At 42.1% G+C, this 61712-nt stretch overlaps 2 protein-coding genes across 2 annotated transcripts; both read left to right on the forward strand.

Annotated features, from left to right (window-relative positions):
• Positions 1 to 2369: 2369 nt before the first annotated feature.
• Positions 2370 to 12062, forward strand: LOC117721351 (uncharacterized). The gene is made up of 5 exons (XM_076913730.1): positions 2370 to 2810; positions 9621 to 9735; positions 10509 to 10682; positions 11566 to 11663; positions 12041 to 12062. The coding sequence occupies exons 1-5, from the start codon at positions 2554 to 2556 to the stop codon at positions 12060 to 12062; spliced, it is 666 nt and encodes a 221-aa protein (XP_076769845.1). The 5' UTR covers positions 2370 to 2553.
• Positions 12063 to 19702: 7640 nt separating this feature from the next.
• LOC143434580 (uncharacterized) lies at positions 19703 to 36293 on the forward strand. The gene is made up of 5 exons (XM_076913731.1): positions 19703 to 19740; positions 29033 to 29199; positions 30019 to 30055; positions 34202 to 35586; positions 36161 to 36293. Exons 1-5 carry the CDS (start codon positions 19703 to 19705, stop codon positions 36214 to 36216), a joined length of 1683 nt encoding a protein of 560 aa, XP_076769846.1. The 3' UTR covers positions 36217 to 36293.
• The last annotated feature ends 25419 nt before the right edge of the window (positions 36294 to 61712 follow it).

Below are 61712 nucleotides of genomic sequence, written 5' to 3' on the forward strand. Positions count from 1 at the left end.
AAAAACTACATGGTATTGATATAGAAACAGACAGTTCAGTCGGAGGAATTGAATCGAAGACCCTGAAATAAACTCACACACCTACAGACACTTGATAATTTGGCAAGGAATACAAAGCCATACAATACAAAAAATATATATATAAAGCATCTTCAACAAATGGTGCTGATCATCCGGGATGTCTGCATGTAGAAGACTGCAAATAGACCCACTTGGACTTATCACACTGCACAAAAGTCAAGTCCAGGTGGATCACAGATTTCAATGTAAAGAGAGTTACACTAAATTAGTAGAAGAGGAAGTGGCAAATAGCCTTGAACGCATTGGTACAGGAGACAGCTTCCTGAACAGAACACCAATGCCTCAGGCAGTGAGATGAAAATTGATAAATGAGACTTCATGAAATTGAAACTGTTCCCTCAGTCACTGCAACATCCTCAATCCCTGATTTATTTCTTTTAGTCTGTTTATATAGCAGATTACTTTGATGAGTTTTTATAAACCAAACCATCACAGCATCCCTGGGATGAGGCCTACTTGATCATGATGGATGGTGGTTTTGATGTGTTCCTGCATTTAGTCTGCAAGTACTTTATCCAGTTGTTTTGTGGAGACTTCTCTACCTCAGTTCATAGAGCAGTGGACTGGAGTTGACAAATATATTTCATACATAGTTTTATAAAGTTATCACTTATAGATAACATATGTATATATGCTGAGCATGTAGGTCAGTGGTGGAGCACTTGTCATCTACAAGTGCTAGAGCACATGTGAGACTATAAAGGAACTGAGAACTGGGAACCTTCTTATTCCTGTTGGAACTGTAAATATGAAATAGTAGAGCCTCGAGCACCTGAATGTGCATAGAAGTTATAAAAGATAAAAGAGAGAAACCCAAAACAACACAGTGTGTTGAATGGGTGAACATAGTGGGGTGTATTAATACAATGGACTAGTATCTAGATATGAAAGGAGATATTGATAATATCCTACAACATGAATAAACATTACAAACATTAAACTCTGTTGAAAAATCCAAACACCAAAAAGATGACATTTCTATATTAGATGATTTCATTTCTATGAAGTACCCAGAATGAGCAGGGTGGTGATGGCCCATACCTTTAATCCCAGCACTCAGGGGGCAGAGGCATGTAGGTCTCTATGAGTTTGAGAACAGTGTGGTTTACAGAGCTAGGTTCAGGACATCCAAGGCTACACACACACACACACACACACACACACACACACACACGGGAAGCTTCTAGAGTAGCTGATTTCTATGTAGTTTTCCAAAGAGCCTTGAGTGTTTGTTGTCCCTCCCCTTATTTCCTCCTTTACCTAGGCCTGCTTGCCAAGGTTGTGTGAGTGCTTGTATAACCAAAAGAAACTGAGCCTCTGCCTTATCAGATATGAATGCATGGGCCCATACCAATGGGCTGCCAGCATGGGTGACCTGGATACAACGGAGACACTCATCAACTCCAGTCAACACCATCTTGAGGAATATAATAGGATAAATATAATAGGGCAGGTAATGGGGCCTAAAACAGGCGAGGGAGGTGGAAGGGTGTACGCTATGCCTCTACCTGTCTCTCCCAATTACCTCTTATTAAACCCTCCTATTCTAGCTTTTCTTTATCTCTTCATAACACTATACACTACTTCCTCTTCCTTGGAAGATATTCTTCTCCCCACTGGTTTCTTACCAGGTAGGAATCCACTGTGGTTACTCAGATTATAGTTCTCATATAAGATCCTTAAAAACTAACATCCTTGGGCTGGTAAGATGGGTCAGCAGTTAAGAGCACTGCCGCTCTTCAGGATATCATGAGTTCAAATCCCAGCAACCACATGGAGACTCACAACCATCTGTAATGACATCTGATGCCCTCATATGGGATCTGAATACAGCTACAGTGTACTCTGGCAAAAGAAAGCAGGGCTGGAGGGAGCAGGGCTTGGAGCAAGCACGGGCATAGTGAGTGAGGCAGGAGCAAGAGGGACAAGGGAAGGATTGAAAAAAACCCTAACATCCTTAAAGAGAACACATAAAATATTTGTGGTATTGGGTCTAGGTTTACTAACTCAAGATGATTTATTCTTTGCTCCATCAGACCAGTCTTAGGGCCACATCTTGCCAGGGCTACACAGCTGCAAATAATCTGAACCATCACCTAACTCCCCTCAGTATTTCCTTTGAAGGCCATGCAGGTAGATCTACTGCAGAGTCAAACATGACAGTGCTTTGCACAGGTACCAAGGAGGGTGGTCTCCTGCCACTGCAGTCTGAGGCAGGCAGGCATAGAGCATAAGCATAGCACCATTGTGTGCTCACAGCATGTCACTGGTGGTGCCAACACAGCTGTACTGCTAGGTGCTGAAGCATATAGTTCAGTAGACACTGAACTGGCAGGAGTCTCGTGAGTTTCTCTAGCGAACAATTGGCATTTTTTTTCAACAAACTTTTTCAGTCGAATTTGGGAGGCAGCAGTCAGCTAAAGGGAAGGAAAGAGAGGGAAAGAAGGTCCTGGGTGGCCCTAGGCCTCAAGAATGGAAGGAAACCTCAATTATGAGGTACGGACAAAAAAAGTGCCCAGAAAGCGACGCTGGTACACCCGCCTGTGGCGTTGTTGTCTGTGCTGTAGTTGCAGGAAACCTCCGGAAGAGAACAAATTTGTTCTGTATAGGATTGGATATGACCCAATAGGTCCACTGCAACAAGCAGCTGGTGTTGGGGACCTGGATACACTGCAGAGATTAATCCACTCCAATGAACACCATGTGGATGAGTGTGATAGAAGAAACAGGTAATGGGGCTTGAAATTGGTGAGGGGGGATTGGTATACAGGGGTGGGAATTGTCAGGGACAATCAGGGCCAAGCGGGGAGAAAAATCAACTGTCAGGGCTCAATCCTAATAGTCATGCTTAGGTTCCTTTTCATTGTGTTCCCGCTTAATGCTCTTAAGCGTATGAGACCTGCACACCATGGAACAGCAGCTCCCAGGCCTTAGTGAAACTACATCAATTTATTATGACATTTACACTGAAATTTACTAGACAGATACACACATACACACACACAGAGAGAGAGAGAGAGAGAGAGAGAGAGAGAGAGAGAGAGAGAGAGAGAGAGAGAGAGAAACACACAAACTTGGGAGTTTTGCCCATAGGCATTTTTGATACAACATGTGTGATAGAATCAGGTGCTTGCTGCCCTGGAACTGGAGCTATACACAGTTGTGAGCTGCCATGTTGGTGCTAGGAATCAAAACTGAGTGCTCTACAAACAAAACTAGAGCTGTTATCAGCCAAGCCACAAGTCTAGATTTCTCTTAATATAGAGGCCATTAACACTAATGTACAACACTGGAAAATTAATCATAAGATAATGATAGCTGGATTTACTAACTCAGGATTTTCTTCATCAGTTCAGGCTCTTGGTGTGTGAATGTGTGTGTGTGTGTGTGTGTGTGTGTGTGTGTGTGTGTGTGTGTGTGTGTGTTTGTGTGTGTTCTTTTTTATTGAACATTTTATTTATTTACATTTCAAATGTTATCCCCTTTCCCAGTTTCTCCACCAGAAGAACCTATATGATCCCCCCTACACTGCTTCTATAAGGGTGCTCCTCCACCCACCTACCCACCCACCCACCCACCCACCCACTGTCTACTGACTACCTGCACTTACATTGCCCTACCCTGGAGCCTGACCCTTCACAGGAACAAAGGCTGCTCCTTTAAGTGCAGTCCAACAAGGCCATCCTCTGCTACATATTCGCCTAGAGACATGGGTCCCTCCATGTGTACTCTTTGGTTGGTGGAATAGTCCCTGGGAGCTCTGGGGTGTCTGGTTAGTTGCTGTTGTTGTTCTTCCTATGGGGTTGCACATCCCCTCAGCTCCTCCAGTCATTTCTCTAACTCCTCCATTGGGGACCCCAGGCTCAGTCCAATGGTTGGCTGTTAACATCCTCCTCTGTATTTGTCATGCTCTGGCAGAGCCCCTCAGGAGACAACTATATCAGGCTGCTGTCAGCAAGCACTTCTTGGCCCCCCGCATTAGGGTCTGGGTTTGGTGTCTGTATATGATGGGATGGGTCCCCCGGTGGGGCAGTCTCTGGATGGCCTTTGCTTCTGTCTCTGCTGAGCATAAACCCAAATGATGCTCCAACGTATAACAAGGACACATAATATGTTCATAGAACCCTCATTTATAATAGCCAGAAGCCAGAAAGAACTCAGATGTCCTTCAGCAGAGAAATGGATACAGAAAATGTGGTACTTTTAAACAATGAACTACTACTTAGCTATTAAAACCAAGGAAATCCTTGGGCAAATGGATGGAACTAGAAAGTATCATCCTGAGTGAGGTAACCCAGTCACATAAGAATACACATGCCATGCACTCACCGATAAGTGCATATTAGCTCAAAAGCTCAGAATACACAAGGTACAATTCAAAGACCACGTGAAACTCAGGAAGGAGGAAGACCAAAGTGTGAATGCTTAGGTCCTCCTTAGAAAGGGGAACAAAATACTTCTGGGAGGAAATACCAGCAAGCTATTCTTGGGGTCACATGTTCCCAGGGTTACAGAGCTGCTAAGGACCTGAACCATCACATAATTCCTCTCCCTATTCCCTTTGAAGGCCGTACAGGTAGATGTACTGCAGACTTGAAACTGACAGTGCTTTGTAAGTGGACCAAGGAGGGTGGGCTCCTGGCCCTGGAGACTGAGGCAGGCATGCACAGAGCATAAGCATAGCTTCCAGCTGCTAAGCCAGCACCATTGTGTGCTCACAGCATGTCACTGTGGTGGTGCCAGCACAGCTGTACTGCTAGGTGCTGAAGCACAGTTCAGTTCATACTGAACTGGCAGGACTCTCCTGTGTTTCACTGGCAAGACTTGCCTTTTTCTTCTGCAAACACTTATTGTAGAACTTGGGAGGCAGTGATCAGCTAAGGGGGAGAAAAGAGAGGGAAATGTCTTAGGTGGCCCTAGGCCCTAATAATGCAGAACAATCTCAATTACAGTGTCCAGTCAATACAAGTCCCCAAAAGGGGACTCTGGTACACCTGCCTGTGGCATTCATGTCTGGGCTTTAGAAGCATGCATCATCAGAAAAATCCCCTCTACCTGATCGGGTATCACCCCATGGGTCCACTACAATGAGTGGCCAGTGTGGGTGACCATGATATAATGCAAAGATTAATCCAGTCCAGTCAACATCATGTGGATGAATATGATAGGAGGGGCAGGTAATGGGGCATGAAATTGCTTGTGGGGCATGTGCAGAGAAGGTGAAAAAGGTTAGGGGCACTCAGGGCCAAGCAGTGAGAGAAATCAACTTCCAGGGCTACATCCTTAGAAAGGAACGAGGTCATACTTAGACTCATTTTAACTGGGGACCCCGGTGTTTTATACTGTGAAATGCTCTAAAGCATAGGAGACCTGCACATGCTGGAACAGCAGCACCTAGGCCTTAATGAAACTTCATCATTTTATTATGTTTACACTGAAATTTTGTACACACACACACACACACTCACACAGAGGACCTTTGCTTATTTGTTTTTTCTGTGTACCATGTGTGATAGAACCTGGTGCTGCATTCTCTGGAACTGGGGTTATAGACAGTTGTGAGCTGCCATGTGGTTCCTGGCAATCAAAACTTAGTTCTCTACAAACAAAACTAGAGCTGTTAAGAGCCAAGCCACCTGTCTAGATTTGTCTTACTATATAGGCCATGAATACTAATACACAACACTGAAAAATTTATCATAAGATAAATTGTCAACTTGAATGCAAAAAAAAAAAAAACTAACAAAAACTCTTAGATCAATATGACCCATGTTTGTTAATGGATCAAACAAAGGCATTTGAACTGGAACTATGACCCTGCTCCCCGTTCTCACCCTGTGTACATGTCGAGTGTGCATTGACACATGTGAAGGACAGAGACTGACATTGTCTTCCTCTTACTTTCCTGTGTCCCACACATGTGGAACTAAGTGTGTGGTGGTCAGAGGACTCATCACTTGACAGTTCTGTTCTGCCACATTGTGGGTTCTGGGGACTGAGCTCAGACCATTAGGCCTCCCTGTGAGTTCCACTCCAAGGTCCCTCCATTTTAGAGACATGTTCAATCTCCCAAATCCATGGTATGTTTGATTCACACTCTTGGAGCACACTGAATCTCAGACTTGCAGGCAAGTAAGCTTTGGGGATCCCCTCATCCCCACATCTGCACTCAGGTTTTCAGGGCAAGTGTTTTACCAACTGAGTTTTACCAACCATCCCAGTCCCTCATTCTTATTTCCTTTTTATCATTATTTGTTTTAACACTCAAGATTCTACTCCCTTTGGTCCACCCTCTGACAGTTCCACCCCCTTGTCTCCAGGAAGATGTCCCTAACACACCCCAGACCACACCAGACCTATAAACTCCCTGGGGTCTCCAGTCTCTGGATGGTTGGGTGCATCTTCTCTGATTGAATCCAGACCTGGATGTCCTCTGCTGTAGATGTGTTGGGGGCCTCATATCAGCTAGTGTATGCTGCCTGGTTGGTGACCTAGTGTCTGAGATATCTCGGGGCTCCAGGTTAAGTGAGACTGCTGGTCCTCCTACAGGGTCACCTTTCTCTTCAACTTCTTTCAGCTTTTCTGTAATTCAAACCCAGAGGTAAGCAGCTTGTGTCCATTAGTTGGGTGCAAATATCTTCATCTGACTCTTTCAGCTGCTTGTTGGGTCTTTCAGAGGGCAGTCATGATAGGTCCCTTTTGGTGAGCTCTCCATATACTCAGTAATAGTGTCTGGCCTTAGAGCCTTCCCTTCAGCTGGATCCAATTTGGGCCTTGCACTGGAACTTCTTTCTCTCAGGTTCTTCTCCCTTTGTATCCCTGCAGTTCTTTCAGACAGGAACAATTATGGGTCAGAAGTTTGACTGTGGGGGTAGCAATCCCATCCCTCACTCGATGCCCTCTCTTTCTGTTGGAGGTGGGCTCTACAGATTTTTTCTTCCAGATGTAGGACATTTCATCTAAGGACCCTTCCCTTTGAGTCCTGAGAGTTTCTTACCTCCCAGGTCTCTGGTACATTCTGGAGGGTCCTCAAACCTCCTACCTCCCAAGGTTGCCTGTTTTCATTCTTTCTGCTGGCCCTCAGGACTTCAGTACTTTCCTCCAGCAAATCCCAGAACCTGTTCCCCTCTGTTCCCCACATCCATTTTCCCTCCCAGTCTTCTGCCTCCCTCCCCGCTTATGGTTGCTTTCTTCTCCCTCTCAAGTGGCACTGAGGCATCCTCACTTGGGCACTTCAACTTGTTGACCTTTTTGAGTTCTCTTGACTCTATCTTGGGTATTTTGTACTATTCATTTTTTGGCAAATATCCACTTATTAGTGATTCTATACCGTGCATGTCGTTCTGGGCATGTGATCCCTCACTTGGGATGGTATTTTCTTGTTCCATCCTATTGTCTGCAAAACTCAGGATGTCCTTACTCTTGATATCTGTGTAGTATTCCATTGTTTAAAGGATCTACAATTTCTGTATCCATTCTTCTGTCGTGGGACATCTGGGTTGTTTCCAGCTTCTGGGTATCACAGAGAAGGTCGCTATGAACAAAGAGGAACACGTGCCCTTTTGGCATGGTGGGGCATCTTTTGAGTGTATTCCCAAGAGTGATATTGCTGGGTTATCAGGTCAATCTATTTCCAATTTTGTGAGGAACCTCCAAATTGATTTCCACAGTGGTTGTACCAGTTTGCAAACCCACCAGCAATGGAGGAGTATTCCTCTCTCTCCACATTCTCCCCAACATGTGTTGTCACCTGAGGTTTTGATCTTAGCCTTACTGATTGGTGTGAGGTAGAATCTCAGGGTCTTTGATTGGCATTTCTCTGAGCACTAAGGACCTGAACATTTCTTTAGGTGATTCTCAGCCATTTGAGATTGCTCTGTTGTGAATTCTTGGTTTAGTTCTTTGCCCCATTTTTTTGATGTAGTACTAGGTAATAAAGGGGAATCAATGACAACAGTATATTTCCATACTCCACAGCTTCTTGATCATTTGTAGTTCTAAGGGGCTAGTCTTTTAATTGGAGCTTCATATAAAAGAAGAAAAAATTATAAACTACAGTTTTAAGGTATTCTTTTGCTTATTGGATGTTTTCTGTACAAACACTGAATTGTGCAACTGTAGTTATTCATTCTGTCAGTCCATTTATTCCCCCCACACATAACTTAGATATTTACTGTGTAGAATACACATTCTACTATCTATCCAGATCTTTCCATTCTTATACCTTTATATTTCTCTGCCCAGTCAAGCTTCCTCACATTCTATAAATTTAAATACGAAATGAAATGTACCATACACTTTGGAACCCGAGTTTCATTTTGCTTAAAGCTTTTGGAGTATCAAGCGAGGGAGCTAGGATGACATAGGTTATCAGCTTGTAGGAATGGTTACCCGGTCTTGGTGTGAGTCAAGAGCACATTGATCATTTTATGGCAAAGCATGAGGTCCGGCTTTGCTACCATTTGGTGCCTGGATTACCATGAATACTATATCTATTACCTAAGGACTAAGTTGTGTTCCTGATTGTCCAACGTGCAGACACACTACTCATGGTCATAAAACAGAAATGTGGAAAAGAAAAAAAAATCAAAGCATTGATGACTGAGAGTTTAGAGTTTTGTTTGTTTTTTAAAGATTTACATAGATACTAGTGATCTGTATAAATGTCATTTACCTGTGGAATCTGACTTTTTTACTGTAAGGCGCAATGGGTTTCATGATAACCTTTTGTTTTTTTATAGAGTATCAAAGTTAAAAATTCTGCCAATTATAAGTATAAAAAAAATTAGAAATGATAAATGACATTCCAATGTTAGAGAGGCTAAACTGTGAATGATAAAAGAAAGTAACCACAGTGTCACCGGCCACTATTTAGGATGAGTTAGGAGGATTATCTAGTTCAAGACCTGTTTGGTTAGACAGATTTTTTTAAAGAAATGTAAAACTCTTTGAATATAAAATCTTTGTATGTGTACTGTTGATAGAATCCTGTTTTTCCTTCACTGAAATGTTGTGTTTGTTATCACAAGGAAGAGAAATCATTATCATGAGAGGCAAATGCTAAGCCCTCGGGAGCTGTAAATGTTTGTAATTCTAGCAGTTCTTGCCCATCCAAACTAAAAGCATCACCGCAGCCCCGTGTAAGACGGATACTATGTTTAATCTCCATTCTTTGGATTGGGAAATGGAGTCATGAAGCTCATAGAAATCCCAAGTAGTAACTAGTAAGAGCCAGATATTAGAGTAGGAATTAAATTCAAACTGAGATCAATTTACTGGGACCTTTTCTAGGATTCAGACAGGCTGCTTTGTGCAGGGATGAAGGTAGTGATAGAACACCTCCCTTAAATGGGGACAGCCATGCACTATATCCCTAGCACACACAGCAAATGAACATTTGAGTAGACAGAAATAAATAAGGAAATTCTGGTTACTTTCTTACATCAGAAGGAAATTATCTTCATACTATGTAGTAGTTAAAGGTGATGGGCTTCTTATTTAGCATTCAAAAATGTCCCTAAATGTCCTTTCCATTGCAGGACATCCATACACTATGCATGTGCCCACAACCATCCTGAAGCAGTGATACTGTTACTAGAAAACGAATCCAATATTAACATCCAGGATGATGAAGGCAGCACACCCCTGATCAAGGTAGCTATTGGCCATCTGTTTTGGCATGAAATGGATTAGAGTGTGTCCTTGTTTGGTTTCTGTTGCTGTGATAAAACACTGACCAAAACCAACTCAGGAAAGGAAATGGTTATTTGGCTTACATTTACACATCACACTTCATTCTCAAGGGGAGCCAAGGCAGGAGCTCCAATCAGGAACCAGAGGGAAGAACTAAATCCCAAGATCACAGGAGAATGCAGCTTTTCCATGGCTTTTACCAAGGCTTGCTCAGCTTTTTTTTTTTAAAAAAAAAAAAAAAAAGCAAGTGAGAACTTTCTTTCCAGGTGTGCCCCACCCCTAAGATCCTAGGCTTTCCTACTTCTATCTAAATTATATAAAAAAAGATACTCCACATAGTTGGCCAGGGGCCATTTGCTTGAGGCAATTCCTCAAGTGAGGATCTTTCCAGGTGTGTTAAGCTTATGTCAAATTGTCAAAAAGAACAAAACCTAACCAGCTAACCAATCTCTGCACTGCAACAGCCAACCAGCACAGACCTGAATTTTTAGACTATCTAGGTGTGTTGGCAGAATCCTTAAATTCTACCACTTGTAAAGAGATATATATGGTGGGGAGATTATAAAATTAGGCAAGCCTGGGGTACTTGAGAAGACTTTGTGTCAAAATAGAGGGATAATATGCATAACTGAAGCTCTATGTTTGATTTAAGGGAAACGATTCAGTGCAGTGGTAGAAATGTCTCCCTTGGCGTCTTTGAATCGAACATGTATTTCTTTGTACAATTTCCACAGGCCACCCAGCAAGAAAATGTGGATTGTGTTTCTGTATTGCTGGCCCACGATGCTGATGCAAACCTGATAGATGCCACTGGGAATACAGCTTTCCACCACGCTGTATCCAGGGGTAACATACCAATTGCACAAATGCTCCTTGAGCACGACGTAGATTTTGAAGCCAAAAATCGGGTAAAGATCTTTCAACTTTGTTTCCAATATACTTTTAGCAGTGACACTCAAACCTATTTTCTACATGCAGAAGCTCAAGCATTCTCACTGAGTCTCTTCAGAGGAATGCTATTCTCTCCAAATAGGTTTTTCATAGTTTTAGTCGTTAGTTCCAAAAAACACAGCATAGCATATTTTGTCTCAGAATGGGACTTGATTTTAAAATTCAAAAATAAAGGATTTAGGACCACACACATACACATCACATATACACAGACAATACAAATCAATTTATTTCAAGTTAAATGATTGTAAAATAAATTAAAATGTCTTGCAGCAAAGGAGGTACTGATGTAGGTTTTGCTCAGGGATGAGGGTAGACAGGAAAACAAGAGAGGTGACAGGCAACTTAGGAAATTTGATCATTGGAGAAACTATGCAAAAAACATTATTTAATTTTTAAAAGGTTTTGGTGTCCATAGGAGATGCTGTTGAGCTTGTGAGATAATTCTTAGTTTAGTAAAGAAATGTATTTGAAATACAGATTGAGAAACTCTGCTCCAGACACCTCTTGAGCACACTCCTTCAACAGGGGCCTACCAAACTGTACTCTCTGTTTCAGGGCTGTGGCAATGGAGGCCCTACTCCATGGAGCTAAGATGACTGGAGCCATTGAGTGTTTGGGGAGAGTTCTGGAAGGGAGTGGTGTTCATAGACAATGTTGGGCAGGGGAAAGGTGTGTCAAAGGGAAGAAGACAGCAGTGTGTGAGAAAGTGACAGGTGTTGTAGCATAAATGGTCTCTTGTGACTCTTTCCAGTGTGTATTTATGTTCACAAAATCTGTGATGAACTTTCAGTTGAGAAACAAGCCTTTTTGTTAACTGCAATATTTTTTATCTTACAGTTTGGCATAACGCCCATCGAACTTGCAGATTTAAATAATAAACGTGAAATGGTACAATTTTTAGAAACATATCATGAAAATGCACGAATGTTAAACAGGTACCGTTTCTTCTCTTCTTCAATCTTAGTGCTGTTCTTGAGGGTGACAATTTTGTAAGTCAGAAATATTAAAATTATAGGAAGATTGTGAGAAAGTCGGAGGCATGTAGTTAGAAAGCTTAGCACACATGAAGTGTGAGCTGGAGAAGAGACTATTTGACCACAACAAAAGAACAGCATGCCCCCGGGATCTCGATGTAGTTGAGTACTTCACCTCATGCACCATCAACCAAGCCAAAGGACAAACTAGATCAATTGTTGCTCGACTGCAGTATTTTTGCTTGTGACAGTGTTTGTCACTGAAATAAGGGTCATTGGCAAGTGGTCTAACATGGATAAACGCCCACTGTTTCTATGTCTGAAATTTTATAACCTAGGACCCCAAAGATGACAACATAAGACATTTTTAAGAATTATACCATACATAACTCCAGGAAACAAATAGTGTTTCCTAATGAGCTGTTTTGAGTTTTCAGCAGAAAACTACCTTTCGCCGGGCTGTGGTGGCTCACGCCTTTAATCCCAGCACTTGGGAGGCAGAGACAGGCGGATTTCTGAGTTCGAGGCCAGCCTGGTCTACCAAGTGAGTTCCAGGACAGCCAAGGCTATATAGAGAAACCCTGTCTCGAAAAAACCAACCAAACAAACAAACAAAAAAAAAAAAAAAAAAAAAAAAAAGAAAAAGAAAACTACCTTTCGCTGGGAGAAAGATGGTGTCTAAAGTGTCCTTTTACAAGTACCCAGCAACTTTGGTGATTCCACAGTTCAAGACATTGAACTTAGTTCATTTCTTTCCACAGAGTCTGGTACTTTAGCATTATAAATCTCGTCCTGAATGCTGTGAATGTTTATCTCTGAAAAATGTTGTTCTTACAATGCCATATGCCCTTTCCATAGGAAATACACTTGTTTATGCTGAACGTTTCTGTTTAGTGCACATCTGTATCTGTTTCTGTTGAGCCATTATTTCTATCTTAAAGCATATAGCTCTGTGATTTAAGATGAGCCTTGCTAGAGATAGCTCACTCTATTTCAAATCTTTAATCCTTTTTGCAAAAATTTAATTTATTTTTTTCTCATTTCTGTTACATCTAGCTCACTGAACCTCTCGTGGTCACCCCATTCCACAGTCTTTCCCTGTCCCTCCTCCACTTCACCTCTGAGTAGTTGGGGAGCCCTATATATCCACACCCTGGCACTTCAAGTCCCTGCAAGGAAGGCACTTCCTCTCTCTCAGAGGATGGACAAGGCAAAGCAGCTAGGATATATTCTACATACAGGCAATAGATCTTTTCAATAGCCCCCATCCCAGTTGATTGGGACCCATATGAAGACCTAGCTGCACATCTGCTACATACGTGCAGGGAGGTGTCTGCCCACCCCATGTTTGTTCTTTGGTTGGTGGTTCAGTCTCAGAGAGCCCCAAGGGTCCTCGGTATTTGATTCTGTTGGTCGTCCTCTGGAGTTCCTAGCTCCTCCAGGCCTGGAATTCTTCCTCCTAGTCTTCCAGAAGACTCTAGAGCCGTACCACTCTGAGCCTGCCCAATCTTGTGTTTAATGGTTTACAAAGTGTGTGTGAGTGTGTGTTTGTGTGTGTGTGTGTGTGTGTGTGAGAGAGAGAGAGAGAGAGAGAGAGAGAGAGAGAGAGAGAGAGAGAGATTTTGTGTCTACACTTTGTGTTTTAATTAAAAGCTAACTATTACTCATGTTTTCTCTTGAGAAAAGGTAGGAAGGATAGCAGTCAGCAATCATAGTCAATTGCTGACAACTGAACTCAACACTGTTTGTCTAGTTCTGTTGGCCCATGGATTTCATCTCAGAACTTGGGAAGTAGAAGATACAGAGATCTCTGCGAATTAAAGCCAACATGGTCCATAGAGTGGTTTTCAGACCAGCATGGCTAGAGTGAGATTCTGTTTCAAAAAAATATTGTTTGTAAACATCTAATGTAAGATACAGTAGGGAATCATATACAAAGTACTTAAAACACTAGCTAAATGTTTTTCTTATGAAGAGCACAATAATGATAACTTTAAAACCTTTGCCTCAGGATAAGTAAGAAAAGAAGAGAGAAGAGAAGACTGTCGCATGTCAGGTTCAATAGAGGTAAGGTTTTTATAGTGAATATAAATGTAGTATACAGTAGCTGGCCCTATTACCCTAACTAAGAGTCCAGATTTTAGCTCCTCTCCCACTGAGACCAGACAGGCAAATCGCAGAAAGGAATCCAAATGCAGGCAACAGAGTGTGAAACAGTCCTCACTTCAGTTTTTAGGGAAACCATATGAGGAACAATCTGCATATCTGCTACATATGGGGAGGGGGTCTATGTGTAGCCCATGCATGCACTTTGATTGGTGGTTCAATCTCTGTGTGCCCTCATGGGCCCAGATTTGTTGATTCTTTAGGTTTTCTTGTGGTGTCCCTGACCCCTCAATCACACTGTCCTCCTTTGAGTTCAGTGTCCTCCCCCCAACTCTTCCAAAGAGTCCCCAAAAGCCTCCTGATGTTTGGCTGTGGGTGTGTACATCTGTTTCCAGCCTCTGCTGGATGAAGCCTCTCAGAAGAGTTATCCTAGGCTCCTATCTGCAGGCATAGCACAATATCATTGATGATGTCAAAGACTGGCTCTCTCCCACAGGGTAGGTCTCAAGTTGGGCCAGTTATTGGTTGTCTTCCCTTCATCTCTGTTCCATTTTAATCCCTGAATATCTTGTACGTAGGGTGTTTTTGTGAGAGCGTGAGTATCCTCCTCCTCCTTCCACTGGAAGTCCCTCCTAGCTAGAGGAGATGACCACTTAAAGCTTCATATCATGTACTGCTAGTAGACTCAGCTAGACTCATCAATAGAGATTCCTAAGAGCCCCCATGGACTCTGGTCTTTGTCTCATCACAGAAATGCCTCCCCTGTGGTATCTCTTCTCCCTGCCCTCACCGTACACCTGTTCCCCACCTCAGTTCCTCTCCCCATCTTCCACAAATTTCCCTCCCTAAATCGACCCCTGATGTCTACTTTATTTTCCCTTCTGAGTGAGATTCAAGCATCTGACTTCAGGCCCTCACTATTTACCTTCTTTAGGTCTGTGGATTTTAGCATGATTATTCTATACTTTATGCCAAAAGAGCACTCCCTTCTAAGTGAGTGCACACAATGCCTGCATTTCTGGGTTTGGATAACCTCACTCAGGATCATATTTTCAAATTCCATCTATTGACCTGCAATTTTCGCAGATTCCTTGTTGGTAATAACTGAATGATATTTCATTGTGTAAATATACCACGTTTTCTTAATCCACTTTTTCAGTTGAAGGCCATCTAGGTTGTTTTCTGTTTCCGGCTATTACAAATAAAGGTTTTACAAACATAGTTGTGCAAGTGTCCTTGAGATGGTTTGGTAGAGCATCTTTAGGGCGTATGCCCAGGAGTGGACTAGCTGTGTCTTGGGGCAGAACTATTCCTAATTTTCAGGGGAAAAACTGCCAGATTACTTTTCAAAAGGGATTGTAAAATTATGCCCTCTCACCAGCAATGAAAGAGTGTTCCCCTTGCTCAATATGATTGCCAGCCTGTGCTGTCACTTGAATTTTCTATTTTAGCCATTCTGACTGGTGTAAGATGGTATCTTTAAGTCCTTCTGACATTCATTACACTGATGACTAAAGACTCTGCACATTTAGGTGTTTCTCGATCTTCTGGGATTCCTCCATTGAGAATTGTCTGTTTAGCTCTTTACCCCATTTTTAAATTTTTAACTTCTTGGGTTCTTTATATATTTTAGATATTAGTTTTCTCTCAAGTGTGCTGTTGGTGGGTATCTTTTCCCAAAATATAGGCTTCCATTTTGTCCTATTGACTGTGTTCTTTGACTTGCAGAAGTTTTTCAGTTTCATGAGTCCCCATTTTTCAATTGTTGATCTTAGCCTAAGACATTGGGTGTTCTGCTAGGAAATTGTCTACTGTACCCAAGTATCCAGGCTATTTCCCACCTTCTCTTCTAGTAAATTTAGTCTGTCTGGTTTATGTTGAGGTCTTTGGTGCATGTGAACTTGAGTTCTGTGCAGGGTGATAACTATGGCTCTATTTGCATTCATCCTCATGTAGACATCCAGTTAGACTTGCACCGTTTGTTGAAGATGTTTTCTTTCTTTTTTAAATTATTGTATGCCTTGGCCTTCTTTGTCAGAATCAAGTGTTAGTGGGTATGTGAGTTCATGTCTGGGTCTTTGATTTGATTCCAGGTATCAACTTGTTTGTTCCCATACTAATACCATTCAGTCTTTATCATGATTGCTCTGTGGTATGTTTGAGATGAGGGATAGTGATACATTCAGAAATTATTTTATTATTTAAGGTATTTTTAGCTATTCTGCATTTTGTTTTTGATGGGAAGCTAAGAATTGCTGTTTCAAGTTCTGTACCTAATTGTGTTGGAATTTTGATGGGAAATGCATTGAATCTGAAAAGGATTTTTGTAAGATGGCCATGTTCACCATGTTAATCCTGTCCATCCATGAGCATGGGATCTTTCCATCTTCAGATGTCTTCTTCAATTTCTTTTTCAGAGACTTGAAGCTTTGGATAGACAGGTCTTTCAGTAGCTTGATTAGAGTTATATCCAGGTATTTTGAATTATCTGCGGCTATTGTGAAGGGTTTTGTTTTACTAAATGTTTTCTTATTCCAATTATTTTTTATATAAGGAAGGGCTACTGATATTTTTGAGTTACTATTTTATCCAGCCATTTTGCTTAAGGTGTTTATCCCCTTTGGTGTAGGTGTCCTTTGGTCAATTCTTTGAGGTCTCTTATGTAGGCGGGCAGTCTTGTTTAGTCTCTGATTTTAAGTTTGTCTCCATTTAAGTGGTTATTGGCCATTGGCTTGTCATATAGTACCTTTATTTTGTTGAGGTATGCATATTTTAGCACCAATGTCTCCAAGACTTTTAACATGAAGAGGTGTTTGATTTTATCAAAGGCTTTTTCAGCTTGCAATGTGACAAACATGCGAATTTTCTCCCACAACCCCTACCACTGCCACCTGCATTCTTTCCCATTCATTCTCATGGCCATCAGGACATCTCCCCTGCACCTCCACACACCTGATACTGAAACACCCCATTTCCATGGCCATCCCCACTCCCACCTAGTTCCCTCCCTCCATCTGCCTCCTATGACTATTTTATTCTCTGTTCTTAGTCAGATTCAAACAACCTTGCCTTGGTTCTTACCTCTTGTTTATCTTCCTTTGGTCTCTGGAGTATAGTATGGTCATCCTGTACTGTTGTGGACCTCTCTGCCCCACGTTGGGGGCCAACAATATTGCGGCCAGAGCTACCCCACATTTGGGGGCCAAAATGTCTCAGACCACTCTATCAATGTTGAGACCTACACTGCCAAAAGCCTTGGGGGCTAAAGTGTTACAGCCCGCACTGTCCCAAGCTGCTCCAGTCTGTGGGTCAGGGTTCAGTAAGAGAGAGAGTGAGGACCGACTTGAAGAATGGAGACCAGAGAGAGTATGATTCAGTCCCGTTTATTCTTCAGTCTCTCTTCCTAATCCAAGTCCCAAGTCTTGTGTTCCTAGTCCCTAGTGCCTCCATGTTCCAAGTTACTTCTCCCAAGTGCTAAGTGCCTAATGTCTAATTCCTAGTTCTTCCGAGTTCTCTAGTCCAAGTGTCTTCTACCTAATGCCTAATAACTACTCCAAGTTGTACTGTAAGTTGTACTCTCTAACCTAATTCCTAGTTCAAGTTGTACTCCATGTTGTACTCTAAGTTCTATTCTCTAACCTAATTCCTAGTTCCAAGTTGTACTCCTCTCTTCTGTCTGCCTCTCTCCTTTTATATGTCTCACTTCTAAACCACGCCTCTAAGTCATGCCTTTAAGTCATGCCCTTAGGCCTTGTCTCTAAATCTGATCTCTAAGTCATGCCCTTAAGTCTCACATGCCCAAGGGAAGATCCTGGGTATCTAAAGCAAGATGTTATTAGAGTGTGCTCAACTGTTGTAGGCTTTTGTAATCAAATCTCTTATCAGGGTATATGGCTCAAGATGGCTGCAAGGATGCTATCCGCCTTCTGTCGGCTCCCCACACTGTACTTTATTGCGAATATGCATTTGTCAGTGAGTACATGCCATCCATGCTTTTTGAGTCTGGGTTACCTCTCAAGTTCTATCAAATTGACTTCAAAATTCATTATATCTTTGTTTTAATAGATGAATAGAATTCCATTGGATACATGTACCACATTGTCTCTTTTCATTTTTAAAGAATTATTTTTATTGTTAAAATCGTATATGTATACATGACCCCTGAAGCCATAGGACAGCATTCTCCTAGAGTTGGAGTTGGAGTTTTGCAGACAGTACCGAGAACTGAACTGTAGTCCTCTGGAAGAGCACCAATGTGCCTAACTGTAGAGCTATGTTTCAGGTCTATGCATTCTTCTTTTTTTTTTTTTTTATTGAATGCACTGTCTTTTATTACTTACTCCCTTCAAATCCAGCTCACTGGCTGTCTCCCAGTCACTTCCCTCTCACAATGCTTCCCCCATATCTCACTCCTCTTTTGTTCTGAGAGGATAGGGCTGGCCTGTGTATCTCCCCAAACATTCACTTCTCATGTCTTTCAGGCTAGGTGCTTCCTTTCCCATTGAGGTAGACAAGTCAGCCCAGCTAGTACATCATATCCTATAGACAGGCTATAGCTACTGGGATAGCCCTCGCTCCAGTTCTTCAGGACCCACATGAAGACCAAGCTGCATATTTGCTACATGGGTGCCAGAAGTCCTAGGTCCAGCTCATGTATGTTCTTTGGTTGGTGGTTCATATCCTGAGAGCATTGAGGGTTCTCATTAATTTACTCTGTTGGTTTTTGTAGGAAGCTGCTGTTAGCAGTGGCTATACAATTATCTGCGCAGTTGCTAGGCTGATAGGCGGGCCATTAGTCACTGCCAATCCCGAGGCATATTGGGTGGTGAAGAACAGCCAACCAAAAGTGAATACGTCACTCTAGGGTGTATTTAAGGGAGCCTCTTCCGGTTTCTTCCGTCTTTTCCGCTTTTGCTGTTACAAGAAGTAAAGCCTCGTCTGTAGTGATACCCGATTACTGCCTCCGTGTCCTTATTCGCGGGCGAAAAGGGATTTTGGGGGCGCGCGATACAACTGGTGCCAAAAACCCGGGAACGTCAAGGTGCCGCGGAAAGACCACCCAAGTTTTGGGTCGGGTTAACAAACTACAGGATAAGAGGTACACACTTTGGAAGTTATGTCTAAAATAGAAATCTTAACAAGCGGATTTAAATCCACTGTGGCCACTTCATTAATTAAACTCTTGCTCATATCGCAATTGTTTTGTGGCTACTCGGGCATATCAGAACTAAAGTGTGTTGGCAGGCTACAAAAAGGGCCTGGTGATAAAAGGGAGTGTTCAAAGAAAACACGGACTACTGCAGAGTCCATTAAGCTTGAGGACCCTCCGCCGGATGGCGGAGAGAGAACGGAGGTCAAAGGGACCCCCCTATACTTCATTAAGGAGCCTGACTCCATAGAACTGGGCAGCTCCGAAGAGGAAGCAGCCGCTTGTGCTAAAATCTTAAGTCACTCAGCCCAGCCCCACCGACCTCGGCCGGAGCCAGCGGCTCGCTCGGGCTCGAGGGTCCCCGGCCGTGCTTCTCGGCTCGGGCTGTGGGAACAGAGACACTGCGACAGGGCCTGGGTCAGACGAGTTACAGAGGCGTCTGCGCGGCTTGCAGTCCAGCAGACAGAGGAAGCCGGGCAGTGGTGGCTCACGCCTTTAATCCCAGCACTTGGGAGGCACAAGTTAGAACAGATGCCAGTGATGGAACAAGGGATTTTTACTGAACCGCGCGCCGCAGAGACGGAACCGCTCGCGGCGGCAGCGGCGAAACGTGGGAACGGGAGACTGAAAAATTGCCTAGAAGCGTGCTGTGGCCCGGGGTGGGAAGCTGTTTGTGTTTATTCCACAGGTGGAAACAATTCAATTTGGGTCCCCACGTGGCTGCTGCAGCCAAAATGGCGGAGCGATGGCGGAGCACGGCCTGGAATCGCTGGCCCCCACGTGGTACAGACGTGGCTGCAGGAGCGGGAGCCGTCGCAGGATCAGAAAGAAGGAAGCTGGATTACAAGATTTCGGCTCTGACTCTCCTGCCATTTTTGGCTGAGTATATCGATGTGGGATTTGGTAAAATCTTAAACTGTTCCAGAGGTTTTTAGTTCAAATTTAAGGTTTTAAATAAAGGCAAAATCTCTCAGTTCGAGACTGCACCTAAACTGGCAGGCAGGCAGGCAGAGGGAGGTTAAGTGCATTTACATTTGAATTAAGACAATGCAGACTGCCTGTAGAAGCCCGGGTGCAAAGCATTTCCTTTTGTTCTGGGTCTTCAGACCAGGCCCTAGAAATGTGCTTAAGGGAATTTGTCTTTTGTTCTCATTGTTTCTTGTGAGAGGAGGGGTAAACCTAAGACCCAAAGATTTTACAACAGTCTGTGGGCTAAAGGTTATGATTGTACTGCAGAAATTAAAATTATATCTGCTTCCCTCCATGAGTATAGCTGTGCCTGCTGATAGAATATGGTTCAGGTTGTTTTAATTCCTCTGTATTTGGAATTGTTGAGGATGAGATGCCTTAGATTCCTTTAATATGTGTTACAATTATTAGAGAATAAAATTGGCTTTTATCCGATATTCTCATGGAACAAAAAAGATTGGTTATTAAATTAATCCAAAATAAAGTTCAAATTTAAGTTTTATACAGCATAACTTGTCTTCTCCAGCTACCATTTCAATAAATGTTTACATAAAAGATATTTTTATACCATTCCTTTACATTTTTGGTAAAGGTAAAAGGTTTATAGGTAATAAATTTATTCATAATGTTTAAGAGCCCATGAAACAATATTTGTTAAAAAAATAATTGCTTCAAAATATGGGTAATATTTTATATTTTACATATATGTACAAATTTTGTTGCTTTAATACAAAAGGGTAAGAGGTTAAATCCTTTGGTGTATATTATAGCTTATTAGTGGATTTCTCTAAAGAAATTTTTTCTACAAACTATCGCTTCAATATAGCGAGCTTTTAAAATTTTTTAAAATACTTGTTACTTCAAAAAGATATTCAAAGACAGTGTCTTTCAATGTTTGAGTCAATTTGACTTTAGAAATAACTCAGCCATTAAGGCTGGACTTAATTTAAAATATAAAGGCTAAACTCCCAGCGGCCACGTGGTGTCTCACAACCATTTGTGGTGAGGATCTAACGCCATCTTCTGGCCTATGAGTGTACATACAAAGAAAATTAATTTACTTTAATCTTGATTTACTCTTAGTAATTTTTAAAGGTTGTTAAGAGATATTATTTGACTAAAACCTCATTTTAAGCTTACCATAAGAGGATTTAAAACCTCTGTTTAATGTTTTCAAAGGGATGTAAGTCCTAAATTAAATCATATATATATTTTCTTGAGTTTATCTTGCTTCAACACAATTTATGTGTTGTAGTCACTGTTTAAATGTTAAAAAAGGGGTATATCTGCCTTTGTCTTGTTAAATATGTTTCATAAAGTACAAAATGTTTCGGCTACAAGATTTAATATCTCTAGCCATTTAAATGACATTAAATTTAATAAGGTGTTTGAAAATACATCTGCACAACCGGTGTTGGTGTGTGTAGACCCTTCATTTTTCTTTATGTTATCCAACCTTCAGAATAATTCTGATATCTTGGATTATAAGAATGTTACATGCTTTTTAGCACAAGGCTAGAATGGATCACTAGACCTAGCCTTGGTTGTGCATGTGCCTACCTTTGTGCCCATCTCAATACATCATTATAGAGACTTAAAATATACTTTGGTCAATCAGAGAGTTGATTGGCTCTAGCCCATGTGAAGGGGCTCACAGATGTGGCTCAAATAAGCTGTGTCAACAGCCCCACATCCAGGTGTTACACCTCTAAGATTTGTGAATGATACATTTACTTAAAGCCATGATCTTTCTGCTTATTTAAAAGAAAAGTGAAATGGGAAATTGGACCAGATACAGCAGCCATTGCAAATCCGGATTTCCAGCCTTGATGGAGTGTGGATGGAGCCTGTTTCCCGTGGAGATTTTACTTATTAAAAATAAATTTCTTCTGCCTTTTCTTTCTTTCTTTCTTTCTAAAGAGCGGGAATAGGCCTGCTTGATATACAGCTCTATGATGTGAATTAGTATTCATAAATGGTTGGTTTGTAAGCTCAGAGCCCAGCAATATAAGTGACAAGGTAGCTAAAAGCCTAAGCACTCGCAAGCCTTGGAGCAAGCATCCCTCCCTCAAATTTGACGATCTAGGCTGGAAAATAGCCTATGACAGAGACATTCTCAGTCTATGCACCCCAAGAGCTCGGCTCATTTGCACTGGGTAGATGAGAAGTCTTGTCCAGTCAGCTCTTGCCTAAATAATTGTGATACCAGATAATAGGTTGACAGCCCTTGCACTCCTGGGAGCTATATATATACTCCATTGCACAGGGATGGGTGTCAATTCTCTTTATATTTCCTTAGCCCATGCACCCAGAGGACTCGTTTCCATGGCACCTGGAAGGGTAAGGAAAAAATCTTCGGGCTATAAGCTCTTGATCGCTTACTCCCCCCCAAGATGGAGTTTGCTTGATCGGGTTTGAGTTCGAATCTTATTTGGTACTACATTTAATAGGCAAAAGGCTGTTTCATATTAATAATTTAAACAGGGGGAGATGTAGGAAGCTGCTGTTAGCAGTGGCTATACAATTATCTGCGCAGTTGCTAGGCTGATAGGCGGGCCATTAGTCACTGCCAATCCCGAGGCATATTGGGTGGTGAACGAACAGCCAACCAAAAGTGAATACGTCACTCTAGGGTGTATTTAAGGGAGCCTCTTCCGGTTTCTTCCGTCTTTTCCGCTTTTGCTGTTACAAGAAGTAAAGCCTCGTCTGTAGTGATACCCGATTACTGCCTCCGTGTCCTTATTCGCGGGCGAAAAGGGATTTTGGGGGCGCGCGATACAGGTTTTCCTTTGGAGTTGCTATCCCATTTTGGGTCTTCAATCCTTCTTCCTATTCTTCCAAATAAATCTCCAAGTTCAATCCACTGTTTGGCTGTGGGTATCAGTATCTGTCCAAGTGAGCAAATGGGTGGAGCCTCTCAGAGGACAACTCTGCAAACATAACAGAATATCAATAATGTCAGGGACTGATGCTTGCTCGTGACATGGGTCTTGATTTCTGCTGCTGATGATTGCTCATTCCTTCAGTCTCTGCTTCATCTCCTGGGCCTGAATTTTTTTTGTAGAGAAAATAAATTTTGGGTCCATATCCCCAATGTGGTGAGTCACAGCTAAGGTCATCCCAATTGTTTCTTGGGTGCCTCCCTTATCCTAGATCTCTGTCTCATCAGAGATACCCCCACCTCTTCACCATCTTCAGTTGCAGATTTCCATTCATTTTCATGGCCATCTAGCCATCTCTCTTCTTCCTCCCCATACCTGATCCTGAACTCCTCCAATTCCCCTCCCTGTGTCCTCTCCTCTCCAGTTTACTCCCTCCATCTGCCTCTTATGACTATTTTATTCCCTCTTTTAAGTGAGGTTCAGGCATCCTTACTTGTGCCCTCCTTCTTGTTTAGCTTCTCTGTGTCTCTGGATTGTACCTGTAATTTTTGAACAATAAGCACTTATAAGTGAGTACATACCACACAAGTCCTGTTGGAGCTCAGAATGATATTCTCAAGTCCCATCTATTTACCTGCAGAATTCAGGATGTCTTTGTTTAATAGCTGAATAGTATTCCATTGTGCAGGTGTACAGCATTTTCTTTATATGGTCTTCAGTTGAGGGACATCTAGGTTGTTTCCAGTGTCTGGCTATTATGAATAAAGCTGCTATGAACATTGTTGAAGAAATGGCCCTTGCTATAGTGGGACATGTTTTGTCCCACTATATGCCCAGGAGAGTCATAGCTGGGTCTTGAGGTAGAACTATTCTCAGATTGCTGAGAAACCACAGAAGGGATGTCCAACATGGCTGTACAAGTTTTCATTCTCACCAGTGATGGAGGAGTGTTCCCTTTGCTCCACATCCTCGCCAGCCTGTGCTTTCACTTGACTTTTTGATCTTTGCTTTTTTGAGGGCTGTAAATGGAATCTCAGAGTTTTGATTAAGCAGCACTTGGTTTTGTTGATTCTTTGTATTGTTTTCTTTGTTTCTATCTTTGACTATTTCATGCATTCTACTCCTCTGGAATGTGATTGCTTCTGTTTTATCTTCAGAGTGAAGATGTGCTGTTAAGTTGCCAGTATGAAATCGCTCCAATTTCTTTTGAAGGGACATGGTGCTATGAACTTTCCGATGTGCACTACTTCTATTGTGTCCCATAAGCTTGAATACTTTGTGCCTTCATTTTCATTGAATTCTAGAGTCTTTGCTTTCTCCTTTCACCAGTGGTCATTGAGCATAGAGGTTTTCAGTATCCATGAGATCGTAGGCTGTCTGTTGTTTCTGTTGTTGATATAATCCAGCTTTAATCCATAGTGACCTTATAAGATGCAAGGGGTTATTTTAGTCTTCTTGTATCTGTTGATGCAGATCTGTATCTGTATATTGTCAATTTAGGCAAGGTGTCATGAAGTGCTGAGAATATACATGTATTGGTGTTTGTGTGAAATGATCTGTAGACATCTGTTAAGTCCATTTCATTCATGACATCTACCTGTCTATCTGTTTAGTTTCTCTTTTGGTGACCTGTCCATTGGTGATTATGGGGTGTTTATGACCCCTACTGTTAATGTGTGGAGTTTGATGTGTGATTTAATCTTGGGTAATGTTTCCTTCTGAAGGAGGATGCCCTTGCATTTCAGGCATTGCTATTCAGAATTGAGACATCATCTAGGTGGTTTTTTTTCTCTGATTAGTATGCAGTATCCTTCCACATTTCTTTTGATTACTTTTGGTTAACAGTCTATTTTATTAGATATTAGAATGGTTACTCCAGCTTGGTTCTCCAGTCCATTTGATTTTTAATCCTTTTTGCCAGCCTTTATTCTGTGGTAGTGTTTACCTTTGTTGCTGACATGTGTGTTTATATGCAACAGAATGATGGATCCTGTTTATACATCCACTCTGTTAGACTGTGTCTTTTTATTTGCTAAGTGAATCCATCAATGTCGAGAGGTATCAGTGACTAATGATTGTTTGTTCTTGTTATTTTGTTGTTGTTGTTGTTGTTGTGTGTGTTTCCCTTCTGTAGGTTTTGCTGTGGGATGATTAACTTCTTGTGTTTTCTTGAGCATAGTTACTCTCCTTGTGTTGGAGTTTTCTTTCTAGTGTCCTCCCTAGTGACGGATTAGTAGAAAGGTATTGTTTCCATTTGGTTTTGTCATAAAATATCTTTTATTCTCCATCTATATTGAATGGAAATGTTGCTGGGTACAGTAGCCTGGGCTTCCAGTTGTAGTCTCTTAAGGTCTGGAAGACATCTCTTCAGCCCTTTTGTCTCTTAAGTCTCTGTTGAGAAGGTTGGAGTAATTTGGATTGGTCCTTCTTTATATGTTTGATGTTGCTTGCCTTTTTCTCTTCATGGCTTTTTGAGATTCTTCTTTCTTCTGTACATTCAGTGTTTTGATTATTTTGTGCCTAAAGGATTTTATATTCTGGGGTAATAATCTCTTGGTTGTACTATAAACTTCTTGTATGTATGTAGGCATCTTTCTCTTTAGGTTAGGGAAGTTTTCTTCTGGGATGTTGTTGAAGATACTGTCTGGGCCTTTAATCTGGGAATCTTCTCCTTGTATTCCTATTTTTCTTAGGTTTGGTCTTTTCATAGTGTTCCAAATTTCCTGGATGGTTTGTGTCTCAAGTTTCTTGGATGATTTGTGTTAGAAACTTTAGATTGTACATTTTTTGACTGATGTATGAATTTCTTCGATTGTACCTTCTGTGGCTGAGATTCTCTCTTTTATTCATTGACTTCTGATGGTGATACTTGTGTATGTATTTCCCATTCTCTTTTCTTGATTTTCCATCTCCATATTACACTGCCTTTTGTTGATTGTGTTCTTGTCCTGGCCATTGCCATCCCTTTGTCTCTGGTGTTGGTTGGCCTACTCAACCTTGGTAGTAGCAGGGAAATTTGTCTGAAATCCTCTTTCTTGGTTGAGTCTTTATGTGGTTTACATATGAGGGTAATTGTGGCCTTATAGAATGACTTTGGTAACGTTACTTCTGTTTCTAATTTGTGGAATGGTTTGAGAAGTATTGGTATTATCTCTTTCTCTGAAATTCTTGTAGAATTCAGCCATAAGGTCCCGGGCAGTTTATTTTATTTTATATTTTATTTACATTTCAGACGCCATCCTCTTTCCCCATTTCCCCTCCCTAGAAAACCCCTATCCCATGCCCCCTTTCCCTTTTTGCTTTTATACAATTTTTTAAAATGTTAGTCAAACGCTTTGTAAGTTTGGTAATGCTCAATCAGAAGTGTAACCTAATACCCAACCTAGATATATCAACTATCTTTGACTGGTGGAGACACGTGAACAACTGCCTCCATGCGCCCCCTCTTTCTCTCTCTCATCACCTTGCTTCTCCTCTCCTTCATCTTCTCCTCTCCTTACTGCATCTCTTCCTCTCGGTACTCCTTCCCCCTTAGCTCCTCCTACATATCACCCTTCCTGTTACAATAACACTTTTCTCTCAAAATACAATTAGAGCATAATTATTCCTATTTGTACCAGTGAGGTACAAGATAGTCCTAATACCCAGCCCATCCTTTTGTTGATTAACCAGAACCTCTGTCATCTATCCTAACTAAAACATTTAGTTCTGAACCTGGCTTTTTTCTTGGCTTAGAATAAATGGCAGCTGAAGAAATTGAGCATCCTTGGAGTTACTGCAGTTGTGCAGAGACAGCCACAAGGCAAGAATTGCCTTTTTCCATCTACAGACAAATTACTGTCTAGAAAAGGACACACTTGCAGAATAGTCGACTGATTATATCTGCCTAGACAGAGTAATCAGCCCTTAATAACTCTGCATCACTAAGGTATGTCAGATGCTTCTTGGCCGGAAGGCTGAAGATTTGATGCTCCAACATTCTGTAGTATAGGGGCTGTCCAGGTGTTCAGCGGTCTCTCTAAGTTGACTACATTTTAGAAGCTATGATTTGTGCTTCCCATAATTTCAGTCAACTCAGTCACTCTGGATTTCTGTCAGGGTTGAAGACCTATAGTCTCATAGCCAATCCTGGCTATTTACTTTGAGAGAAAAGACCCGGGCAGTTTTTGATTGGGAGATTTTATGAGTGTTTCAAATTCCTTAGAGATTATACTTCTTTAAAATTGTTTATCTGATCTTGATTTAACATTGGTAAGTAGTGTCTATCAAGAAAATTGTTCATTTTGTTTAGATTTTTCCAAATCTATGCAGTGCATTCTTTGAAGTAAGACCTGATGGTTCTTTCGACTTGCTCCGTGTCTGTTTTTATGTCCCCCCTTTTCATTTCTATCTTTGTGAATGTGGATACTGTCTCTGTGCCTTTTAGTTCGATTGGTGAGAGTTTGTCTATCTTGTTGATTTTTCTCAAGGAACCAGCTCTTGGTTTAGTTATTTGTATTGTTCTATTTGTTTCCAGTTTGTTGATTTCAGCCCTGAGTTTGGTTATTTCCTGCCATCTACTCTTGTGCGTGTTTGCTTCTTTTTTTCTAGAGCATTCAGATGTACTTTTAAATTGTTAGTACGAGATCTTTCCAATTTCTTTGTAAAGACACTAAGTGCCATGAAATTTTCCTCTTGGCATGCATTCACTGTATCCCATAGGTTTAGGTATTCTGTGCCTACACTTTCATTGAATTCTACAAAGTCTTTCATGTCTTTCTTCATTTTGACACTGATCCAGTGGTCACTGAGTAGACAGTTGTTCACTCCCATGAGATTTTATGTATGCTCTTGATGTTTCTGTTCTTGCTGCATTCCAGCTTTCATCCATGGTGGTCCGATAAGACAGAAGGGGTTCTTTCAATTTTCCTGTAGCTGTTGAGGCTTGCCTTGTGGCTGAGTATAGGTCAATTTTGAAGAAGATCCTGTGAGGTGCTTAGAAGAAAGTGTATTCTTTCGAATTTGGGTGAAATGGTATGTAGGTATCTGTTAGGCCCATTTGATTCATAACATTTGTTTAGTTTCTGACTCAATGACCTGTCTAGTGGTGAGAGTGGGATGCTGCAATATGTTACTACTAATGTGTAGGGTTTAAAGTAGGATTTAAGCTTTAGTAATGTTTCTTTTACAAAGGTGAAGGCCCTTTGATTTGGGGTATTTAGAATTGACATGTTCTCTTGGTGTATTTTTCTGTGATGAGTTTGAGATATCCTTCCGTGTCTCTTTCATTGATTTTGGTTGGAAGTCTATTTTATTTAGATATTACAATTGCTACTCAGCTTTCATCCCAAGTCCCTTTTCTTGGAAAAACATTTTCCAGTCCTTTACTCTGAGGCAATGTCTATCTTTGTTTGCTGAGGTATGTTTCTTGTATGCAACCGGAGGATGGGTCCTGTTTCCACATCCAGCCTGTCAGCCTGTGTCTTTTTAATTGCAGAAGATGAGTTCACTGATGTTGAGAGATATCAACAACCAGTGATTGATAATTCCTGTCATTTTCCTGTTTGTGGAGGGAGGATTATTGTGTTGGGAACACCAGTCAATTTGGTCTTTTGCAAGCTTCTCCTTCCTTGATTGGCACTCTTTCTTTAGGTTGGGTAAATTTTCTTCTATGAGTCTGTTGAAAATAGTTTCTTGTCCTTGGAGCTGGTGCTCTCTTCACTTTTGTTCATCCCTATTAGTCTTGGTAGGACTTTTCTCACACTGTTGCAGATGACCTGATGACTTTGAGTCAGTAATTTTTTAGGTTTAACATTTTCTTTGGTTGATGTATTAGTTTTGTGTATTATATCATCTAGGCCTGAGATCATGTCTTTCGTTATTTTTTATTCTGTTGGCTGTGCTTCTGTTCCTGTTCTCTTTCTTAGGTTTTCCATCTCCATGTTTCCCTCAAACACAAATTTGTGTTTTCTTTACTGCTTCTTTTACCATTTGCAGGTTTTGAATTGTTTAATTCATCTTCTTCACCTGTTTGATTGTATTTTCCTATATGTTGAAAGGGATTTATTAATTTTCCCTTTAAATTCCTCAGTCATCTTACTAAGATTGGATTCAAAGACGTTTATTGTGCTTTGACTGTGTTAGGATATCCAGAGGTTACTGGGCTCTAGATGTGTCATATTGATTTAGCTCTTGTTGGTTGTGTTCTTATGCTGGGTTTTAGCCAACTGGTTATCCCTGCACAGGAGTGGTGAGGTGGGCTACCTTTGTTTGGACATTGGAAGTCAGGGGACAGTGTATGTCTCTGGGAAACTGGGCAGAGCATTCGAGGTGAAGAGGTCTAACTTGGATGTTCCTGGTGCAGAAGACCTGCTGAAGTTGGATTTAATTATGGACAGAGAACGGAACTCAGGTGATGCCTTGCAGTAGAGCTCTGGGTTTTACTCTTTTTAGGGGTGGAGTTGAAACATGGTCTCACACTGTCAACAAGACAAAAGGGCAACCAACAGATTGGGAAAAGATCATTACCAATCCTACATCCGATAGGGGGCTAATATCAAATATTTACAAAGAACTCAAGAAATTAGATGCCAAACAACAAAATAACCCATTAAAAAATGGGGTACAGAGCTAAACAAAGAATTCTCAACTGAGGAAACTCGAATGGCGGAGAAGCACCTTAAGAAATGCTCAACATCCTTAGTCATCAGGGAAATGCAAATCAAAAAAAAAAAAAAAGAAAAAGAAAGAAAGAAACATGGTCTCACTAAACACAGCTCTGTTGATCCAGGAATCCACAGAGATCCATGTGCATTTGCCTCCTAAGTGTTGAGGTTCACATTGTGTGCCACCAGACTCAAGCTATAATTCTTTCCAGAACCATTAGGCTAGAGTTAGAAAGAACCACAAGAAGTTATTTTTGAACCAGTTGATTATCCTGGTGAGGACTGTGCTCTTGATCAGTCTGAGAGAGTTCATTTAGGATCATCACAATTGTGTATGGGTATTTATTTTTAGGCATTAATGTTTGATAAATTACTGTCACCTTTGATTTGAAATATACAGGGAATAGAATAGTTCTACGTGAAGTAATTTGCTACAAATGAATATTTACTCTAGAATAGTCTCTAGATTGGCCTCATAGAAATTGATGCTAACAATGAGTCTGATCATTATTATATGTAATGTATTTCTATACTTGTAATAAAAGATATTTTGTTTTTATTCTCAGGAGAGTTTGTTGTTAAACATCAGAGGTCTTCGTCCTGGTAAGGTTTAACAATACATTAATACTAGGTGAATTCAAAGATAAGAAGCAAATTCTAGTTGGGAGTACTTTGAGACCTGTGTCTTACATGTCCCACAGTATTATGAATGTATGTTTAGCACGCTCAGGGTAGTTCATATGAACATGAACATTTCCAAGAACCAACTCACCAGTTTGGATAAAGAACCTTCTGGGATTAACTATGCACATTGATGTCCATCTAAGGTTCTTTGGCCTTTCAAAGCCTTACTGAATTCAATTTGTGAACTATGGCCCACTCTTGTAGTTATCATTTCAGATACTTTTCTAGTCTGAGAGCTTGCATAATTTGGGATGATTCTCAGTTATCAGTCCTTTCTACAGGATGCCAACACATTTCTTTCCTCCTTTGACACCAGCTGTACATGTAAAGGAATTTTTGGTGCAGCATCTTTCATAGACTTTGGAAGACACCCATGTTTTCCAGAATGCTCCATCCATCAATGATCTGTTCTCATGATCTGTTTTCAAGAGTAATGAATCCTTTGACTGCTAATATACTATCTGAATATACAGAGCTAAACGACACTGTGACTATTATTTATCTCTCTATCAAAGGGGCTTTTATCTTCTACATGAGATGGATATGAACATAGAGGTGAAGGTCCATCCATTCCTTTCCAGGATGCTAGGTTAGACAATGGTGTGGTAGAAAATTAAAAGTTATATTTCAAGCTAATTCTGTGCTCCTTAGGATTAATGACTTCCACAAGAGAGGACAACTATATTGTCCTCTTTATTTGGGCCGTGTATCAACAAAATATTCTCTAAACATTATTAAATTGCTTTTTGATTCCATGTTTGAAAATACCACAAATCCTCAAAACTAATGTCCAAAGTGAAGATTCAAAAATGTACAACTGTTCAAAGACTCCTTGCAAAATACACATGCTAACTTCTATTTGGAATTTTAAACAGTTCCACAGAAAACTGCAAATGTCCACTACGTTTTATTATTCTTTGCTCTTGTTATTACCTTATTGAGTTCGTAGAAATGCTTGTTTGGCATAGAAACGGGCAGATTGTTGTTTCAGGATTCATTCATGCATGAATTGCGACAAAGCAGCTTGAACATTACAAAAGCTATGATGGGTTTTTAGAGTTCTAGCAGCAACAGAAGTCTATTTGATCATCCACAAACAACCTCTAGGGTGGTAACACCATCATCAGTGAAATATGCACAAAGTATCCTGAGAGACAGTGATGTGCTGCTCCAGGGGCACAGACTGACATTGAGTCTGTAGATAAAACCATCAGTCAGTACAGCCTCCAAAACAAAGGAGGAAGTGGTACTAGTGTCTTTACATGTGTGAGTGTGTGTGTGTGTGTGTGTGTGTGTGTGTGTGTGTGTATCTGTATGGTTTTGTTGGTCTAAGTTTTCTGGGCTAAATTCTTCTCTTTCTTTCACATGAGGAAAAGTGATAAGGAAAGTGTCCCTAAACACAATCTATAGGTTGAAGAACAAATTAATAGATTTTTTTTTTATAATTTACAATGTAATATAAATTAGGAAATTAAACAACAAAGAATTCAAAGCATTTGATTGGTGTTTTCTCTGAATATTAAATAACACTCTTCAAATACACCATAGTGAAGGAAGTCCACCAGAACAGCTAAAATCTATCCTGAAAACACCTTCCCATGATGATACAGGTAAGATTAAGAGTGAGTACTCTATTGATTCTATACATTCTATTATAAATAGAGGTTTGTTCCTGCTAGAATAGTCACCAAGGAAATCAAATATGTGTGTAGTTGTATCCTTTCTTAATTTGCTTCCAAACATTTTTAGGATTCACGTTTAATTAAGGAATTGTTTCTAAAAAATTTCCAATTCCCATTATATCACCTGAAAGAGCTTTGTTTATTTAAAATGAACAAAATGTAGTGTCTTTTTATAAATAAAAAGATTTTTAACCTATTCCACAATATGTATCCTCTCGAATCACGTAACAGCAATTTGACTTTGTTATAAAATGGATCTTTACTTAGGTTTTCATAATAGATATATCATATTACTGGCTTCATATCACTACATGGGTCAGTGTCCATACATTGTGATCCTGTTGAAAAACAACAAAAATACAGTGTTCAATTACTTTCTTTATGTTTTGAGGACTAAATATCAGAGCAATCTGGATTTTTTCCTTCATAAAATTCCTCAATTTCAACATATTTGATAATTCATGTATTATCTCATGGTTATTTTTAGTTGTCTTCCATTTAATGTGAATATCTTGAAATAATAAATAACTGGCTCACTCAGAAACTTTTAAAAATAATGAATAGTGTGTGAGTTTTGGAGGGAGTGCTGGGGAATGAAAACTGCCATTCTAAGCATTCTGTGCAAGCAGCCTCCATATGGGCTACTCTGACAGCACCTTTTTCCCTGTAGTTCTATTAATTACAAAAGATATAGTGATGCTTGGTTTATATGAGACAAGACATAATTTGTAGAAACAACTGCCACAGTAGAAAGAAAGTTGAGAGAAATCACATCGTTTTGTAGAACACAGCTTGGATGCATCCTATATTCAGTCTGAATATGATGCTTACAGTGGGAGAGACACCACAGAATTTATGCTTTCAGCAGCTGTCACCACAGCATCTCACACCTACTTTACCTTTGGAAAGCAGCAGCCAGAGAATAGTGTAGAGGAATCTAAAGGACCCTCTTCTCATAAGCATGAGGTGAAATAGTATTATTTATAATGGGGGTGAGTTTCTTTTAAATAATTTCAGCACTGCAGTTTTCTTTGTGGTGATGAGGATTGACAGGGGCCTCACACATGCCTAGCATAAGGTCTACCATAGAGCCACTTTCTAAAGCCCATTTCCTCCATGCTTCTCTCCCTGGAGTCATTTTCAGTTTGCATAACTACCAAGAGGGTCTTTCCAGTAACTATTGCCATAGGAGGCAATGGAAGTTGATGCTGAACTTCTTTGTACTGCACATGAGCTAGGGACCAATGCTAGAACTGAGGGCCTTTAGCCGCTTCCTCAGAAGATCTCAAGTAGAATAACGCACTGGTCTCTCTAGAGCTTTGTCACACTGGCAGCTGGAAATTCTTTGTAAAGGTCTTTGGGTCTCCTATTTTTGGCTATGTTGCAATGACAGTCACCATAGACTGAGCTTCCCTGTGCTAGGAATGAATCTTCTTCTTCAGTGAAGTTCAAGTCAACACTTGGAGAAGCCCCTTTCACTTCTGTATGAGATGAGTATGCTCACTTAGAGTTCTGCCAGCATCCCTAGGGCAGAGACTACAAGCAGCCATGGCAACAAGATGCTATCCTGTTAATAATTCACTATGGTATAACAATTCAGGCTAAGATGACCCTTCTTGTGTCTGATAGTGCTCAGAATCATAGATATCTTGCCCGACAATTAATATAAGTAGTAACTTTTGATAAAATTTTCTCTTCCTAGTTTAACAATACAAGGAAGTGGAAAGGAAGAGTTCCCCATATATGTATTGCTTACCAATCGATATTCACTTTAAAGGCTTTTCATAAATGGTGTCACAGCATATAGGGGCACAAAATAGTAGCCTCATCCCACTATAATCATGTTTCCTACAACTGTTGTTTAATGACAGATTCGCCTCCCTCATTAAAAGCTAGTGAGAAAATTACAAGAACAACACCAGTGAGGTAAGAATGTGTGCATTTCCGATACATTAATCTGTAGAAAATATAACCTTTGACACTGTCTTTGCCTGTGTGTAAGACAATGCCAGCTTCTTTATTTCTTCTACAATCACGAGCTGAATAATTATTTATAGAGCAAACTATGTTGAAATTAGTGAGTACCTCTCTCATACAGCATGAAATGCTGAAAAGAATCCAAGCCAGGAAGATGATCCAATGGATAAAATGCTTGCCATGCATGTGTGAGAATGGGAGTTTGGATGTCCAAAGTCCACATGAGGTCTGATGGTCTCATGTGCTACTGTATCCTGGGGCACTCATAGTGAGACAGGAGGTGGTGACAGAGACTCCCCTGAAGTTTACTGGATAGTTGGCCTGGGGTTTTCATTCATGAACAAGAGATCCATCCACAAAACTAAGATTGAAAGAAGGTTGCATGTTTTTTTTTTTTTTCCTAAAGGCATCCTGACAAACCGTCCAGCTCTGCGGCTGTCAGAAGGTCTCAAGCTGAGATTGATCCAACTGCTTCTACCACTGCTGCTGACAGAGGGTCTCCAGCTGAGATTGATCCAACTGCTTCTACCACTGCTGCTGACACTGGGGCTCCAGCTGAGATGGATCCAACTGCGCCTACCACTGCTGCTGACAGAGGGTCTCCAGCTGAGATTGATCCAAGTGCTCCTACCACTGCTGCTGACACTGGGGCTCCATCTGACATGAATCCTACAGTTCACACCTCTGCTCCTGTCAGTGCGGCTCCAGCTGACATGGATCCTACTGTTCAGACCACTGCTGCTGACATTGGGGCTCCTGCTGCCATTCATCCAACTGCTTCACAATGTCCTACTGAGCATGCAGAATTGAATGAAAAACATGACTCAGAAACAGCTAGTGACACTGGGCCAGACTTCATAATCGATTTATCTATTTACAGGGAGCATGCAAGGGACACACCCAATGCTGACCCAGAGCCCATTCCTACATCCTCTTCCTGCTATTCCATGGATTCGACCGAATCAACTGATGGAAATCTTTTATCATTGCTTAAAGCAGAAGACAAATCTGAAAGTCTTTCTTCAGATGATGAATTCACCCTCGTTCCTGATATAGACGAATATGGGGCTCCAGCTCAGATGGATCCAAGTGCTCCTACCACTGCTGCTGACAGTGGGGCTCCAGCTGACATGGATCCTACAGTTGCCACCTCTGCTCCTGTCAGTGGGGCTCCAGCTGACATGGATCCTACTGTTCAGACCACTGCTGCTGACATTGGGGCTCCTGCTGCCATTCATCCACCTGCTTCACAAAGTCCTACTGAGCATGCAGAATTGAATGAAAAACATGACTCAGAAACAGCTAGTGACACTGGGCCAGACTTCATAATCGATTTATCTATTTACAGGGAGCATGCAAGGGACACACCCCATGCTGACCCAGAGCCCATTCCTACATCCTCCTCCTGCTATTCCATGGATTCGACCGAATCAACTGACGGAAATCTTTTATCATTGCTTAAAGCAGAAGACAAATCTGAAAGTCTTTCTTCAGATGATGAATTCACCCTCGTTCCTGATATAGACGAATATGTGGCCTCTACTCAGGATGCTGAGGTTTTTTTTGATGCTCCCGAGTCTGTTGATCACACTGAGCATTGGAGAACCACTGTCAGACCGCCAGGTTTTCTTTTGGCACCAAACATGCTACGGCTGCAGTCAAGGCCTTTCATTTTGTTCCAAACCCTTTTGTTTTCCATGATGATATGGATGAGGACTCGAGTTCGCCAAGTGTGGCCTAAAGCAAATGGAACTAACCGAGGTCCTCCCACTAATAGAAATGATGAACCAGGTATGTTAGACCACAGTAGTTGCTTAAAATCGATGAACTTTATTTTAGATAGAAAACTAGATCTCTTTGCTACTAATAATCATGACTTTCTGCTTCTATAGGGCTATTCAAGCATTACCTAAAACCAGAACAAAAATGTTTCCTTTTCTCAACTTCTTGCAAATACTTCACATAGTATGACAAAACCAGTTTAAACCAACACATCTGACCATCTAAATTTGGTTGGTACGTGGTTGTCTCCCATTATGGAATGAGAAAAATTTTTTCACTCCCAGTGTTTTTCACCTTGTGTTTTCTGAATGACCAAGCATAGAAATCTTTCTGATAAACATTAGTGTCTATCTATCTCTGTTCTTCTGAACTCTGACTTGGGAAGATAGCTTCGGCCTAGAAACAAACATTCCAAAAGAAGCCACGTCTGAGAATAAAAGTAACAAAACCAGCCTCCACCTTCTCACTGTTTCTCATTACATTGATCCTGATGATAATGGCACTGATGCTGCTGATGCTGACCCTGACAATACCGCCAATGATGTGCTGATGATACTATTGATAATTCTTGCTTTTCTCCTAGTTGCTGCTGCAGCTGACCAGTACACCCTTGACTATGGGGCCAGGATGGACTGCTAAGAGAAGACACACTCTCTAACACAGAAGCTTATTATATATGTATATATAAATTTTAAAGTAAAATGTTTTAGCTGATAGTAGACTACAGTAAAAATTTGTTGCTGTATTAGAGTCTCACTTGTGCCATGTGATGTTTTCTGAAAAAAAATTGGTCATTTACTTTTATTTTTATTTTTTCCTTGTTTACATATTGCTTACTGCCCCCTTCCAGTCAGCCTCTCCTACAATCCTTTCCCCTTGTTACCCTCCCCTTGTCCTCTGGGTGTGTGAGAGCCACCTGGTTATCTCCCCACCCTGGAACAGGAAGTCTCTGTGTGGCTAGTTGCTTCCACTCTTACTGAGTCCATACAATGCAGTGCAGCTAGAAGAACATAACCCACATACAGGCAACAACTTTTGAGATCGCCCCTGCTCCAGTTGTTTGGGGCCCATAGGAAGACCAAGCTGCACATCTGTTACCTATGTGCATGGAGGCTTAGCACCAGCCTGTGTGTGTTCTTTGGTTGGTGGTTCATTCTCTGAGAGCCCCGAGGTTCCATGTTAGTTGATTCTGTTGTTCTTCTTGTGAAGTTCTTGTCCCCTTAGGGACTGTCATCCTTCTTCTTATTCTTCCATAAGAGTTTTCAAGCTCCATCCAATGTTAAGCTGTGGTGTCTACGTCTGGCTAAGTCAGCTGCTGGCTGGATCCTCTCCTAGGACAGCATGTGCTAGACTCCTGTCTGCAAGCATAAGAGAGTATCATTACTAGTGTCATGGACAGTTGCTTGTCCATGGGATGGGTCTCCACTTGAGCTGGTTGTTGGTTGGCTGTTCCCTCAGTCTCCACTCCATCCCTTGTTCCTGAATTGCTTGTAGACAGGAAAACTTTTGGGTTGAAAGTTTTGTGAGTGGGTTGGTGTCACTATTGCTTCATTGGGGTTCCTGCCTAGCCAGAAAAGGCAGCCTCCCCAGGCTCCATATCCCCAGTGCTGTGAGTCACAGCTAAGCACACTCACATTGATTCTTGTGTGCCTCCCCTCTCCCAGCTCTCTGTCTCTTCCTGAAGTTGTGCCCTCCCTTACCACCCCATCAGTTGCAGATTTCCATTCATCATCATGGTTCCTTCGTCTCCCCACACTGAATCCTAAAACCCCCTTCTCCCTTTTTATCTCCTTTCCCACCCAGTTCCCTCCATCGATCTGCCTTCCATAACATTCCATAGAATCAAATATCCTTTCTTGTACCCATCTTCCTGTCCAGCCTTCTTGGGTCTTTGGAAGGTAGCATGGACATCCTGTATTTTATGGGACACATTCTGAGAGGGGAGAGGTCATGCATTGGCTCTTTTTCACTGAGCCACTGGATTATATTCCTGCTTTAGGCTCCTGGGTATATGTGATGTACATAACTTAAGACAGCAGCTCCTAGGCCTTGTATAAGGAAAGCAAAACAAACAACTTCAGTTAGTTTATCAATACTTTTCCATTGTCTCTTTTAAAACACTGTTTTGGATACTTTAACATGATTTAGTTTAAAAACTACAATCATTTTCTTCTTTGTTTATGCTTAAATTTTGTAGATTTATATATAGAAGTCTTTGGCTACTGTGTATTTTCTATGCACCATGTGCTAGAAATGGAGTGCTCAATCCTTTGGAACTGGAGTTATAGACAATTGTGAGCTGCCATATGGGAGCTAGCAATCAAAACTGAATGCTCTACAAATAAAACTAGAGCTCTTACCTACCGAGCCAGCTTTCCATAATATTTATGTTATTTATACTATGTTATACATAATATGGAAAATTTTATCATAAGATCTCTTGTCAATTTTAAGGCAAAAAAGATCACTAAGAAATATTAGATCAATGTGATCCATGTTTGCTAATAGAACAAACAAAGACATTTTGAACTGGAACTATGACCCTGCTCCCCTGTACTCAACTTGAGTACATGTTGTGTGTGTATTGATACACATGTGAAGGACAGAGACTGACATTGTCTTCCCCTCATTTTCCTGTGCCCCACACATGTGGAACTAAGTGTGTGGTGGTCATAGGAGTCACCACTTGACAGTTCTGTCCTGCCACATTGTGGGTCCTAGGGACTGAGCTCAGGCCACCAGGCCTCCCCGTGAGTTCCACTCTGTGCTCCCTCAGTTTTGGAGACACATTCACTCATCCAAATCCCTGGAGTGTTTGATTTACTCTCTTGGAGCACACTGACTCTCAGACTTGCAGGCAAGTAAGCTTTGGGGATCCCCTTATCCCCACATCTGCACTCAGGTTTTCAGGGCAAGTGTTTTACCAATTGAGTTTTACCAACTACTCCAGCTCCTCATTCTTTTGTCCTATTCTTATGCCTTACTAGTTTATCAAGGGGAACCAATGACACAACAGCAGATTTTCCAGAGTCCACATGTTTCTTGATCATTTTGTAGTTCTAAAGGGTTAATAATTCTTTAAGTTGTGGCTTCATATAAATAATGGAAGGATAAATTTGAAATTGCAGTTTCAAAATATTCTTTTGCTTTTGAAGGTTTTCCTTAAAAACACTGAATTGTCCAACTCTAGTTATTCATCCTGTCAGTCCATTTATTCCCTACATGTAACTTAGATATCTCCTGTGTAGAATATACATTCTACTATCTATCCAGATCTACCCAGTCTTATACCTTTGTTTCTCTGCCCAGCCAAGCTTTCTTACATTCTATAAATTTAATATTAAATGAAAGGTACCATACTCTTTGGAACCCTAATTTCATGTTGCTGAAAGCTTTTTGAATGTCAAGCATGGGAGCTAGGATGGCATAGTTTATCACCTTGTAAGGATATTTACCCAAATTTGGTGTGGGTCTGGGACACATTGACTATTTTATTGAAAAGGACAAGGTTCTGGTTTGCTACCATTTAGCACCTGGATTACCATAAATACTTTATCTATTGTATTAGAAGTATGTTGTGGTCCTGCTGGCAGCCAATATAGAAACATTACTCATGGGCATTAAAAAATGAAATGTGGAAATGAAAACAACCACCCTACTGATGACTGAGGGTTTAGATTTCATTTGTTGCTAAAAATTTACATAGATACAAGAGATCTGTAGAATCACATCTGTAGGTCATGCCTACACTTTCTCAATCATACAGCAGAAAACCTACAGCCTGTGAGTCATCCACAGGTCACACAGAGCTTCTCAAAAATATGTCTGTCCATTCTCAGACAGAGTTATTACATAAACAGGCTGGCTAGCCAAGGACCAGTAAGATTCTGCCCAGAGCCTTGGCAACCTAAGACAGAAGTGCATTGCTTTTGATAATGCATATTCCATGATGGGTAAGGAAGACCTTCTTGGCAGAATGACCTAAGACAGGCTCAGTCTTGTTTTTGTTTTTTTTTATATTTTATTTACATTTCAGATGCCATCCCCTTTCCCCATTTCCCCTCCCTAGAAAACCTTATCCCATGCCCCCTTTTTCTTTTTGCTTTTATACAATTATTTTTAAATGTTAGTCAAAGGATTTATAAGGTTGGTAAAGCTCAATCAGAAGTGTAACTCAATACCCAACCTAGATATATAAACTATTTTGACTGGTGGAGGCACGTGAACATCTACCTCCATGCCCTCCCTCTTTCTCTCTCTCATCACCTAGCTTCTCCTCTCCTTCATCATCTCCTCTCCTTAATCCATCTTTTCCTCTCGGTACTCCTTCCCCTTTAGCTCCTCCTACATATCACCCTTCCTGTTAAAATAAAACTTTTCTCTCAAAATACAATTAGAGCATAATTATTCCTAATTGTACCAGTGAGGTACAAGATAGTCGTAATACCCAGTCCATCATTTTGTTGATTAACCAGAACCTCTGTCTTCTCTCCTAACTAAAACACTTAGTTTTGAACCTGGCTTTTTTCTTGGCTTTAGAATGAATGTCAGCTAAAGACCATCTTCTCAGATCTTTTCTCTCAAAGTAAATAGCCAGGATTGGCTATGAGACTATAGGTCTTCAACCCTGTCACAAATCCAGAATGACTGAGTTAACTGAAATTATGGCAAGCACTTAGCATAGCTTCTAAAACTTAGTCAATTTATAGAGACCACTGAACACCAGGAAAGCCCCTATACTACCGAACATTGGAGAATCAAATCTTCATCCTTCTGGCCCAGAATCATCTGACAGACCTTAGTGATGCAGAAATATTAAGGGCTGATTACTCTGTCTAGGCAGATATAATCAGTCAACTATTCTGCAAGTGTGTCCTTTTCTGGACAGTAATTTGTCTGTAGAAGGAAAGAGGCAATTCTTGCCTAGTGGCTGTCACCCACAACTGGAGTAACACCAAGGATGCTCAATTTCTTCTTAGAATCCACAACAGGAAGCTGTCAGGAGCAGACAGGTCTCTAATCAAAATGAACATTAATATAGAAATATTTGTAATGTCAATTCTATGGACTTCTGATGTTTTGAAAACCAACTATCCGTGTAAGGTAACCTGGACTGTTGTCTGTTAACTCCTCTCAGCTATTTCTAAATAAAGTATGGAAAACACCCTAACAATAAACTCAAAGCCATGAATTTGCTATAGTCCCTTAACTCATAGGCTAACCGTCCCAAATCAGTTAAAAAAAGTTAAAGAAGGACTGGGTCTAAGCCTTGTATTCCTAAATGTGTTATACAGGCACAATGCCCATGAGAGTAACAATATTCATCTCACTTTTATATCAATAAGAAGCTCGTACCAATGAAAACCTTAAATTTGAAATCAAAGTAAATTTTGTACCATTTAAGAAATTATAACTTCATCTTGATATTAATTATACAGATTTCTACCAATAGATTATGGCTATGCAATAAGTCTTAGCTAATCCTCCCTATTCCAACAAAACCACTACTTTTCCCTAGAAAGACAGACCATTATTAACCACCTTAGTCCCCAAGCCCAGGGAATAGGGGCACTGACTCTTCTTTAAATTCTTTAAGCTGATTAAGGGCATTGAGATAGTAGAAGCGGGGTGGGGGGAAAAGTAAATTGATAAGCCTCTGACGCTGTGTTTTCACTGCATCCAGATGGAATTCCAGGACATCCGAGGTTTGAGCAGGTCTGCTCAGTATGCTTGATGAGTAGATACACCAAGGCTGTGTATTCTGCAATATACAATTCTCAGAACAAGTTTTAGTATCAAAAAAAAAAAAATTTTTTTTCCTAGAGGGCTGACATTTTTTAAAAATGTTAGTTCTAACAACTTTTCTTTTTTTCCCCTTTTCAAAATTGGTTGTAATATTTACATTTCAAACTTTATCCCCTTATCCCATTTCCCCCACCACCCAGGAACCCCTTATCCCATCCCCCTTCCTTGTGCTTCTATGAGGATGTGATTTGCCAGTTTCTATGATACTGTTTCCATTAACATAAACTGCCTCCTAAATTTCTAAATCCTTCCCTTTGTGTTATTAAATCTCCTATTTTTCCTTTTTTCTTTTTTTTTTATCTCTTTTTTAAAAATTGGGTATTATATTTACCTTTCAGATTTTATCCCCTTACCCTACTTCCTCCCACCACCCAGAAACCTCCTATCCCATCCCCCCTCCTCATGCTTCTATGAGGCAGTGCCTGTACCTACCCCCCCCCACTACCCCCTCCCCACGCTCACATTCCCCCACCCACTCTGTGTTCATTTCTTATGGGACCAAGAAACTCCTCTCCCACCTATTCCTGACAAGGTCATCCTCCCCTACATATACCACTGGAGTCATGGGTCCCTCCCTATGTACTCCCAGGCTGGTGGTTTAGACCCTGGGGGGCTCTGGTTGGTTGGTATTGTTGCTCTCCTCATGGGGCCACAAACCCTTTCAGCTCCTTCAGTCTTCTCTCTGACTTCTCCATTGGGAACCCCTTGATCAGATCAGTGGTTAGCTGTGAGCATCTGCCTTTGAATGTGTCAGACTCTGGCAGACCTCTAAGGAGACAGCTATATCAGGCTCTTGTCAGCATGCACTTCCTGACATCCACATCAGTGTCTACCTTTGGTGACTGCACATGAGATACCCAGGAAGAATGGTCCCCATACAGCCCCTCCTTCAGTCTGTGTCTCACACTTTGTCTCCATATTTGCTCCCTTGAATGTTTTGTTACTCCTTCTAAGAAGACCCGAAGCACCCATAATTGGCCTTCCTTCTTCTTGAGCTTCATGTGGTCTGTGAGTTGTATCTTGGGTATTCTGAGCTTTTAGGCTAATATGCACTTATCAGTAAATGCAAATCATGTGTGCTCTTTTTTTGCCTGGGTTGCCTCACTTAGGATGATATTTTCTAGTTCTATCCATTTGCCTAAGAATTTCTCAAATTCATAGTTTTTAATACCTGAGTACTACTCCATTGTGTAAATGTAACACATTTTTTGTATCCACTCCTCTGTTGAAGGACATCTGGGTTCTTTCCAGCTTCTGGCTATTATAAATAAGGTTGCTGTGAACATAGTGCAGCATGTGTCCTTGTTTTATGTTGGAGCATCTTTTGAGTATATACCCAGGAATGGCATAACTGGGTCCTCAGGTAATACAATGTTCAGTTTTTTGAGGAACCACCAGACTGATTTCCAGGGTTATTGTACCAGCTTGCAATCCCACCAACAATGGAGGAGTGTTCCTCTTTCTCCACATCCTCGCCAGCATCTGTTGTCACCTGAGTTTTTTATTTAGCCATTCTGACTGGTATGAGGTGGAATCTCAGGGTTGTTTTGATTTGCATTTCCCTGATGATTAAGAATGAACATTTCTTTTTTTTTTTAAGATTTATTAACTTACTTTAAGAATGTGAGTACACTATCACTTTCTTGAGACACACCAGAAGAGGACATCAGATCCCATTACAGATGGTTGTGAGCCACCATGTGGTTACTGGGAATTGAACTCAGGACCTCTGGAAGAGCAGTCAGTGCTCTTAACCGCTGAGCCATCTCTCCAGCCCCATGAACATTTGTTTAGGTGTTTCTCAACCAGTTGAGGTTCCTCAGATGAGAATTCTTTGTTTAGCTCTGTACTCCATTTTTAATAGGGTTATTTGATGGTCTGGGGTGTAATTTCTTGAGTATTTTTTGTAGATTAGCCTTTTATCAGATGTAGGATTGATAAAGATCAATCTGTTGGTTGCTATTTTGTCCTATTGACAATGTCCTTTGCCTTACAGAAGCTTTGCAAGTTTCTGAGGTCCCATTTGTCTTTTTGTTTGTTTGTTTGTTTGTTTGTTTTTGTTTTGTTTTTGGAGGCAGGGTTTCTCTGTGAAGCTCTGGCTGTCCTGGAACTCACTCTGTAGACCTGGCTAGCCTCAAATTCAGAAATCCGCCTGCCTCTGCCTCCCAAGTGCTGGGATTAAAAAGTCATGCGCCACCATCGCCCAGCTCCATTTGTCAATTCTTGATCTCAGAGCATAAGCCATTGGTGTTCTGTTCAGGAACTTTTCCCCTGTGCCCATGTATTTGAGGGTCTTCCCCACCTACTCTTCTATTAGTTTCAGGGTATCTGGTTTTATGTGAAAGTCCTTGATCCACTTAGACTTGAGATTTGTACAAGGAGATAAGAATGGATCGATTTGCATTCTTCTACATGCTGACCTCCAGTTGGACCAGCACCATTTCACATGGAGGGACCCATGGCTCCAGCTGTATATGTAGTAGAGGCTGGCCTTGTCAGGCATTGGTACCTGAGGAGGTCCTTGATACTGTGAAGGCGGGATGCCCCAGTGTGGGGGAATTTGAGGGCAGAAAGGGGGTAGTGGGTGGATGGGTGGGTGCATACCCTTATAGAAGCAGCAGGACTGGGGCAGGATTAGGGGTTTCTAAGTAGGGGCAGTAGGGTAAGAGGATAACATCTGAAATGTAAATAAATAAAACATCCAATAAAAACTCACAAAACGCCAAAAGCAACAACAAACAAACAAAACAAAACAAAACAAAACAAAACAAAACAGTTAGTGAATGGTCTGATCAATGATGCCACAGTGGCTGAAGATCAGGCTTCAACTGCCTTTGGGGGACATTTTTAAAAATTAATTAATTAATTATTTTATCTTATTTTATTTTTACTTAGTCACTTTACATCCCACTCACTGCCCCCTTCCCAGTTTCCCACTTCCACAATCCTCCTCCCACTTCAAACCTCCGCAGCCTGATAAGTCAATGGATGAAACATTGAAGCAATCTCTTGTCACTGGTGCTGTGAATGGATATGAGTCAGGAACAAATATTTTCTCGGCTAGTCTACTCTTCCTCAATCATGATACGACCACAAAATCATTTCATGAATTAAAGGTAACTTGACATTGATCTTTAATTGTGTATCACAACAAAAACACTGTATGTTGTTGGAGAACTCTGATATTAAGGTAGCAGTTCCCCATGACTATATGGCTTTCTAAGCTCCACGCAAAGGGGGGATTCCCTTTCTCAACAAGTCTTCCCTATATCTATCTGCCTGTCTTTGTCTGAGAAATGTCTCTAAGCACAGGTAGCTGACCTTGTCTAACGGAGTCTGAATAGTGACCTTGTACAGAGCTGTCTGTAGTGCTGCATATCTCAGCACACATGTCCAGCTCTGGCTTCCTGACCACATGATAAGTAGGGGTTGTATTCTAAACAATCACCCTTTCTAGCTCACTTCATGCCATGACCAATGAACCCTTTCCACACATACTCCTAAAAAACCCTAACATACCCTCTCCTGAAACAATAAAGTAGACTCTTCTTGCTGCAGCAGTCTGTGAAGGTCATTCTGTCATCCCACAGAGGTCTGCTCTCTGCTCTCTGCCTCTACTCTCTTTGTCCTCTCAAGCTGGTAACCAACAGCGTCCAAGGAGAAAAGGAAGGCCAAAATAGCTGAATGACAGGGGGATATATACATCTACACCTGTAAGCCTTTATTGATTCTCCAAATGCCTCTCATGACCTCTTTTTGTTCTAGACAGTTATATTTTCTATCCCCTATATTCATCTCTGGGTCTCACTTTAATGTTTCCTTTGTCTACTGAGTTTTATTTTCTGACTTCATGTCAGACAGGACCTGGCAACCTCTCCTAGTTTACGGATTTAAACATCTGTCCATAGAGTACCGCGTGTGGTTCAAGCTCAGATATATAGACTTAGAACACCATGTATTGTCCAAGCTCAAGGATGTGGACAGAGATGCAGACACTCACATGTAGGTGCTTGTAGTGTGAATGCTAATTATATTCTCCAAAAACTGTTCCTATGAGAGTGTTTGCATGGAGCTTCTGGAACCTGCTCCCAGTTGGTTCTGACTGGTAAACAAAGATACCAGCACCAATAGTTGGTCAGGACAGACAGAGGGCAGACTTTAGATTTCCCAGCCTTGAGACTGGAAAGGGGAAGGAGCTCCATCATGCCAGGAGAGTGTGGAAGAGAGGAGAGGTGCCATGTCTGAGAACTGTGCAGGACAAAGAATCATAGCCATTGTGTGAAGGAGCCAGGAGAGCACTGCCCAGAGTGTCTCAGGTGGGCAGCCCTCTCGATCCAGAGCAGCCAAGATTGAATATGGAGTCTAGAAAGTGAAAATTCTACTTCAAAACGTTGGAGCATCTGTTCTTCCGCCTTCTGGCCCAGGATCATCTGACAGACCTTAGTGCTGCAGAATTATTAAGGGCTGATTACTCTGTCTAGGCACATATAATCACTCGACTATTCTGAGTGTGTCCTTTTCTGGACAGTAATTTGTCTGTAGAAGGAAAGAGGCAATTCTTGCCTAGTGGCTGTCTCACCACAACTGGAGTAACTCCAAGGATGCTCAATTTCTTCTTAGAATCCAAGTGTTGGTATCAGCCTCCAAACCCAGTGATGTCACTTCTAGGCGACTCTCACTTCTAGGCGACCCCCACATCGTTGCCGAGGGAACAGCCCCACGCTCCCAGAATCCACCTGGCTCCCTCACCTTTACCTGGGAGATACCATGTCACTGCCCATATAAAAGAGGCAGTACACTGGACTCACGCCCTCTTTAACCTCTTATCTTTCCCACCTACCTCTCCCCACCTTTGCCCTTTCCCCTGAATAAACCTACCCCCACCCCTTGGAACCACGTGGTCTGGAGTAGTCTATTCTGTAAGGGGCCGGGTTTTCCTTTCATCTTCCTTTCATTGGTGCATCGGCCGAGTTCAAATACATCGGGACTGCTCCCCCTAACCGCGGATGCCGCTTGGCCCGCAGCCACAGCCACCGCGCAGCCGCTTCAGCAGCCAACTCCCGGGGTGCCCGAAAGAGCTTGACAGGGCCGCTGCCGGCGCAGCCCAAGCCGCTGCCCACCACGTGCAACCGCCCTGCACTCGCCACTGCTCTGCGCTGCCGCAGACACCCCCACCGCTGCTGCTACGCTCCATCCCTGCTATCACGGACAGCGTGACTTTCCGCCACTGCTACAGATTAGCTACGCCTGTGGCCCACCACGTGGCACTCCGCCACGTGGGTTAGGCCCACAGACAGACCTCGTGGTTCCACTCTCCTGATACCAGACTGCATATTTCTTCAAACACACACCGGCTTATTGGTAAGGAAATTCTAATTGGCTGGGAGGAGCCCTAGCCGTCCAAATAAGGTCTGGCCAGCCTTTCTTGGGGCGGAGAGGTGTTGCCATTTGTCTGCCTAGTCCCTAAGACTAGCCTCCTAGCCGAACCACTATTTAGGACATTGGCCACTGGGTGACTTCCCTCCCATCGAAAGCAATTTACACCCTCCCTCCCACTTAGCTCTAGCAGCTGTCGAAAGCCTGGTACCAGGGTAAATTGCTTCCCACCGAACTCCGGGAGTTCGTGCTAGCCCCCTGGGTGACCTCGTGACGACCTGGTTACCTAGGCTGTTGGCTGATTTCTTACCGCCTTTCTATCGGGACGCCGATATGTTAAGCCCTCCCTGTCACCCAATGGGTACTACAGACTCCCCACTGGGTTGTCTCCTTAAAAACCTCAGATCTCTAAAATTAACATCTGCATTGAGGCCTTCCAAATTGATACATCTCTGCAATGAAGTTTGGATCCGGTATCCTCTAGATAATGGTTTAAAATGGCCACCTAATGGCACCCTAGATCCAATTATTTTAAAGGGTCTTCACACATACATACAGCAGTCTGGTAAATGGAAAGAGGTCCCCTATATCCAATCATTCATCTACCTCTGCTCTAATCCCTCCATGTGTTCTGCCTGTTCCCCTCCCCAGGTCCTTTTAGCAATGGAACCTCCCCAACCTCCATAGATAACGCAACACTCTTAGATCCAGCTGACGAACCACCCCCCTTCCGTCGCAGACCTGTTTCCATGCCGCCGAAAACCCATGATACCTCAGAGCCTACTAACTCAACCTCCTCAGACCCCTCCCTTCCCTCTGTGCCAGCTGCAGGCCATGCTAATCACCCTGTGTTGGCTCCGACCTTTACCCCTCCTATCACACGTTCTAGGGCCACAGCCAAACCTCCAATTCCTTCTCCTCCAGGGACACCTAAACCAGCATCTGTCCTTCCCCCTGAGGGAAGTGGCAGGAGTAGACAGCCTTGTCAGGGTACATGTTTCTTTCTCACTAAGCGAACTCTCTCAAATAGAGAGCAGATTGGGTTCCTATACCTCTAACTCCTCTGCCTTTATTAAAGAGTTCCAGTACATCACTCAGTCTTATAGCTTGACTTTTCATGATGTTCATATGATTCTCACTAACAATTTACTTCCTGATGAACGCAGGTGAGTTTGGGAAGAGGCAAAAAACGCATGCAGATCAGATTCATCCATATCCAATCGGATCTGAGGCGGTTCCTGACCAGGATCCTCGATGGGATTACAATTCTGCAGGTGGTATCTTAGCTAGAGATAGATTTATAAGATGTCTTTTGGCAGGCCTACGAAAGGCAGCCTTAAAGCCAGTAAACTTTGGAAAACTCCAAGAGGTTGTCCAGGACAAACAGGAAAACCCGTCCCAGTTTCTGGAGCGCCTTACAAAGGCTTTATTACAGTATACCAATCTGGACCCTGAAAATCCGGAAGGTAAGCAACTTCTGATGACCTACTTTTTTTCCCAGAGCTACCCCGACATAAAAGCTAAACTTAGGCGATTGGAGAGGGGGCCCCTAACTCCACAGGCAGAAGTCTTGGCGTTGGCCTTTAAGGTGTACCATGAAAGGGATGAGAAAGCCCGAAAGCAAAAGTACCATATGCTGGCAAAGGCTATCCGACCAGCCTCAGCCGCTACCCCAGACTCCTGGTCCCTGAAGACTCAGGGACCACCTGGCCCCTGCCATAAATGTGGTCAACAAGGTCATTGGGCGAGGGCTTGCCCCAACCCCAGCAAACCAAGGGGACCGTGCCCCAGGTGCCATCAGAAGGGACGGGGTGTTGATTGCCCTCATGTTGCTCAGAACAGAGGGACATCACTCCCAGAAAACCCTTCAGCTGACCTTCTAGGATTGGCTATGGAGGACTGACAGGGCCCGAGCTCTCTCGACCCGACCACGCCTATCACTAGCAGGGAGCCCCGGGTAGATATTATGATATGTGGAAGACCCATCTCCTTTCTCTTGGACACTGGAGCCACTTACGCGGTCCTGACGGAGTTTTGGGGACCCACCTCACCTTCGCGTTTTCCTATTGTTGGGGTAGGAGGACAACCTTACCTTCCTCACCAGACTCCCCCACTTAATTGCATTTTTAGGGGTGTACCTCTCACCCATTCCTTTTTGGTAGTGCCTACATGTCCTGTCACCTTATTGGGAAGAGATCTTTTAACTAAGTTGGGAGCCTCTATTTCCTTTGCTCCCCCAATTCGCCTAAACCCAAGCTCGCCAGCACTTCCTCTGCTCCTTCTTCTAGCCAGTCAACCTACTAACACTAACATGTTATTTCCCTTACCAGCTTCTCAGGTGGACCCCCGAGTTTGGGACGTCCAGAACCCCTCTGTTGCTAAATACCATTCTCCTGTTGTCATCCAGTTACTGGACTCTACCAGGTACATCACCCAAGCTCAATACCCTCTCCCCCTCCAGAGCCTCAGAGGACTTAAGCCTATCATTTCTGACCTCTTAAGGAAAAAACTCCTTCACCCTACCTCTTCTCCCTTTAATACCCCTATATTAGCAGTTAAGAAACCTAATGGTACCTATCGCCTGGTCCAAGACCTCAGATGAATTAATTCTGCAGTGGTTCCCCTCCATCCTGTTGTGGCTAACCCTTACACACTTCTTTCTACTATCCCCTCAGGGACTTCTCATTTCTCAGTCCTAGATCTCAAGGATGCATTCTTCTCTATCCCTCTAGATGCCCGATCACAGGACATATTTGCCTTTACCTGGACAGATCCTGACACCCACCTTTCTACCCAACTTACCTGGACTGTTCTACCTCAGGGATTCCGGGACAGCCCACACCTATTTGGCCAGGCTCTGGCTTCTGACTTGCTCTCTCTATCTCTCCCTAGATCTAAGGTTCTGCTTTACGTAGATGATGTGCTTCTTTGTAGCCCCTCCCTAGAGATTAGTCAAGCTGACACTGCTGCTCTTCTAAATTTCCTTTCCAGTCGGGGCTACAGGGTCTCACCTTCTAAAGTCCAACTGTCTACTTCTCAGGTTACCTATTTGGGACTAGCAATTACCCCAACCCACAAGGCTATCACCTTAGATAGAAAGAATCTGATTCAGTCTCTAAGTGTTCCTTCGACAAAGGAAGAGATTTTATCCTTCCTAGGAATGGCTAGCTTTCTGTGCTCCTGGGTTCCTTCCTTTTCCCTACTTTCTCGACCCTTATATGAAGCAGCATTAGGCCCCACCCACGAACCTCTTCTCAAACCTGTTACTAAGCCCTTTCAAAGGCTCCAACAGGCTCTCCTTAAGGCCCCAGCCTTACATCTCCCTGACCTGACTCATCCTTTTTCTCTCTATGTAACTGAAAAGGAGGGGTTTGCCCTTGGAGTCTTAGGTCACCAACTGGGACCATCTTTTGCACCTGTAGCATACTTGTCAAAAAGACTAGATCTAACCATCCAGGGATGGGCACCTTGTATTCGTACCTTAGCAGCTGCAGAACTCCTTATTCGAGAGTCAAAGAAACTAACCTTGGGATCGCCCATAACTGTTCTCTCTTCCCACAATCTGTCACAGCTCCTAACTTATAAAGGCTTACAGACTCTACCTCCCTCCAGGGTTCTTTCTCTCCAGGTAGCCCTAATAGAAGACTCTACTCTCAGCTTTCAATCATGCCCACCTCTTAATATTTCCAATCTTCTTCCTCGACCTACTACTAACCACTCCCTATCTCACTCCTGCACTGAGACTTTAGAGGAACTACTACCTCATCCTTCACACATACAGGAGGGCACATTGCCCCAAGCCACCTATACCTGGTATACAGATGGAAGCTCCTTCTTACATGAAGGAGCCAGGAAAGCTGGCTATGCCATAGTGTCAGACACCAAGGTGGTGGGGCACAGGCCCTTCCTGATCACACCACCAACCAACAGGCTGAACTAATAGCCCTTACCCGTGCCTTCCAGCTGGCACAGGGACAATCCCTCAACATCTACACAGATTCCAAATATGCTTTCCATATCCTCCTGTCCCACGCTGCCATCTGGAAGGAGCGCGGGTTACTTACCACAAAAGGAGGATCAGTAACTAATGCAAACTAAATTATGGCCATGCTAAAGGCCTCCCATCTCCCACAGCTATTGGGATTGTCCACTGCAGATCCCACAGGACAGATGACTCTATTGTCTCCAAGGGAAACAACCGAGCTGATGAGGCAGCTAGAGCTGCAGCCCTTAGGGGCCTGGACTCATCTCTCCCTCCCCAGGACATTCTTACACTGCAACCCACATCCCCACCTACACCCCCTGATACTCGTCGAACTCTGTCCTATCTCCACCAACTCTTTCATCCTAACAGCCAAGCATTGTCTCATTTTGTTAAGACTCACCTACAGCCTACTCCTGAGGACTTAAATTTCTTAAAATCTATCACTGCTTCTTGTAGAATCTGTCAGATGTCAGATCCCAACTCCAAGTATCATAGCACCCCTTTTCCTACCCACCAGGCTAGAGGTTCCCTTCCTGGAACTGACTGGCAACTTGACTTTACCCACATGCCCGCCGTCAAACGTGTCAAATACCTTCTGGTTTTGGTGGATACCTTCTCAGGCTGGATAGAAGCCTTCCCCACAACTAACAAAAGGGCTCAGACAGTCTCTGATCTCCTCCTCCGAGAGATCATCCCCCGATTTGGTGTCCCAGCCTCCCTCCAGTCAGACAATGGTCCTGAATTTACTTCCCAGGTTTCTCAAATTATATCTAAGGCCTTAGACATCCCCTGGCATTTTCATATTCCCTACCACCCTCAATCTTCAGGTAAGGTAGAAAGAACTAACCGCTCTTTAAAAACCACTCTTGTTAAGCTGTCACAGGAACTTCACCTTGACTGGGTAAAACTTTTACCTCTGGCCCTTTTCAGGCTACGAGCTCTCCCCAAGCGGCCTCTCCTCATCTCACCGTTTGAACTCATGTATGGACGTCCAGTCCTAACTCCTGGTCTTTCACATAAGTGCTCTCCCCTCCCAGACCATCTACTCACCCCATTACTTTGCCACCTCCGTTCTCTCTTGTGGAACTTTGCTGACAGCCATCTACCTCGACCACACACTGCCCTCTGTCCACCGCCTGTCAGCATTGGAGACCAAGTCCTTCTCTCCCCTCCAGATCACCGGCCCTCACCCCTCTCTCCCAAATGGCAGGGTCCTTTTAAGGTAATTCTTGTGACTCCTACAGCTGCTAAACTTGAGGGACTCCCTCATTGGGTCCACTTGTCTCACCTCAAGCCTTTCATCCCCCCACCTAAAATCGACTCTTCATACACGTCGACCCTAACAGGACCATGCTCTATTAAGCTCCAGAGGACATCGAGATCACCCACCTTGTCCTCAATCCCAGAACATGAGACTCTACTCCGGCAGCCGAGTTCGACCTCACTGGACCAGACTTGGGTTTCTCATCCTCCCCTGCTGCTTGTCTCTATCCAGGTCAGGCCTTACATCTGAAGGTTCGAGGGTCAAGAGACCCCCACAGTTAAAAAAACATCTCTTTCCAAACAGGGTCAGGAAACTGCTCTATAGCCGGGGGCCAAGAACCAGTCCAGGCTGCTATCATCTCTATATCCGTTACTCATTTAAATATCATGCTCTCTACACTTGTTTTCTCCTTGACCAGGTGAAAGATTATTGTAGAAACTGACCAGATGATTATGGGGGCTGCCCATATTGGTCTTGTCAGATACATATGCTAGGTCACAGACCAACCACTTCCACCAACGCCACAAGACCTTCGAGATTCCAGCTGTGTTGCTTCAGAACCAACGAGGACCAGATGTCCTGAAATGGTCTCCGCCGGTTTGTCCAGGAAGAATGCTGTTTTTAAGGAACGTGAGATCTCCAGTTCTAAGATTTTTTGAAAAAACCCATATAAAAAACAAGATACTCTCTTTTATAACACCCTCTCTTGCCATCCTCTTGGTGTTATTATTTCTAACCAAATTATTAATCAGTTCCTGTTACAGGATTACCAGCCGCTGTCCACAGAGGAACCTGATACAGGTATCTACCGAGTGGACCCCGATGGTGAAAGCCAGCTACTCCCCACAATAGACTACGCCCCTACACAGCAGGAAGTAGTTTAAGAGACACTACGCCCCAACTCCCATTTCACCATCGACTTCCCCTCCACTTTTCTTCTCTTCTTTATAATAAGAAAAAGGGAGGTATGTTGGTATCAGCCTCCAAACCCAGTGATGTCACTTCTAGGCGACTCTCACTTCTAGGCGACCCCCACATCGTTGCCGAGGGAACAGCCCCACGCTCCCAGAATCCACCTGGCTCCCTCACCTTTACCTGGGAGATACCACGTCACTGCCCATATAAAACAGGCAGTACACCGGACTCGAGCCCTCTTTAACCTCTTATCTCTCCCACCTACCTCTCCCCACCTTTGCCCTTTCCCCTGAATAAACCTACCCCCCCCTTGGAACCACGTGGTCTGGAGTAGTCTATTCTGTACGGCGGCTGGGTTTTCCTTTCATCTTCCTTTCACCAAGACATGAAGCTGTCAGGAGCAGACAGGTCTCTAATAAAAATGAACATTAACACAGAAATGTTTGTCATGTCAATTCTGTGGATTTCTGATGTTTTGAAAACCAACTATCCATGTAAGGTAATCTGGACTGTTGCCTGTTAACGCCACTCAGCTATTTCTAAATAAAACATAGAAAACACCCTTATAATAAACTCCAAGCCATGATTTTGCTATAGTCCCTTAACTCACAGGCTGACCATCTCAAATCAGTTTAAAAAGTTAAAGAAGGACTGGGTCTAAGCCTCGTATTCCTAAGTGTGTTATACTGGTACAATGCCTATGAGGGTAACAATATTCATCTCACTCTTATATCAATAAGAAGCTCATGCCAATGAAAACCTTAAAATTTGTAATCAAAGTAAATTGGTGTCATTTAAGAATTTATATCTTCATCTTGATACTAATTATACAGATTTCTACTAATATGTTATGGCTATGCAATTAACCCCTAGCTAATCCTCTCTATTCCCACAAAACCACTACTTTTCCTTAGAAAGACAGCCCAACATTTACCACCTTAGTCCCCAAGCCCAGGGAATAGGGGCTCTGACTCTTCATTAGCTTCTTCAAGCTGATTATGGGTGTTGAGATATTAGAAGAGGAGTGGGGGGAGAGCAAATTGATAAGCCTCTGATGCCGTGTCTTCACTGCCTCCAGATGGAATTCCCGGACCTCAGAGGTTTGAGCAGGTCTACCCAGCTTGCTTGTTGAGTAGATACACCAAGGCTGATCATTCTGCAATATACAATTCTCAAAACAAATTTTAGTATCAAGATAGTTTTTTTTAAGAGGGCTGACATTTTATTAAGGATGTTGGTCCTAACTGTCCCACCTACCCCCCAATCCCCCTCCCCACCCTCAGGTTCCCCCCCACACTCAGTGCTCAGCCTTCAAGGTACCAATGACCTTGTCTCCCACCTATGCCCAACACGGCCATCCTCCCCTACATATGCAGCTGGAGTCATGTGTCTCTCCATATGTGCTCCTAGGCTGGTGGTTTAGACCCTGGCGAGCTCTGGCTGGTTGGTATTGTTGTTCTCCTCATGGGGGCCACCAACCGTTAAGGCTCCTTCAGTTTACTCTCTAATTCCTCCATTGGGAACCTTTGATCAGATTAGTGGATAGCATCCAGTATCTGTCTCTGGGTATGTCAGACTCTGGGGGACCTCTAAGGAGACAGCATTATCAGGCTGCTGTCAGCTTTCCCTTCCTGACATCCATATCAGCATCTATTTTTGGTGACTGCACATGGAATGGATACCCAGGTGGAATGGTCTCCATACAACCTCTCCTTCAGATTCTGTCCCACACTTTATCTCCATATTTGCTCCCTTGGGTATTCAGTTACTCCTTCTAAGAAAGACCTAGGCATCCTCACTTGGTCTTTCTTCTTCATGAGCTTCATGTCATATGGTAGTTGAATCTTTGTTGTTTCTAGGCATCCTCACTTGTTCTTTCTTCTTCATGAGCTTCATGTCGTCTGGTAGTTGAATCTTTGTTGTTTCAAATTTTGGGGCTAATCTCCGCTTATCAGTGAGTAAATACCATGTGTGTTCTTTTGTGATTGGGTTACCTCACTCAGGATGATATTTTCTAGTTCCATCCATTTACCTAAGAATTTCTCAAATTCATTATTTTTAATAGCTGAGTAATATTCCATTGTGTAAATGTACCACATTTTTTGTATCCATTCCTCTGTTGAAGGACATCTGGGTTCTTTCCAGCTTCTGGCTATTATAAATAAGGCTGCTATGAACATAGTGGAGCATATGTCTTTGTTATATGTTGGGGCATTTTCTCGGTATATGCCCAGGAGTGGTATAGCTGGGTCCTCAGGTAGTGCTATGTCCAATTTTCTGAGGAACCGCCAGACTGACTTCCAGAGTGGTTGTACCAGCTTGCAACCCCATCAACAATGAAGGAGTGTTCCTCTTTCTTCACATCCTCGCCAGCATCTACTATCACCTGAGTTTTTGATCTTAGCCATTCTGACTGATGTCAGGTGGTATCTCAGTGTTGTTTTGATTTGCATTTCCCTGATGACTAAGGATGTTGAGCATTTCTTAAGGTGCTTCTTGGCCATTCGTGTTTCCTCAGTTGAGAATTCTTTGTTTAGCTCTGTACCCCATTTTTAATGGGGTTATTTTGCTGTTTGGAGTCTAATTTCTTGAGTTCTTTGTATATTCGATATCAGCCCTCTATCAGATGTAGGATTGGTAATGATCTTTTCCCAATTTGTTGGTTGCCGTTTTGTCTTGTTGACAGTGTCCTTTGCCTTACAGAAGCTTTGCAATTTGATGAGGTCCCATTTGTCGATTCTTGATCTTAGAGCATAAGCCATTGGTGTTTGGTTCAGGAACTTTTCCACTGTGCGTAGGTATTCGAGGGTCTTCCCCAACTTCTCTTCTATTAGTTTCAGTGTATCTGGCTTTATGTGAAGGTTCTTTATCCACTTGGAGTTGAGCTTTGTACAAGGAGATAAGAATGGATTAATTTGCATTCTTCTACATGTTGACCTCCAGTTGAGCCAGCACCACTTGTTGAAAATGCTGTCCCTTTTCCACTGGATGGATTTAGCTCCCTTGTCAAAGATCAAGTGACCATAGGTGTGCGGGTTCATTTCTGGGTCTTCAGTTCTATTCCACTGATCATCCTGTCTGTCTCTGTGCCAATACCATGCAGTTTTTATCACTACTGTTCTGTAGTACAGTTTGAGGTCCGGAATGGTGATTCCCCCAAAAGTTCTATTATTGTTGAGAATAGTTCTTGCTATCCTAAGTTTTTTGTTATTCCAGAAGAATTTGTAAATTTTTCTTTCTATCTCTATGAAGAATTGATTTGGAATTTTGATGGGTATTGCATTGAATTTGTAGATTGCTTTTGGCAGGATAGCCATTTTTACTAAGTTAATCCTGCCAATCCAGGAGCATGGGAGATCATTCCATCTTCTGAGATCTTCTTCAATTTCTTTCTTCAGAGACTTGAAGTTCTTGTCATACAGATCTTTCACTTGCTTTGTTAGATTCACTCCAAGATAATTTATTTTATTTGTGGCTATTGTGAAGGGTGTCATTTCCCTAATTTCTTTCTCTGCCTGTTTATCCTTTGAATAGAGGAAGGCTACTGATTTGTTTGAGTTGATTTTATATCCAGCCACATTGCTAAAGTTGTTTATCAGGTTTAGGAGTTCTCTGGTGGAAGTTTTAGGTTCACTTAAGTATACTATCATATCATCTGCAAATAGTGAAATTTTGACTTCTTCCTTTCCTATCTGTATCCCTTTGACTTCCTTTTGTTGTCTAATTGCTCTAGCTAAGACTTCCAGTACTATATTGAATAGGTAAGGTGAGAGTGGGCAGCCTTGCCTAGTCCCTGATCTTAGTGGGATTGCTTCAAGTTTCTCTCCATTTAGTTTGATGTTGGCTACTGGCTTGCTGTATATTGCTTTTACTATGTTTAGGTATGGGCCTTGAATTCCTGATCTTTCTACGACTTTTAACATGAAGGGATGTTGAATTTTGTCAAATGCTTTCTCAGCATCTAGTGAGGTGACCATGTGGTTTTTTTCTTTGAGTTTATTTATGTAGTGGATTACATTGATGGATTTCTAAATATTGAAACATCCCTGCATTCCTGGGATAAAGCCTACTTGATCTTGATGGATAATTGTTTTGATGTGTTGTTGGATTCGGTTTGCGAGAATTTTATTGAGTATTTTTGCATCAATATTCATAAGAGAGATTGGTCTGTAGTTCTCTTTCTTTGTTGGGTCTTTCTGTGGTTTAGGTATGAGCATAATGGTAGTTTCATAGAATGAATTGGGTAGTGTTCCTTCTGTTTCTATTCTATGGAATAGCTTGAAGAGGATTGGTATTAGGTCTTCCTTGAAGGTCTGAAAGAATTCTGCACTCAAGCCATCTGGCCCCAGACATTTTTTGGTGGGAAGATTTTTAATGACTGTGTCTATTTCTTTAGGGGTTATGCAACTGTTTAGATGGTTTATCTGCTCCTCGTTTAACTTTGGTACCTGTTATCTGTCTAGAAAATTGTCCATTTCATCCAGATTTTCCAATTTTGTTGAGTATAGGCCTTTGTAGTAGGATCTGATGATTTTTTTTAATTTCCTCTGTTTCTGTTGTTATATCTCCCTTTTCAGTTCTGATTTTATTAATTTGAATGCTGTCTCTGAGCCCTTTGGTTAGTCTGGCTAAGGGTTTGTCTATCTTGTTGATTTTCTCAAAGAACCAGATCCTGGTTTTGTTGATATTTTGTATAGTTCTTTTTGTTTCAACTTGGTTGATTTCAGCCCTGAGTTTGATTATTTCCTGCCATCTACTCCTCTTGGGTATATTAGCTTCTTTTTGTTCTAATGCTTTCAGGTTTGCTGTCAAGTTGTCAATGTATGCTCTTTCCAATTTCTTTTTGTGAGCACTTAGAGCTATGATTTTTCCTCTTACTACTGCTTTCAGTGAGTCCCACAAGTTTTGATATGATGTGTCGTCATTTTCATTTAATTCTAAAAAGTCTTTAATTTCTTTCTTTATTTCCTCCTTGACCAAGTTATCATTGAGTAGAGCATTGTTCAGTTGCCAAGTGTATGTGGGCTTTCTGTGGTTTTTGTCCATGTCAAAGACAAGTCTTACTCCATGGTGATCTGATAAGGTACTAGGGATTATTTCAATCTTTTTGTATCTGTTGAGGCCTCTTTTGTGACCAATTATATGGTCTATTTTGGAGAAGGTACCATGAGGTGCTGAGAAGAAGGTATATTCTTTTGTTTTAGGATGAAATGTTCTATAGATGTCAGTTAAGTCCAATTGGTTCATAACTTCTGTTAGTTTCATTGTGTCTCGATTTAGTTTCTGTTTCCATGATCTGTCCATAGCTGAGAGTGGGGTGTTGAAATCTCCCACTATTATTGTGTAGGGTGCAATGTATGCTTTAAGCTTTAGTAAAGTTTCTTTTATGTATGTGGGTGCCCTTGCATTTGGGGCGTAGATGTTGAGAATTGCGAGTTCCTCTTGGTACATTTTTCCTTTGATGACTATGAAGTGTCCTTCTTTATCTTTTTTGATTACTTCTGGTTGAAAACTGATTTTATTTGATATTAAAATCACTACTCCCCCTTGTTTCTTGGGACCATTTGCTTGGAAGATTGTTTTCCAACCTTTTACTCTGAGGTAGTGTCTGTCTTTTCCACAAAGGTGTGTTTCCTGAATGCAGCAAAATGTTGGGTCCTGTTTACGTATCCAGTGTGATAGTCTATGTCTTTTATTGGAGAATTGAGTCCATTGATATTAAGAGATATTAAGGAAAAATGGGTGTTGTTTCCTGTTATTTTTGTTCTTGGCAGTGGAGATATGTTTGTGTAGCTACCATCTTTTACATTTTTTGGAAGATTACTTTCCTGCTTTTTCTAGGTTGTATTTTCCCTCCTTGTGTTGGAGTTTTCCACCAATTATCCTTTGAAGTGCTGGATTTGTGTTGAGATACTGTGTAAATTTGGATTTGTCGTGGAATATTTTGGTTTCTCCATCAATGATGATTGACAGTTTTGCTGAGTATAGTTGTCTGGGCTGACATTTGTGTTCTCTTAGGGTCTGTATGATATCAGTCCAGGATCTTCTGGCTTTTATGGTCTCTGGTGAGAAGTCTGGTGTAATTCTTATAGGTCTGCCTTTATATGTTACTTTGCCTTTTTCCCTTACTGCTTTTAGTATTTTTTCTTTGTTTTGTACATTTGATGTTTTGACTATTATGTGGCGGGAAGTATTCTTTTCTGGTCTAAACTATTTGGAGTTCTGTAGGCTTCTTGTATATTTATGGACATCTCTTTCTTTAGGTTAGGGAAGTTTTCCTCTATAATTTTGTTGAGGATATTTACTGGTCCTTTAAGTTGGGAGTCTTCCCCCTCATCTATACCTATTATCCTTAGGTTTGGCCTTCTCATTGTGTCTTGGATTTCTTGTATATTTTGGGTTAGTAGCTTTTTGTATTTTGCATTTGCTTTGACAGTTGTGTCAATGTTTTCCATGGTATCTTCTGCACATGAGATTCTCTCTTCCATCTCTTGTATTCTGTTGGTGATACTTGTGTCTATGACTCCTGATCTTTTTTTTTTTTTAGGTTTTCTATCTCCAGGCTATTCTCCCTTTGTGATTTCTTTATTGTTTCTACTTCCATTTTTAGATCCTGCATGGTTTTGTTTAATTCCTTCTCCCGTTTGGTTGCATTTTCTTGCAATTCCTTAAGGGATTTTTGTGTTTCCTCTTTAAGGGTTTCTATCTGTCTACCAGTGCTCTCCTTAAGTTCTTTGAGAGTGTTATTTCTTTCTTTCTTAAAGTCCTCTATCATCATCATGAGAAGTGATTTTAATTCTGAATCCTGCTTTTCTGGTGTGATGGGGTGTTCAGGGCTTGCTCTGATGGGGGAACTGGCTTCTGATGATGCCATGTAACTTTGGTTTCTGTTGCTTACGTTCTTGTGCTTGCCTTTTGCCATCTGGTTAACTCTAGTGCTGCCTGTACATGCTGTCTCTGAATGAAGCCTGACTTTCTAGTTATCTCACTTGTGTTTGATCTTCTAGGGGTCCAGATGTCTCTGTGATCTTTTCCAGCTGCACTGATTACAGTGGTACCTCTAGGATGCCTCAGGATATGGTGCCTCCAATGTAGCAGTCCAGCTAGGTGTCTGCTGTTCTGGGTGCAGTGTCTCCTCTAGAATATCTCAGGATATGTTGTCTGAAGCTCTGAGTTCAGTTGTTCCTCTGTGGCTCTGGGTTGAGTGGACCTTCCAGTATGTCTCAGGCAGAATCTGGGGTCCACACACCAGCAGGCTGGGCAGACCTCAGTTCCGGAAGAGGGGGGAAGGGGGGTGCCAGCCCGCAGGGGCAGGGAGGGGGTTATCTGCTGGAATATGAGCACTCACAGCACCCAGCTATGGGCTCAGGGCAGTATGTGGGTTTTCTTACCTAAAGCTGGCTGTGGGATCCGTGGAGCCTCCAGAATATCTCGGGTGGGATCCGGGGTCCACACACCCGCAGGCCGGGCAGAGGTCTGGGCCAGGCCTCTGTTCCAGAAGAGGTGCAATTCCTATGAATGATTGATAGGATGTAGGTTTTTCCTCCAGACGATTGCCAGGCTTGGGGTATGCCATGTGGATGACTAATAGGCTATAGCTATTTCCTATGGATGATTGACAGGTTGTGGGCATTTCTCATGAATGACTGACAGGTTGTAGGTACTTCCTATGGATAATTGACAACCTGTAGTTGTTACCTACACGTGACAGGCTGCGGGAATGACCTAAGGATAATTGACACGATATGGGTATATCCTAAGAATGATGAAAGTCTGTGGGCATTTCCTGTGGATGATTAACAAGCTTTGGGCATACATTGTGGGTGAATGACAGGCTTTGGGCATTTTCTATGCATGATTGACAAGCTGTGGACTTTTCCTATGGATGATTTGCAGGGAGTGCTCATTCCTATGGATGACTGACAGGCTGTGGACGTGTTCTGTGGATGACTGAAAGTCTGTGCATGTTTACTATGCATATTGAAAAGTTGTAGATATATGGTTGACAGGCTTTGGGTATTTCCTGTGAATGATTGACAGTGTGTAGGCATTTCTTATGGATGATTAAGAGCGTGTAGTGGCTTGTCCTTTGGATGAGTGACAGGGTCGGTATGTGTTTTCTGTGAATGATTGACAGGCTTTGAGATATCCTATGAAAGACTGACAGGCTGTGGATATTTACATTGGATGATTGATGGGCTATGGTAGATTCCAATGCATGACTGACAGGCTTTGAGTGCTTTGTATGTAAGATTGGTAGGTTGTGGAAATGTTCCGTGAATGATCAACAGACTATGGCCAATTTTTATGCATGATGGACAGGCTGTGGCATTTTCTGTGGATGACTGACAGGCAGTTGGCATGTCATATGAATGAATGACAAGCTGTGGGAGTTTCCTGTTGATGACTGACAGGCTGTGATAATTTCTTCCGGATGACTCACAGGCATTGTGAGTTGCTTGCAGATGATTGACAGGCTGGGAACATTTCCAGTGGACATTTGACAGGACTTGAACATTTTTTTATGGATGATTGTCAGGCTGTGGGCTTTTCTTATGCATAATTAACAGGTTGTGGGTGTTGGTAGACAGATTTTTAAATTTTATTTCATTTTTATTGGATATTTTATTTATTTACAACACAGATGTCATCCCCTTTCCTCATTTCCCCTCCCTAGAACACCTTAACCTACCCTCCCTCCTTCTTTATGCTTTTATACCATTTTGATTAACTGCATGTCTTAAGGTCAGTTCTAGGTTGAGGGTCTAGCAATACAAAAGATGGAAATAG

Source organism: Arvicanthis niloticus, chromosome 16 (genome assembly GCF_011762505.2).
Source record: "Arvicanthis niloticus isolate mArvNil1 chromosome 16, mArvNil1.pat.X, whole genome shotgun sequence".
Taxonomy (NCBI): Eukaryota; Metazoa; Chordata; class Mammalia; order Rodentia; family Muridae; genus Arvicanthis; species Arvicanthis niloticus.

Coding starts and splice junctions, on each gene's coding strand:
- LOC117721351 (XM_076913730.1), top strand. CDS start 2,554: ATGGAAGGAAACCTCAATTATGAGGTACGGACAAAAAAAGTGCCCAGA. Junction 9,736..10,508: donor GCAGCACACCCCTGATCAAG/GTAGCTATTGGC, acceptor CAATTTCCACAG/GCCACCCAGCAAGAAAATGT. Junction 11,664..12,040: donor AATGCACGAATGTTAAACAG/GTACCGTTTCTT, acceptor TTTATAACCTAG/GACCCCAAAGATGACAACAT.
- LOC143434580 (XM_076913731.1), top strand. CDS start 19,703: ATGGCGGAGCACGGCCTGGAATCGCTGGCCCCCACGTG. Junction 19,741..29,032: donor GAATCGCTGGCCCCCACGTG/GTACAGACGTGG, acceptor ATCCCTGCACAG/GAGTGGTGAGGTGGGCTACC. Junction 30,056..34,201: donor CATCAGAGGTCTTCGTCCTG/GTAAGGTTTAAC, acceptor TTTTTCCTAAAG/GCATCCTGACAAACCGTCCA.